The sequence below is a fragment of the Castanea sativa genome, chromosome 1 (genome assembly GCF_040712315.1).
Source record: "Castanea sativa cultivar Marrone di Chiusa Pesio chromosome 1, ASM4071231v1".
Taxonomy (NCBI): Eukaryota; Viridiplantae; Streptophyta; class Magnoliopsida; order Fagales; family Fagaceae; genus Castanea; species Castanea sativa.
Window position 1 is genome coordinate 52,162,856 of NC_134013.1, and position 72,089 is coordinate 52,234,944.

At 36.2% G+C, this 72,089-nt stretch overlaps 4 protein-coding genes and 1 pseudogene across 9 annotated transcripts; 3 read left to right on the forward strand and 2 right to left on the reverse strand.

Moving 5' to 3' along the window:
- The first annotated feature begins 29,600 nt into the window (after positions 1 to 29,600).
- On the forward strand, positions 29,601 to 29,798 carry LOC142643405 (small ribosomal subunit protein eS28z/eS28y-like). The gene has a single exon (XM_075818021.1). It carries the CDS (start codon positions 29,601 to 29,603, stop codon positions 29,796 to 29,798), a length of 198 nt encoding a protein of 65 aa, XP_075674136.1.
- Positions 29,799 to 32,717: 2,919 nt separating this feature from the next.
- LOC142617189 (uncharacterized) lies at positions 32,718 to 41,225 on the reverse strand. 2 transcript variants are annotated; one of them, XM_075789938.1, is made up of 3 exons: positions 40,958 to 41,225; positions 34,907 to 35,055; positions 32,718 to 34,828 (listed from the first exon to the last, which is right to left on the reverse strand). In XM_075789938.1, exon 3 carries the CDS (start codon positions 34,779 to 34,781, stop codon positions 33,129 to 33,131), a length of 1,653 nt encoding a protein of 550 aa, XP_075646053.1. In that variant the 5' UTR covers positions 34,782 to 34,828; positions 34,907 to 35,055; positions 40,958 to 41,225; the 3' UTR covers positions 32,718 to 33,128. The 2 variants fall into 2 exon arrangements, with proteins under 2 accessions (XP_075646053.1, XP_075646044.1); XM_075789929.1 differs by having other exon boundaries at positions 32,718 to 35,055.
- On the forward strand, positions 35,379 to 39,887 carry LOC142629394 (pentatricopeptide repeat-containing protein At5g15280, mitochondrial-like; annotated as a pseudogene).
- Positions 41,226 to 53,039: 11,814 nt separating the features above from the next.
- On the forward strand, positions 53,040 to 54,193 carry LOC142607036 (uncharacterized). The gene has a single exon (XM_075778451.1). It carries the CDS (start codon positions 53,044 to 53,046, stop codon positions 54,052 to 54,054), a length of 1,011 nt encoding a protein of 336 aa, XP_075634566.1. The 5' UTR covers positions 53,040 to 53,043; the 3' UTR covers positions 54,055 to 54,193.
- Positions 54,194 to 58,922: 4,729 nt separating this feature from the next.
- LOC142617198 (uncharacterized) lies at positions 58,923 to 65,431 on the reverse strand. 5 transcript variants are annotated; one of them, XR_012840937.1, is made up of 7 exons: positions 65,228 to 65,427; positions 64,892 to 64,992; positions 62,474 to 62,555; positions 62,298 to 62,371; positions 61,008 to 61,259; positions 59,572 to 59,829; positions 59,366 to 59,489 (listed from the first exon to the last, which is right to left on the reverse strand). XR_012840937.1 is itself a non-coding variant. In XM_075789971.1 (5 exons), the coding sequence occupies exons 1-5, from the start codon at positions 65,267 to 65,269 to the stop codon at positions 59,351 to 59,353; spliced, it is 363 nt and encodes a 120-aa protein (XP_075646086.1). In that variant the 5' UTR covers positions 65,270 to 65,430; the 3' UTR covers positions 58,923 to 59,350. The 5 variants fall into 5 exon arrangements, 3 of the variants coding, with proteins under 3 accessions (XP_075646086.1, XP_075646080.1, XP_075646068.1); XR_012840932.1 differs by having other exon boundaries at positions 59,572 to 59,837; XM_075789971.1 differs by lacking the exons at positions 59,572 to 59,829; positions 61,008 to 61,259 and having other exon boundaries at positions 58,923 to 59,414; positions 65,228 to 65,430.
- Positions 65,432 to 72,089: the final 6,658 nt, after the last annotated feature.

A 72,089-nucleotide genomic window follows, 5' to 3' on the forward strand; every position in this document is an offset into this window, starting at 1 on the left:
ACTTAAGGAGTAAGGAGGACTAGGTATTTAGTCTACTAAAGCAAAAAATATTGCACTCCTTGTAAAACTTAACTAGTGGATGTATCACAAAAAGGATGCCCTTTGGGCCAAGGTGATTCTAAAAAAGTACTGTTCACAATCCAGAAGGAAACCTAAGGACCCAGAGAAGCTGTCATGCTCTGTAAATTGGAAAGCTATTAAGATGGGGTTTACTATCTTCTCCAAAGACATATGCTGGAATGTAGGCAATGGTATGACGATTAACTTTTGGACTAATAGATGGTTGAGAGGTTGTGCCCCTAAAGAGCTAATTGAAGGCCCAATTAACAAGATGAATTGCAAACTAACAGTGGCAGATGTGCTTCAAGGGAGTGAATGGAATTGGGTTTCATTGTCATTTAATCTTCCTACTAACATCATGGATAGGATTAAAGCCATTCTCATCCAATTGTTTGGGAGGAAGGACAACACGTTAAGTTGGAGGCAATCTAAGGATGGGGAGTTCAGCACAGCATCAGCATACATGTTAGCCATTACTGTTGAAAATCAAGACAATCCTTTCTCTAGGGAATGGATTTGGAAATTGTACACCTTGCCTAGAATCCAATCATTCCTCTGGCTATATCATCACAGCAGTGTCCCAGTGAAAGAGGTGTTAGCTAATAGAGGAATTGAATGTGATATCACATGCCCCCTTTGCAGAAATGCCAACAAAACAGTCCTACACCTCTTAGAGAGTGCCCTTTTGCAATGCAACTTTTGAGAAAGGTTGGAATCCCAGCCCCAGTTGAAACCTCATACAACCTAGAGTTGTTACAATGGCTAAAAGTAAATTGTTTAAGCAATCCTGACATCCTATCCAATGGTGTTCCTTAGAAAACTCTCTTCACATTCACTATGTGGAACCTTTGGAAGCACAAAAATAGGGTAGCTTTTGAAAATTCTATCCTAAATCCTAGCCTACATAGTATTTGCACCAAGCAAGCTATAGAATATTTTTATTGCATTGGAAAATCAATCTGAATCAAAAGATGGAGAACAATTCAGGTCCAATGGATAAAACCATGCGCAGGCTAGTGTATGTTAAATACAGATGGTGCGCCATTAGGGAATCTAGGGAAAGCAGGTGGAGGAGGATTAATCTTTGATCATAAGGGAGAATGGTTGAAAGGGTTCAGTCGTGGCATAGGCAGCACCACCAATGTGATTGCTGAATTTTGGGCTCTAAGAGATGGTCTCCTCTTAGCATCCCAAATGGGAATCCCATACCTAGAAGTTGAGCATGATGCCAAGATAATGATAGACATTTTGCTCTCTAACTCACTGCCTAACAAAACTTACACATCCCTATTACTTGATTGTAGGTCCCTACTCAACAGGTTTCAACAAGTCAAGGTTACCCATACCTTTTGGCAAGCGAATAGTTGCGCAAATGCTACAGCTAGATTGGGATGCTTGCAGCATGAAAATTTTGTAGTGTTTAAGAGTCTCCCATCACCTAAAATTTCTTCTTTTGTTAACTCTGATGCTAATGGTGTGTACTATGTAAGGCGCTATGCCAATACAATGCCTAATCTGGCTATGTACCTTTTGTTGTTGATAAATTTCCTTTCAACCGAAAAAAAAAGATTATATATATATTACTAGTAGGTAAAGATTGCTAATAAATAGACTAATAATCATTGAATTAAAAAAATCTTATTTATTAATTTAATAAAAAATAAAGAAAAGAAGAAAAGTCATACTAGGAGAGTAGAATTTTACTTTTGCTTTTGAAGACAATACACGAGCAAAATTTGCCAAACAGTACGATTGAGGAAAATTTTTAGGTGAATGGCACACGTTCAAAGTTATTTAGTTAGTTGGACTCTTTTTGGAAGTCGATTTTAACAAACTCGACTTCTGGGCAACTTCAGTCCACTTCCACCAAATATATAAGTCTGACGTGGATTAAAAAAAAGGAAAAAAAAAAAAAGCCACGTGGAAGTCGAGTTCACTAAACTCGACTTCCATTGAAAGTCGAGTATATTGAACTCGACTTCAAGCTTGGTAAGAAACTACGTAGACCATATAAAATCGAGCATGGTATACTCGACTTCCAGGCTACTCATTACACCACCTTCCCCACCTAAGTCAATTATGCGAGCACCGTAAAAAATTTTTTAAATGGAACTCGAGTTTGATAGACTCGAGTTCCAATTAATTTTACACCAACCGCAACCGTCTCAGATATAATACACTGTCATCTCTAATCCTTACACTAATTTCATCTCACAACTCTCACTTCTCCCAGCTCTCTCCCACGCCCAAATTCTTCCTTTCACACACATTGATCATTCTACAAATTAAAAAGTTTTTCTTCTTCTTCAATTTGTAGGTAAATATTCAAACCTTTTTAATTTTTTGGTTAGACCTAGTTAATATTCAAACCTTCAATTTTTTTTTAATATATTACTCACTTTTTCATTTGATAGATATATATATACACATACCTCTGTTATATTGTTGATGATGTGCTGTTTGTAATGGTAATTTTTATTATTATTATTATTATTATTTGCATTTGTTATTTGTGCTTTGTAATGGGTTGTTATTTGAAATATGCAATGGGTTTTTCGTTGTAATGTGTTGTTATGTATAATGCAAATGAATGGGTAACATGTTATTTATTTGCAAAGTATTGTAATGTGTAATGGTTTGTTAGTTGTAAGGTGTAACGAATATTAATTATTTTAAGGTTAGCGACCATGTACAAATTTGTTTGAGTTTAAAATTTTATTTATAGTTGTTTGGTGGACTATACAATGTTATCTTTATATTTGCCTTGAGGCAATATTTTGTAGTTCATATCGAATAAATGTGTTATATTTGTTACTAACTTTTAGTAAAATTATTTGACTTATAGGCTTGTAATGAGTTCGATTAATTTATATCTATATTATGATGGGGAGCCCTGCAGTGATGTGACTTATGGAGTGACATATAAAGGGCCTGGTAAAAAGTTAGAGATTATTCAGTTAAGAAAAAGGGAGATCAATTTGAAGAAGTTGAAAAAGAAAATTATGAAAGAGTTGGATTTGGACCGTCAGTTGTATGACATAAAAATTACATATCGTGCTCCTCATGGAGTATTCAGTGACCGTATTGTCTTCACGCCTATTAAAATAAAAGGAGACAAGCATGTTAAGATTATGTTTGACAGGATAAAATCTACGCCCCAGTTAAAAGTTGCCGAGTTGTATATAAGTGTGGAGCCTCGTATAGAAGTTGTTGGTGAAGATGTGCAACAAACAACTTTGGAGTGTGGTGGCAGGGAAGAATTCCAATCAGTACATGCAGATAGGCATCCAACTCTTACCCCGTGCACTATAGTTGGGGGTTATACACTACCATGTCAAGAGACACCAACTCCAATGGAGGCTTGCAGATCTAGTTATCAACAAGAATGTATTCAATCTCTAGGTAGGGAAAACAAAGACAAAGATGATGTTGATCATGGTAGAGATGAGTATGAATAGATGATTGGGAGAGATGACTTTCACGAGAATACTATAAACTATGAAAATGTTGACAATGTCCATCATGATGTCGTGGATGATCATGATGATGATGCTATAGAGTTTCAAGATGATATAGGCAATGGTGATTATGCTACAGTCCCTACATATGAAGCTCATGTTCCATCATTCTATGCAAACACTTGAGATAATATAGTTGATCCTTCAAATTTTGAGATACCATTTTCATCAAGTTGGGTGTGGGGAATGAATTTTAGCAAAGGGTTGATTTTCCTTAATAAAGAGGCGATGAAACAGGCATTAATAGTTTACTCTCTAGACAACAACAAGAATTATATAACTGAGTGGTCCAACCAAAAAAGATTGTGTGTGAAGTGCGCAAATGAGTCATGTGCATGGAAAGTCCGAGCATTCTCGCAACTGAAGCTTAACGGATTATGTACTGTCAAAGTATTCGGCGATCCTCACACTTGTCCACTAGTTGGGGTGAACAAAGATGTCAGAATGATGGATTCGAATTTTCTTGCCAAAGAACTTCATAAATATGTACTTGAAGATCACACTAGCAAAATAAAGGATCTCTAAAATCTGATGAAGGAAAGGTTTAACCACGATATATAATACTATAAGATATGGGATGCGAAACAAAAGGCTATTGCAAACATACACGGGAATTGGGAAGAGTCGTACCAAAAGTTGCAAAAGTTGTTGTTGGCATATAAGGATAGCGATCTAGGTACACAAATGTCTTTTCGGTTGATCAACGGGGACATACCGGGTACTATTATATTCAAGTATGTGTTCAGGGCTTTTGCTCCTTCCATTGCTGGATTCGCACATTGTAGGCCAGTAATTAGTATTGATGGAACTTATCTTTATGAAAAATATAGAGGAAAGTTGTTGATTGCAATGGCTACCGATGCTAATAATGAGATTTTTCCGCTTGCCTTTGCAATTGTGGATGATGAGACGAGGGCCAGTTGGGGATGGTTTTTAGAATGCCTGCGGACTGCGATACGGGATGTGGTACCCGATTCCAGCATTTGCATAATATCAAACCAACATAAAGGTATAATATCATCCATTGCACAGTGGCCCAATGATTATGTTCTGGTATATCATAGATATTGCATTAGACATGTGGCCAGTAACTTCAACACTCAATTTAATGACAAATTCTTAAAGTCTTTGGCCTTGAAAGCAGGATATGAGCATCAAGATCGCAAACTTGAAAAAATATTGGATTGCCTTAAGGAAGCTGAACTTAAATTCAATAAGGACCCCAATCCCAATATAGCAAAAAAGAAGCCGTACTCCTATCTAACGAAGGAGGGTCTGGAGAAGTGAACACTGTCACATGATGGTGGACGCCGTTATGGGGCAATGACTACCAATATGTCTAAATGTTTCAATAGAGTTCTAAAAGGTGCACGTGGACTATCCATATCTGCATTGGTTGACTACATTTGGTGCAAACTTGTTGCCTATTTCATTGATCGATGCACTAAAATATTGGGTGATATTGAATATGGTCAGGAGTTCAGCAAGCATGCCATGGAGAAATATAAAGCAAATTACGAAAAAAGGAACTAGACACTATGTGAGGCCATTTAACCAGCAAGACCATTTAACCAACAGAACGGTGTATATCAGGTTTACACAACACATAATACACACAGCTCTGATGGGGGAGACCATAGTCATGAAGTAAGATTGCTGGAGAACACATGTACTTGTGGCAAATGGGAAATCTATAAGATCCCTTGTTCACATGTGATTGTAGTTTATATCAAGGAACATGTCAATGCAATGAGGTATATTGACCCATGTTATACTTTACAACAGCGACTTGCCACTTATTCATATGAGTTTTGTGTGCCCAAGGATAAGTCATTATGACGAGAGGTTGCCGGCCCAAAGTTGTACCCTGACCCTGAAATGTTGCGAGACAAAGGTCGACCTATGTCAACAAGAATAAGAAATGAGATGGATTGGAGGGAGAGTCAACCCAAGCCGAAATGTGGAGTGTGTCATGAAGAGGGCCATAACTGCAGGAGATGTCCAAATGTGATTCGTGCATCAACAAGCAGCCATGTTCCGAACTAAGTAAGCAACGCATGCAATTTTGTGATTCTCTTTCAGGAGATTTTTTTTTTTTTTTTGGGATATACTTATTAGAAGTTAGCAGTGGTTTGAATTGTTAGTTAACAGTCGTTATAAAGAGTATAGCATCTATCATCATCATCATTTGAATATGCAATAATTGCTAGTTAATATATACATATATGCAACTAGTGTGTGTTTGTGTTTAGTAGAATGGGAATCCAAAAATATCCCAATTCTCACTCATAGCATGTAGGCATGTTTTTGTTTTCCAGCCATTTGAGCACATTCATAACCATTCTTTCTTTTGTTTCAAGAACGATGATTTTATTAGAAATTTTATTCCTTTTGGGTATGACTTGGGCTAGTAGACATGAGCTCAACGTGGGGTGTTTGAAGGTTAGGAGTGGATATAACTGTCTAGGGGGAGCTATAGGACGGGGCCATAGGTGAGTTGTGGTCAACGGTAGTGGTGTGTGGGGAGGACTCGAATTCAACGTGGGTAAATCGCAAGGGAGATCCGGTGTCAATGGGAGGGATGGGTGGCATGGGAGGGCCAGTTGTGTCCTCAGAGGTGGACACAGGTGGAACAGGGGTCACAGTGGCCAAAGGAGGGGTGGGGGCAGGTCGATGACGTGTCATTGGAGCAGCTGAGCTCGTACTAGGCCCTACATCTGGTATTTCAGTCTGGTTTGCTGCTTCATCATTGGTTGGCACATCGATACGATCAACCTCGTCCACATCCTCAAGGGCCTTCTTAATGAACTTATATTCGTAAGATTCTTCACTGAACTAGTTAAGGATAGCCAATTGGGTTGCAAGCTGTCATTAAATCACGGGCATTATTAAGTACAACACATACATAATGTCAAACACAACATGAAAAACAAAATAAATTTATGCACATTACCAAAATGTCCATCTTAGCGCTAGCGCGGTCGATATACAATCGAGTGATCCTACGATACCGCACCATATATGGATGATGATGTGACATCACCTCCTCCATCCTGAGTGCATTACAAACGTACTCGTCACGATCATTCCACTTCTGAATATGGATTGCATGTTCCATCGACCAATTTTTCTCTACCTTGCCCCTCGCATCTATTTTGTGCAAATCACGATTGGTATTAGCATCCATGGGTTGTTCCTGCTTTAGCCCAAATTGTTGTAGGATACGATCGGGTAGGTGGAACTCTACAAGCCAAAAACATATAAATGGAATGGTCGACCTCCACACGTTACTTCCCTCGATGCGAAAACTAGGAGGAAGGTGGCTCAAGTTATTTCCATATGGCTCCCACTTAACCTACAAAAGCCACCAAGTAAAGCAACCACATTCAGATAATTTTCCATAATTTGCATAACAAGTAGCACAATAGTGGGCAATGAAAAACTTTTTAAAGGACATAAGATGTTATGGACGTATAAATACAAGTATTATACCTGATCGGGCCATGTCGTGGCAATTTGATTGCGATATGCAGAAAGCACATGCGTGGGAGCATTCTTTGTACACATCGCCCCTGCCCACCTACAAGTAGGTAACATTGCATGGTCATTAGCCGTTTAAGTATAAAAATGTGGCATAATACATGATAGCACACTAATTATGCAATATATACTTACTTCATAGCAAGAGGAATTGGTGGTAGTGGTGGACCATAAACACCCTCGGGTTGGGGCACCATCTGTGGGGACATATGTGGGAGCCTGACATATATCCACAATTGGACCAAAATCAATGGTCTGCCAATCTGCTTTGCCTTCTTGTCGGTTGCATTGCACAGTTGTCTATGCAACCATGATAAGGTTGCATTACCCTAACTATACTTGCGTGGATTACGAAGGTTCTGCATGAACTCTAACCACATGAGATGGACCTTATCTCCGGACTTGTCAAGAAATACCATATCCCCTAGTAGGGCTAGTATATAGCAGCGAGCGTACTTATGAACTTGAATCTCATTGGCATCCGGAGGCAATGGTTGTCTGACTCTTTCAACAAGTGCGGGTATCAGAATCCTTTGACCTTTTAGCACAGTTTAAGGGCCATTTGGAATTTGAATTCCAAGCATTTCAGCACACATATCTGTCCAAGTTCTTTTAATGGGCCCAACCATTGCCTCACCCTCGATGGGCAACCCCATGATAATTTCCATATCTTGCAATGTGATCGTCATCTCACTATGTGGTAGGTGGAATGTATGGGTCTCTGGGCACCATCGCTCTACAAATACAGTGATCAGTGTATGGTCAAGCTGTATGGATGGGACTAAGTGCAAACCCTCTAGACCAAGCAACCTCACAATGTCAAGGACATGATCATCTACCATAGGATATCAAAGTGTCAATTCTTCATGGCAACTTCGACAATCCAGTGTGCCAGGAGGATCTTGCAAATATTATAACAATAGATAAAAATCTTATGCAAATATTTAGTATTTATGGCTAATTAGAGTTGTGACATGAATGCATAGTACAAGAAAACTCATGCAATTACCTGTCTCCCAGGGTTCCACAGTAATTCAGATCGATGTTTAACTTGTTCCGTTAATAAACTACGATTAATGGGTCCAGGATCTATCGTCATGCTGCAAAAAATTTTCGTATCATATCAACTATAAATAATAGGTTTGTGTAATGTGCAATATTGGTTAATGACATTGAATAGAGAGAAACTTACACCATATCTAGTTTGTTATGGAGATAGGTATTGTTTCCAACAATCTTTAGTTTGTTATTAGCTTAGTAGGATTTATGGAAAATTTTTAGATTCCCCCCCTCCTCACAAAAAAATTAGCTAGGGAAAGCCTTAAATACCAGCAATTTGTGTCAACTACATGATACCCATTTAACATTATCACAAAAATCAAATATCAAATACCCATTTAACATTATCACAAAAGCCATTCAACTACATGATACCCATTTAACATTATCACAAAAGCCATAAATACCCATTTAACATTATCACAAAATCAAATATCTAACACAGAACTACAACCATTGTCACAAGCAAAACACAAACCAAACATAGCACCCAGTAAACACAATCACAAAAATCAAACAGCTATGGTTATGAGTTTATGACTCCAACACATGAAAAACAACAAGAGGCATCGATTTCTAGAATGCACCAATTTATGACTCCAACACATGAGTTTATGACTCCAACATAAGAATGCACCAGTTTTCAATTGAAATAAAAGGAAAGGCCTTGTGGTTTTTCAAAATGTGATCAAAAGGACACAACTCGAAATCAAATGAAATAGCACAGTAAAATTGAAACAGCACAGTAAACAAAAACAAATAAAAACTAAACCCAAATCTCCAAATCACTAAACCTAAAAAGCAAATCAAAACCCATTTTAGCCAATAAATAAAGAGAAAGAAATCACATTAGAGAGAGAGAGAGAGAGAGAGAGAGAGAGAGAGAGAGAGAGAGAACAAACTTGCTGGTTGATGATGGACGGAGAAAACGGCATAGGAAGAGAGAGACACCGGAGAGAGAGAGAGAGAGAGAGAGAGAGAGAGAGAGACCGAAGAGAGAGAGAAGACTGAAGGCTCCCTCAAAATTGATTATACCATACTCGGATTGCCATTTTTACCCCATGAATTTTTTTTTTAACCACAATGGAAGTCGAGTATATTATACTCGATTTTTAGTAGTTCTACGTGGCTTTTTCCTCGCTTTTTTTAATCCACGTCAGAACAATTTTTCAGTAGGAAGTCGAGTTTACTAAAATCGACTTCCAAAAAGAATCCAACTAACGAATTAAGCTTGAATGCATGCCATCCTTCTAAAAATTTTCTGGAATGATACTGTTTGGCAAATTTTGCCCAATACACGTGGTAGAGCTTAGAGCAAACCATAACATGCAAAGAAACAACTATTTGACACACTATGTCTTGAACTAAGAAGTAAAGAAGAAAATTCATGAGCGACTTGAGTGGGATGAAGAAGTAAAAAAGAAGGGAAAAAAAATAGAAGATACAAACTAGTGAGTCCAACGCCGGAATAAGAAATCAAAGATAGAGTTTGAGAAAAGAGTGGAAGATTCACTTGTGTGGGTGTTCTGCTCAGATTCAGATCAGCTACAGCTTGGAGATGGGGGCCAGTCTCTTATCTAATTGGTTGGGTTTACTCATATTCAGAGTCTATCTACTAAATTTTTTAAAAGAAATTTGGGGGGGCCATGGCCCCTTCGGTCTTAATGTAGCTCAACCACCGTTTAGAAGCAAGCTGTCCTTGGTGGGTTAAAAATGATGTCAGTAGTGGACTTAAATTATAAATAATAAAAACTTGTTGTCTATAATTTATTGTAATAAAAATATTATGAATATAAAATTAATCATAAAATAATGTTAAATATAGAACCATATGATAATCAATAATTACTTGCCAAATGCCAAATCAGTGGTGAAATTTATTATAAAAACAGATATGTTGGTAGCGATACTCATGTTTTGAAGTTTTAGCCACCAGATCCCTATAGAGGACAATTGTTTATGAGAATATATAAACTTATAAAGTCGAGGGGCAAAACAATGAAAATCGGCTAGAAAGACATTTTAGTATAAACTAAACTAAGCTGGCAATAATAATATATTAATTTTCTATATATTTGGTTCCATTCAGAGAGAGAGAGAGAGAGAGTCATCATATTGAAGAACAAGGCAGCGTTGTTAAAGCTCATGTCATGGGAACAAGCATTATTGGAGCGTCTATGTGGAGCCAAAGAGTTCGAACTGGTGCAGCCATGCGTGGTTGATGAGCTCTTAAAAAAAATGAGTGTGAACTGTGGAGTGTGGACTACTGATGTGAAGGGTTTTGAATTTTAGTGCTTTTTAAAAAAATATTCAATTAAAAAAAAAAAGGGTAAACTACATAAATGGTCCCTATCCTTTACATTATATTTCAATTTAGTCCCTAACCTTTTAATTGTGTCAATTTGGTCCCTAACCTTTCAATGGCGTGTTAATTTAGTCCCTGCCGTTATCTTTTGGATGGAAAAATCTGACGTGTCAAACAGCCTAAATATATAAAAAAAAATTTTCCACGTAACATTCTGCCTTGACTAACATATCATTTTTTTTTTTTTTGAAAACACCCCGTCATTTTAAAAAAAAAAAAAAACCAAATCAAATCTTTTTAATTTGATTCAGAATTTTGTTATTTCATTAAACAGTGGATACCACATTCCATGTAAAACACTCTCCCTAAAATCCAAAATCTCTTCTCCTCCCTTCTCCGGCGGCGCCTTCTCCTTCTTTCCAGCGGCGCCTTCTCTATTCCAGTGGCTTCAGGTTCGTGCTTCTATCTCACTATGTAATCCAAACAACAATAAAACATTCCCAAACCCCTGACTCTTCCTCCACAATTCCCTATACCCATTTCTCTACTCCATAATTTCATCACAAAATTGTCTTTCATGATATAAAATATCTGTTCAATCTGTTGGGTATTGAGAAAAAAAAAAAAGAAGGTTTGATTACGTTCTTTGAAAGTGGTAGTTTTGTATTGTGCTGTTTTCATTGTTATTGCTTGAGTGTTTGATTTGTTCATTGAATAAATTTTCTGGCTTTTCAATGTTTACACTCTAGCTACATAATATCATGTGTACTTCTTAATTTATTTTGGTATGTTTCAAAAATACCACACATTAATAAAATTATGAAATATAATTAATGTGGATGTATCTCTTTTCTTTTCTTTTTTTTTGCAAGAATGGATGAATTTTCTGTGGAAGTTCATCATGGTGGGAAACTTCTGAACAATCCAATTAGGTATGAGGGGGTTGCTATAAATTATTTTGATGGCTATGATCGTGATTGTTGGTCAGCCCAAGAATTGAGAAATATGGTTGGGAAGTTGGGGTATATGAGTTATGGTAAGTTGTGGTATAGGATGCCTACGGTGAGCTTGGAGGATGGTGGGCTTAGGCCTGTAACTACTGACAATGATGATTTGGCTATGGGTATGGCAGATGCTGTTCAGGGCCATAAGGTGATAGAGTTGTATGTAGAGCATTGTGTGGATGTGCCTAACATAATTGATGATGTGGGAAATTTCACTCAATCTATTGCTCGTTGGTGGGGTTGGTTTGTGATGCATCTTTTGATGATGTGTTTAAGGGATATGATTGTGATATGGATGAGGGTGATGATATAAACATTTCTGACAATTCTAAAGACTCAAGTGGTAGTGATGATGATGCTTTTGACAAGTTGGTGATGGGGCCAGTTGATTTAGGCCAGGCAAGCAAAGAACAAGATAGTAGCATGGCGACCGGGTCAAATGCCAAGATTGTAACTGGTCTTAGTGACAATGACCAGCCTTATGAATCTGAGGTGCTTCTAAGTATGGACGATGATGAAGACAACAATGCTATTCCTCCTTATCCTGTGTTCATACCTCCTACAAACCCAAAACATACGTACTTTGTAAAGGGAATGTTGTTTATTTCACTTGAACAATTTAAGAATGCTGTAAACGATTATGCAGTTCATGGGGGCTGGGGTATTCGGTTTAAAAAAAATGATAAAGTTCGAGTGAGGGCAGTTTGTCAAGATGGGTGTAAGTGGATAGCATATGTTGCAAAGATGAGGGACCAAATGACATTTCAGATGAGAACATACTATGGTCGACATACTTGTACTAGGACTTTTAAGAATATGAGATGCACTAGTAAATGGTTGGGGAAGACACTGGTGGGCGAGTTGAGTGACCACCCAAACATGACAAGTTCTACAATTGTAAAAGGAGCTCAAGAGAAATATGTTGTGCACATTTCAAGGAGCAAAGCACATAGGGCAAAGGTTTGTGCACAAGACATGATTACTGGCAACCAAGCAGCACATTTTACCAACATTCGCGAATATTGTGCTGAGTTGTTGAGGACAAATAGAGGTAGTTCAGTCCTATTGAATGTGGTTACAGTGAACTTACCTATTGAGGAGATTGAGAGGCCTGGGAGGACATTGTGTCCACAATTTCAGAGGTTCTATGTCTGTTTAGATGCATGTAAGAAGGGCTTTGTTGCATGTAGGCCTTTTATTGGTGTGGATGCATGCCATTTGAAGGGACACTATGGTGGCCAACTCATGACTGCTGTGGCTACAGACCCTAATGATCAATTGTTCCCTTTAGCATTTGCTGTTGTGGAAGCTGAGACGAAGGACTCGTGGACTTGGTTTATATTAAATCTTATAAATGATGTTAACGCTGGTTCACAACGTAGATTGACATTCATCTCTGATCAACAAAAGGTTTGTCCAAACTTTAACTTACTTTTAATGCTGTTTGTTTATTCATAGTTTGTCCATTATTTATTTGTTGTTGATATGTGTTTATCTTGGTTATGTAGGGTTTAATACCCACATTTGAGGAGTTGATGCCTGGGGTGGACCATAGACTATGTGTTAGGCATTTGTACAACAACTTTAAGAAGAAGTATCCTGGCTTGATCTTAAGGGATATTTTTTGGAGGATAGCTACTGCAACTTATTATAAGCAGTGGGATAGGGCAATGAAAGAGTTGAAATCAGTTAGCACGCAAGCATTTGAATGGGTTAGTGGTCATTCACCTTCACAATGGTGTAAACATGCTTTTAGTGTGTATCCTAAGTGTGATTCATTGACTAATAACATGTGTGAATCATTCAACTCAGTTATTTTAAATTATAGAGAGAAGCCAGTCATTCATTTGGTTGAAGATTTAAGGTTGTATCTAATGAGAAAATTCCAATCATGCAAGGATAAGATGATGAAATCTGAAGATGAGTTGTGTAAAGTAACTAGAAAGAAGTTAGAGAAGAACATAAATGCTAGTGGTAATTGGATGTCAACATGGGCGGGAGATGACAAGTTTGAGGTGCATTGTGGTGCAATGCAATTTATTGTTGACTTGGCAAATAAATCTTGCACTTGTAGGAGGTGGGACTTGACTGGAGTGCCTTGTTGTCATGCACCGCTGTATTTTTTACAAAAAAGAGCCTGTGGAGCCCTATGTCAACCAGTGCCTTAAGATGCAAACTTATGCAGCATGTTATGAGCCAATGGTCATGCCTATGAATGGGCCAGATATGTGGGAAGATACTGGGTTTGAACCTGTGGGACCTCCACGTAAACAGACCTCCGTAGGCCTAAGAAGCGTAGAAAGAGAGATGTCATGAGCAAAGGCCACAATCTTCAAAACTGAGAAGACGTCTAGTTATGAAGTGTCAATATTGTAAAGAAGTTGGTCATAACAAGAGGACATGCAAAGGAAAAGTTGGTGGCAATCAAAGGCAGCCTACTAGTCAACAACAAAGTAATTTCACACAGTCTACTATGGTATAATTTTAGTTACTGCATAGAAGTGATATTTGCCATTCTTACCATCTTTTAAAAAAAAAATTCAAACTATGATATACTGTGATATTTGTCTTTTATTGCTTTGATAGGGTGAAGGTGCAAGTGCAAATGCAAGTGCTGGTGTTGGTGTTGGTGCTGGTGCTAGTGCTGGTGCAAGCACAAATGCACATGCAAGTGCATATGAAAATCAGCCTTTATGACTAATAATACCACCACATTCAAGAAGAAGTGCGCAAACACATTCGGAAGGTGGTGCAAATGCACAATCAACTGCAAATGCTACAGCCACAACATCTACCAATGCTGAAAATGGTCAGTCAGATTCCCTACCACGAGGTAAAAAGCCGAAGAAGCCTAGGAGAAAAGCAATTGATACACCTTGGGGCAAAATAAAGCCTTGGGTCAGCAACGTACCACTTCCAGAAATATGGGGTCCACCACCTTCATGGAAAGGAAACTCTTCTATAACCAAAGAAATATTGATGGCTGCTAGTCAAACTGCAAGGTATAGGGAGACATTCAACATACTTGCCGGGGAATCAATTGATGCACCACCATCATTATGAGGAGAAAGTGAGAATGGAAAGAAAGGAAGTCGTGGCTAATCATGGAATAAGTTCATTTTGTAGACATGTTGGAATTTTATTTATTTTATGTTCTACTATGGATCACCCAAGGTTTTTTTTTTTTGTTTTTGTCATTTATATTTTCTTTATTGTATTTGCAATTTGGTACTTCTTAATGCCAAAAGATATGGATGATTGCCAACAAGTTTGAATGGATGTTATTGTTTAGTGTCATTTTATGATTCCCGTGTTTTTATATATCATGTCCATTATTTTCCTTATTGGACCTCATTTTCCTAATCATGGAGAGGGTACTCTAGTTGAAATCATGTCTACTATGTTTCGTCCACTATCCAGATAATTTGTTACAAACCTATTCAATTCTTCAAAGAATGAGAAGATAAGCTCAAAGATATATTACTTTCTATGCAGACATAAATGTGTTTAAAAAGTTATATATAAGGGAGAGTTCCAATCAGACAAAGCCTTCATCCCACTACACAATTGTCCCACTTTATGAGATTGAATATGAAGCCTGAAATTCGAAATGGTTTAGTCCTTTCTTTATCCAACAAAATGATTCATTCTGATTATGACATAGGTTTTATACAACAAAATCATTCTGCACTTAAGGGGAAAAAATCCAATGAATTCATATGAAGAGCAATAATTTATTCAAACAATTGGGTATCAAGAAAATTTTATTTAAACGAAGAAAAGTTCAAACACATCGGTACACAAAACAAGATAAAAAAGAGAATACAACAAATCAAATCTATCTACAAAAGACCAAGAGGCCTCCTCTGATGCCAACTTTCTTTGCTCTGCCACAATAGGATCTGCAAATCTTCAAAAAAGAGCAGTAGCTTTACATAACTTCTTATTTTTGTTGATAGGTAGTATTCCTTCCCTAGTTACTTTTTCTCATATAGCTTCAGAACAAAAATACTTCACTCCAACTAGTCAAAAGGATGACTGCTTAAATCCAAAGATCCTTAAGGCTAAATAAAGCTTCTCTCACAGCAAGCAAAATGATCATTGTTTTATGAGATAAGTCTAGCTAAAGTCACAGCCGAGTAATGAGGTCTGCCATTTCTTGCTTTACACAAAATACCACCCCTGTCTTCCTTTGTTGCTCCTATATCCACGAGTATAGAATTGCTTGAAAACCTGGAAAAAAAAAGTGTCATAAAAAGACCTTTAAAGAATAGCTAAGGTTCTTAGGTAGAAAATTTCAAACAGCATTCCAAAGTATTAAAGAAAATCAAGAAATAAACACAATTATAACAATCACAAAGTGTTACCAATATATTGCTCTTAATATACTATCACAAGGAATATTAAGAATAAATATATCCTAAATAAGTGAGGGCTGTTCGAATCGAGGTTACCTTAAGAGTTTTCACAAAGAGAGAGATATTAATACGGCGGATCGGCAACTCCATCGGCCCTCGACGGCGAATCCGTCAACCCTCGCTTCCGCCGTTGCCGTCAATCATCACCTTCGGTATAATTTCTGGCCACCGCCATAGTGCTTCACCTTTCTCTCTAGAGGACCAAACGTCAAGCACTCGGTGATTGTGAATTAGAGAGATTTTTGTTGTTTATTGAGGAAAGGGATTTTTTGTTGGTGATAGACGTGACTTAGGTATTCACTTGCTGTTTTTTTTTTTTTTTTTATAATTTAAAATTATTTTTAAATTTAATAAAATAAAATTACAAATGCTGACATGTTAGTTCAGGTGAAAGTTGACGTGGCAATTTTTTATTTATATATTTAGGCTGTTTGACACGTCAGATTTTTCCATCCAAGAGATAACGGCAGGGACTAAATTAACACGCCATTGAAAAGTTAGGGACCAAATTGACACAATTGAAAGGTTAGGGACTAAATTGAAATATAATGTAAAGGATAGGGACCATTTATGTAGTTTACCCAAAAAAAAAGCATTCTTCTTGCTTTTTGGAGATACAAAATTTCAACTTTCGTATAGATTTTATTAATAGAAAAAGTTATTAATTTTTATATCTCCATTAATACATACATGAGACAAAATTTAATGGAGATACAAATTTTTGCATGTAATAAAATAAAAGGTAAAACTTAAGTACAAAATTTTAAGTGTAGTACATTATATTCTCCAATTTAATTCAAATACTTAAATTGAGTAAATTTAATTATATCCTTGGAAAAAATAAATTTTTTTGTATTTTATTGGCCAATGCAACTAGGTGTTTGAATTTAATGTATTTTCTTTATCTAAGTTATACTCTAAAATAATTATATAAAAAAAAGATTTACCCTAAAATTAAATTTTAAATTTTTAAAAAATAATAGAAAAAAGTAAACCTAAAAAAAAACATAAATGCAAAAACACCCCATTTGTAATTTTTATATCCACCAAATTGTCCGCTGGGACTTACTTTCATTAATTAGCTCTTATGGATCCAAGCACATAAAGTTATACTAGCCTTTGAGCACACGCATGAGGCTCTTCTAGTTTTTGAGATAAAGGTTAATAATTTGCATCTATTACAATTTGAGATTACTAAATTTTTCAATCACAAAAAATCCTAAGGGTGTGATGAAAAACTTATTTCACTTACAAATACATAATACTCATCACACCCCTAAGTTTTTCTGTAATTAAGAAATTTAGTAATCCCAATTTATAATGGATTCAAATTTATTAACTTTTATCCCAAAAAATAGAATAGCCTCTGAGCACGCATGTGAGCGGTGCTCAAATGCTAGTTTTCATAAAGGTTAATAATTTGAATATATTATAATTTAAGATTACTACATTTTTCAATTACAAAATACTTAGGAGTGTGATGAAAAAATTATTTTTTGATTAGGCACTTATTATTTTCTATTAAAAAAACAAATATTTTCATTTATTTTAATTCGGGGTTGTTATATTTTCAAATAACAAAAATTTCTAAGAGTGTGATGAGATGTAACACAAAGTATAAACACATTTGGAAACACATAAAACTCATCACATCCCTAGATATTTTTGTAATTGGAGAAAAAAGCATCAATCCTAAATTATGATAAATAGAAAGTTTTGTCCTTTAGGGGTAAAAATAAAAAAAGTCTCTACGCACATGCGAGGCCAATTTCTTCTAATGTGAAAATTCTCAATTGTTTTGAATTTTCTATATCATTAGAAAATTAGTTTTAAAAATATTACTCAATTTGAATGCTTCTTGAACTAATGCTTTTATCAACTAACATAAATGCACTGCAATGTACATATTAGTCCTTTCATGCATGCTCAAAGGTTTTTCCATTTTTTTTAAATGTCAAAACTTTCTTTTTCCTAATTTTTTTTCTTTTGCCATTCAAATATAAATTGTAATGATAATGATAAGATACAAATAGAACAAATTTTGTGAGATTCATAAAGCAAAAATTAATTCACCACAAATTAGTGCATCATTAATCCCAACATCTTACATGAATATGTAATATAAATATCTTGAATCCACTACTAAATATTTGTAATTTTTTTTATTACTTTAAAGCCTACAAAGAATTTACTATTCAAGCAGCAAAACTTTGTATAAGTCTCATGATTAATATGATATAAAATTAAGACTCAACTTCAACTAAAATATTCTTAAAAAATCATTATAAAAAAAGGTTTTACAAAGCAATAATTCAACTCTTGTTCTTGAGTTCGGTCCAGTGGAGATTCGTACATTCTATTTGAAAAAAAAAATAGTAGTTATTACATTATTACATAATTTGGACAGAATAGGGAAATAAAGCAATAATATTTTTACATTGTGTAACTCATCCAAAAAATAAAAAATCCTGAATACAATTCATGTTCCTTATAATTAGAATATAGAATCTATAGATAACAAATCCAGAGAAAGAGGTTCCACGTATAGCCTAACCCATTATGTATGTCGCAGGTTCTTTAGACAGTGGTTTCAAATTTGGGAATAAATAGACCATTTAATTCCTTACTTGAATAGAATTGATAACTTGACTCAGCGTCCACCCCAAGTGTGTTGTATTTGGCAACTTTAATCCCTTGTTTACGGGCCTAATTAAGGAACTCAGAATTAAGTTTCTTTCTTGTTAAAAATAGTATAAAAAAGTAGCATAAAGGAAAATATGGGTGTGTAAGAGATCTGTTAAATTTCTTTTGAAAATTTGAAATTGACAAAAAAAATTTCCATTCATGGACATCTTAGTTTTTTGGAGCCATAATTTGCTAATAAAATTGTATAAGAAATTCTAAAATCTAAAACAAAAAAAGGAAAAAGGGAAAGAAAAAAAAACTCAAAGAATAAGGTATATATATAGACATGAATATCATTCCACCTGAATTGTTGATCCTCACTTAACTGAGTGCAAAGACATTGCTCCAATACCAGAAGACCTTATCCATGCAAATCTTCTACAAAATACACAAAACCAACAGAAAAATCAACATGCCATAATTTGCTGATAGAATTATATAAGAAATTATAAAATCTATCAAAAAATTAAAAAATAAAAAAGATTTGGCCGTTATAAAGTTTTAGGCATGCCGAAGAAATGCTATCTTGGAATATTTTGGCAAATAGAACCCAATAAGGCAGTAAACTAAAAATTTAAAAAGAACACGAGAGAGAGAGAGAGAGAGAGAGAGAGAGATGCCTATAAATTCCCACCTACACACCACCAAATTGAAACAAATAAATAAATCACAATCTATGAAAATCATAACATGTTGGTGCAAATACAATAATAATGGAAATAACAGAACGAGAAACTGAATAATACTTCTGAATATTATTAATTAAAGAAGAAAAATTACACAACACTATTTGGACTGAGGTGCGGCACTCGCTCTCTTTAAGGAGATTCAAGCCCTTAGTTGGCTAAACTTTGTAACTGGTGCAAACTTTCGCTGACTTGTCTCCCCCAAAATACAACAGCCCAACAAGTGTCGTATGACTAGAACAACCTCTGCATAAAGTGCTCGAGCCCAAAGCTCTACCAGAAAGAATACCTTTCCTTGCCAAGAATCTCTCTATTTTTTAAGTGTATATTGCAGTAATTTAGATTGGGTCTGAATGAGTCTATTTATAAGCTCAATGAGCCTCACAAAATTATTACCCAAATTAATCTGATTAATTAGGTCCATTGTTTTGATGTAGTGGGTGTTACAAGATTAACTGTTGAATATTAATCTGATGGGCTAGAGTTATACAATTAATGGTGAGATAAGGAGTTTCTGAATAATGAAAATGCCCAATCGGATAGTCCATTACGTGGGTTAATGGCTCTTTATTTTCCATAATAAAAATGGAATATTAATTCGGGTCATTTACTCACCAACAGATATGATAATTATTCTAAATGAGCTATCAAGTAGAGGATCCAAGAGGCTAATTCATTTCCATTTTTGATACCTCCACCCTTCACCTTCCCCTTGCGCACATATCTAGCCCAATATCTGATTCAATTCATATTAGCCCATTAATCACCACAATTAAAAAGAATAAAATAGTCTATCTCCTTTTCAATGTGGAATTAAATATTTTCACTAACTCCTCATCTTCCATATTCACTCCCACATCATTACATTTAAGTTGTAAAATTTATTCATTTTAATTAATTAATATTAAAATGCTCCAATAATCCCCCACTCATTTTAATATTAAATTTTTTAGTTAAAGAGAGATTACCAAGCAAAGACGGGTCACTATGCATCATGAAGTTGTGCTCTGCATTGAACCTTCACTTTGTAAAACAGCAATCTCAACTCCAGCGTCGTAGTGGTCTCCGACTTGAATTAAGACTACTTTAGGGAAGTTAAGCGTCACTACTTACACATAACAACCCAGGTGTTGATATGAGCTTTTATAGCTAGCACTTTACGGCTTTGTGATGATCCTAGTTTCATGAGTGTATTTGAGATTAAGTCCAAATCTCATAGGGAGCGGCCCCACCCCCACACTCACATAGGTGAAATTTTGTCAAGGGTGCTCCTGTAATTCTGACACCCCATTCATACAAGCTACAGATTTCATTAAAAGTTTTTTACTCAACCTCTCCACATTACAAGATAAATGCACTTACATCATAAGCATAAACAATTTAAAAAATTATTTACAAAATAAATAATTAAAAATAAATAAATAGTGCATTTCTTATGATCATCATATGATTTGTTTTTCCCATTAAACTCAATTCTCAGGATCTCTGGTGCATGGGTTGGGAATCTTCATACATGGCTCATGATTCAATGGACTTTAGTCTCATCCCCCTCGATGTAATCCATGTTAAATTACTGATTGTCCCAAAAGTTTAAGCTATTAGGAAATAGTGAATTTAATCACTTAACTATAAGTCTAACACTCCCTCTTACTTGTGGGCCTAAACTTCCCCTTAATAAGTGGGGGCTTAACAAGTGGGAATTTAACATTTTAAATGGGAGGTAAAGCCAGGGATCGAACTCAATATCTCCTACTCTGATACCATGTTAAATTACTGAATGTCCCAAAAGTTTAAGCTATTAGGAAATAGTGAATTTAATCACTTAATCATAAGTCTAACAATCCAGACCTTATTTTTTGCCAAGGCCTTGGTAAATGGATCTACAAGATTATCATTAGGTTTAATATAATCCACAGTTATAATGTCATTACTCAAATAATATCACACGGTACTATGCTTTCTTCTTATAAGTCTGGATTTACCATCGTAATAACGGTTTTTAACTCTACCAATTGCGGCAGTGCTATCACAATGAATTATTATAGGTGGAATTGGTTTTTCCCAAAATGGAATTTCATATAACAAATCTTTAAGCCAATTTGCCTCTTTACTAGCTAAAGCTAATGCTATTAATTTAGCTTCCATTGTTGAATTAGCAATTATTGTTTACTTTTTAGATTTCCAACAAATAGCACCACTACCTAAGGAAAAAATATAACCAGTGGTAGAGAGAGAATCACCTGACAAAGTATTCCAATCGGCATTACTAAAAGCTTCAATCACAGCAGGGTACTTTTTATAAAATAAGCCATAGCTTTTGGTATCAATTAAATATCTCATGACTCACTCAATAGCTAGCCAATGATATTTATTAGGCTTGCTAGTAAATCTGCTAAGCACTCCTACTGCATATGCACTGTCAGGTTTAGTACAATCAGTAACATAACACAAACTACCAATGATACTAGCACAATCATTTTAATTAAAAATCTCATCATCATTATTCACAGGAAATAAATGAACACTAGAATCAAAAGAAGTAGCTATACTTTCGTGATCATAAAAATTATATTTTCTCAATATAATGTGATTGATCAAGAAATATTTCATCACATGTTTTTATAATTTTTATGCCCAAAATAAAACTAGCCTCACCAAGATCTTTCATATCAAAATAACTTTTAAGCATATTTTTTTGTCTCATTTATGACATGCATATTTGAGCCAAAAATCAACATATCATCCACATAGAGGCTAATAATATGTAAATTATTCCATGATTTTGAATATATATATTTATCATATTCATTTGATTTATAGTCATTCTCAATCATGTGGGAATCAAACTTTTCATGTCATTACTTAGGTGCTTGTTTTAAGCCATATAGGGATTTAGCTAACTTACATACCTTATTTTCTTGTTCAAGCTCTACAAAGTTTTCAGGTTGATCTATATAAATCTCTTCCTTTAGGTCCCCATTTAGAAAAACAGTTTTTACATCCATTTAATGAATTTTCAAATCAAAATTGCAGCAATAGCAATTAACAATCTAATAGATGTAATTCTTGTTACAAGAGAAAAATTATCAAAGAAATGAAGATCAGCTTTTTTTTTAAATCCTTTTGCAACAAGTCTAGCTTTAAACTTATCTATTGATCCATCTGGTTTCAACTTCTTTCTAAGGACCCATTTACAACTTACAGTCTTACAACCCGATGGAAGATCTACTAATTTTCAAGTTTTATTAGAAATTAGAGATTTCATCTTAACATTTACAACCTCTTTCCAAAATATAGCATCAGGTGATGTTAAAGCCTCTTTTTAATTTTGTGGATTGTCCTCAATGTTAAAAACATAATAATCAAGACCAAAATCCTTTTCAACTCTAGCTCTTTTACTGCTTCTAGGTTCCATTTAAAAATTTTCTTAATTTTGTAGATGTGAAGTAGAAGAACTATGTAGTGACAAAATATTTTCTTCACCCCCACTATTTTTAATTTAAAAGGAAATTTTTCTTCATGAAAAATTGCACCACCAGATTAAAAAATTATTTTGTTTTCAAGATCAAAAAATTTATAGGCTGCACTATTAATTGCATAACCAAGAAAAGCACAGGTAGTAACTCTTATACCTATTTAGGTATTTTAGGGTCAGTAAGCCTTACATAAGCAAGACAATCTCATACTCTCAAATATCCCAAATTTGGCTTATGTCATTTCCACATCTCAAAAGGTGTGGTATTTGACTTTATATGTGGCACTCTATTTGAAAAATGACATACAGTTAAAATAGTTTCAGCCCAAAAATGTAAAGGTGCACCAAATTCAATTAACATAGCATTTGTTACCTCAATTAGAGTTCTATTTTTCATTTCAGCCACATCATTAGAAGCAGGTGAATATAGTCCAGTAGTTTCATGGATAATTCTCAAAAATTGAACAAATGAGTTGAATGCACTTGATTCATACTCACGGCCTCTATCACTTCTAATTCTTTTTATTTTCCTACCGAATTGATTTTCAATTTCTTTTAAAAAATCTTAAAATTTTTCAAAAGCATCACTTTTATTTTTCAACAAATAAATGGTGGTATATTTTGAGAAATTGTCAATAAAATTGATAATATATCTATTACCAGCCCCCACAAGTTAAAATTCCCTCAAATTCACATAAATCAAAGTGAATTAACTATAGCAATTTGGTATTTCTTACAACACTTTTATAAGGCCTTTTTGTAATCTTAGTTTGACTACAAGTTTCACATTTTTCAAAATCTTTTGACCGTCTTGGAATTAATCCTAAACTATTTATGATTCCCACATATCTACTATTTATATGACACAAACGAGTATGCCAAAAATTAATAGAAGAAAACATATAAACTAAACTGATAGATACTTTATTATTCTCAACATTCAATTTAAACATTCTATCACAAGCGTAACCCTTACCTACAAATAATCCATTTTTAGTGATTATATAGTTATCGGATTCCATAGTTTGCTTAAAGCCAATCTTGTTAAGCAAAAAACTTGACATCAAATTCTTCCTCATGGACGGAGTGTAAAGTACATCTTTCAATGTTAGCACACGTCCAGAAGTGAATTTTGAATCAACCTCACCACTCCCAAGAACCTTGGTTTTGCTAGAGTCACCAGACATAACAATTTTTTCTTCTTCAAAAGGAGTGTACAACTTAAACCAATTTTTGTCATAACAGACGTGCCTATTAGCACCAGAATCTGTCCACCACCCTTCAACATATCACACCATATTGATGTCTGTAATCGTAGCAACTAAAGGCTCTTCGGTTACGTTAGCCTATGGGACAAATTCACGTTTTCGAAATTTGCAAAATCAAGCAATATGCTCACTCTTGCCATAAACAAAACAGGATCTACTAAATTGATCTTGTGAAGGGGTTCCTTGGTTCTTACTGTAATTTTTATTCGAGTTTCTCCTTCCTTGAGGTTTATTATTATTTTTAAAGGCTCTCTTTTTAGGGTTCAATTGACTATTTCTAGGAAAATGATTTTTGGGCATATTATTATTGACTGAAATAAAATTTACCTTTGTGGTGGAATTACCATTGTTCTCTTGTGTCATGAGTGCATTAGTGACGACTCTAGGATTTGTTTCTAGGAGGTTCAACAATGATAGAATAAGAAATTTGTCATAAAAAATAAAATGATTTTTTTTTTCGATACATACAACTTCATATTATATACAATAATCTAAAATAGTATTCTAAATACAATTCAGTATATAATACAACTATATTGTACAATAATATAAAAAAAAGTTATTAATAGTTTAAAGATCAGTAAGACAACAAATATTATTAAATAATTAATCATACATTTTTGTCAAATTAATAATAACTTATTATATTTATATGTATTATCAATTAAATAAAAATATATGATAAAGAAAAATACTAACACACCTAAGAGTAGAACTAGGAGTAATGTGAAACAAAGAAAAAAATAGTAACTAATATAAGTTTTTGCTTTTGAAGTGTATGGCTTTTTTTTTAGAATCATGTATTGCTTTTTAATCATACATGTGATCGCTCTCTTGGAATTTGAGCAAGCACTAAAAAACTTCTTGGACTTGAAAATCTATAGAATATTTATCAAACAATTTGATCAAATAAAGAGAAAAACTAAAAAAATACATAAGAAAGAAAGAGAGATAAAGAGAATGGGAAAGACTTACAAATGTAGATAGAGATATATTGGTTGTAACAGTAGTGTAATTCTTTTCTTATGGAGAAAAAAAGTGCATGAAAAAACAGCTTCATGTTGCTGTCAACAGTAAAGTAAACTAGAGTCCTACAAAAATGAAACTTTTTTTTAATAATATTCAATACACAATACTTTCACAAAAATTTTATAACAAAATCTAGGTGGCAAGTTTTTTTTTTTTTGTTGAGAAAGAGGTGGTAAGTTATTAATGGTAAGTAAAAAATGATGTTAATTATGGGTCCAAATAAAAACAAGTTACAACTTGCCATATAACATTTATTGTGAAAATATTGTGAAAGTAGCATTAAGATGATCGTATTCAAATTTATTTTAGTTGGGTTTAAATAAAATTTAGGGTAAGGGTGTTCAAAATTTTATTTTAGGAGGTTAAAACAAAAGTTAAAAAAAAAATTATATATATACTCCTAACTAATGGCGAATTAGACTGCTAGACTCCTAACTGCTAGAAGATAATGGTGAGTTAATTAATTTTTTTTTTTTTAATATAAGGGAGGGGAGTTTAAACTTGTAAGTGGATGAATTTTTTTTTTTTTTTAATATGAGGGAGGGGAGTTTAAACTTGTATGTAGGTGAATTTTTTTTTTTTTTAGAAGAGTGGATAAATTTTCAGTAGAGTGGTTTTTTATTGTTCAAAAGATAATTGTTTTGATAATTATGTGGATTGAGATAAGAATTGTGGTAGCATTTACTTTTATTTTATTTTTTGTTATAAAGATAATTGAAGCATTTGAATTTTAGTAGATAACAAATACATATAAGAATCAGACATTTGAACAAATGGGTGTTGAGAATAACAATTTTTTTTTTCCTTTTGTGCGTGAAGGTTTTTTTCTTCTTTTCTTTTCTTTTCTTTCTTTTATTTGTACTGATTTGATTTTGGAGCAACTGAGTAGTTGAAACTAGCCTCTGAGCATGCGCGTAAGGCTCTTCTATTTTTTAAGTAAAGATTAATAATTTGCATTTATTATAATTTGAAATTTCTACTTTTTCCAATCACAAAAAAAAAAAAAAAAAAAAAATCTAAGGGTGTGCTGAATACGTGGGGTGAGTTTTGTAGGGAGTTAGTGAATAGAAGTAAAAATTTAAATCAACGTAAAAGTAGGAGTTTAGTAGAAGCAGGAAGGTATTTCAACGTAGAAGTAAGAATTTATTATTTTTGTCAATTTACTATTTTAACCCCATTTTTAAGTTTTAGGTAGTGGTATTTTTGACAATAAAAAAAGCAATAACTAACTTTCTTTTGTCAATTTACTATTTTAGCCTCATTTTAAAGTTGTTAATTAATTAATTTAGGGGTATTTTTAACAGGAAAAAAAGCAATAACTAACTTTCTAAATCCTCTTAATATATACAAATAAGGGTTCTTGAATTTGTTTGGATATGAAAAGGTACTTTCGTCACTTAGAACTACACTTTTGTTTTGTAAGTAAAGGATTTTATTTTTTTGATTTTTAATTTAGAGAAAATGATGATGATGCGTAGGGAAAAAGAACATTGAAGAGAGGAATCGAGGAAGAAATATATTAAAGAAGTTGAGATTTAAAACCAACGTGACTATTGTCCTATTTTGTAGGCCATGTTTTACCTGGGAGTTAGAGATTATTTTTAGCATGTTATCCTCAAGTTTTATCTCTACTTTTTTGTAGAAAAAAAAAATTCAAATTCAAAACAATGATATTTGAGGAAAATAAAAAAAAACCAATGTAAAATGAGATTAAGGAGCAAGGGAAACCGAATATTCAAAAGAAAATTAAGTCATTTTTTTACTAATATAAATTTAAAATCTTTAAAGGCTTAGTTTGAAAACCAACCGGATAACATTCCTATTTTGTAGGCATTTTATACCTGAGAGTTAAAGAAGTATTTTTACTATGTTATCCTAAAATTTTGTTTTTACTTAATTTCTAGGAAATAAAGGTATTTTGGAAAAACAAAAATCTGGTCCAAACAGGAGAAGTCTTTTAAAAAACTATGGTATTTTTGCAACTGATCCAAGCCCAAAGATGTTTTTTTGCATTTTAGCTAAAAAAAGGGGGAAAAAAAAAGTGGTTTTTTTTCCAACCCTAGCAGAGTAAGCCCGTCTCCTCTCCTCTCTCCTAAGGAACGGAAGCTCTTCGGCATAATCTTTGTCGTCTGTGTTAACAAGGTACGACCTTGTTTCTTTTATTTTCATTCTAGTTTATCTATCATCACCATATTATTATTCTCCTTTCAATTCTATACCAGTTTTTTTTTTTCTGATTATCATTGCCCTTCAAAACTAATGAAAAGTCTTTATACGTGTGACATTGTTATTGGTGTCTTTTGTTTTTTTGTTTCCATTGCATTTTGTTTCATCCCTTAATACCAAAACTGTATATATATTTTCTTCTTTCTTTTACGAGAAATTAACTGTCGGATCAAGATAATATTTTCCTTTTCTTTCTTTTTTTTCTGCTGTAAATATGTTTTTTATCTAGCTATATGTGTTTGCTTCATGTTGTGTTTGATTTTATGAATATAGTTGCTTTGTATGGCAATCAAAAAGCCATGATTGAAGTTATTTTGAAAACCGCAATACCTATATACAAAAAATAGGTAGAACAGCCTAGCACTGCGTGCGAATTACATGAAAAAAAGAATGGCAATGTAGACTGATTAATAGCCAAAGGATAAACGTTTGAGGAATGTAGGAATGCAACAGTAAGAATTATTTTTATCCTTCTTTTTGTGTTTCCTCCAAAATTTTATCAGATGTTGTCACTTTTTCTTTTTTAGTTGATAAGTTATACACCCACTAAGTGGAGTGCATGACCCTCACCTTCCTTTTATTATTATTGTTATTATTATTATTATTTTATTAAAGATTTTATGCTTAATTAGTTGACACATTTTGATGTTTCTAGTAAGATATAATTTAGACATTTAGAACCTCACCTCCCAAATATTGTTGTATTAATAAGATTTTATTTGATCGAGAGAATTTCTCGTATATATTTGTCTGCATTGAATGTAACAATATACGCTTCAAAAATGAATGACATGTTGTTGTTGGAAGGTATAGAAAATAACAAACTGTTGGGGTTTGATGTTGCTACCGTTTTTTCAAGATAGCGTTATTTCACACCATCCGTACACACCTGATGTCCACAAATTGTTTACATTCATTGAAATAACAATTTTCCTTTTTCTTTTTTTATAAGTGAAAATCCCATGAAATGGGCTTTTGCTTGAATCGATCTTATCTTCCTGGCTGCCTGCAGCCTTGTATTAGTCACAACCCAGATGTTGCTACTGTGCAATCAACTAAAGAGTGGAACAACAAAATGAGTTCTAAATGGCATGCTACATTCGTGCAACATGTACTTTTGGGAGTGTCATTTTAGTTAGTGGGTTGTGATTTAATGCAACATTGGGGGTTAGATGTCAGTGCAAGGACTGTCAAATGTTAACAGCACTTATTTACCTTCATGACAAAAAATGTTTACAATTAGGTGCCTTAATAACAATTTGGGGGTTGATTCTTTCAATCTTTGATTTTTACACTTAAAATCATTGCTTTGACTCGCAATATGTTGTTAGTGCTATCTTTTATGTGAGTTGGTTTTGCAGATGGCGATGATGTTAGTATTACTCTTCATAGTTGTTTTAATTGAACAAGTTACTTGGTTTAGCAGTGGTCTCATAGTCTTTTTGGTGTTAAGATTTATGTTGATGTAACTCAAAAAAAAAAAAAATTATTGTTGATTTAAGCATTCATATAGAAATGAATTGACAGCCAAAGTAACCACATTTTCAGTTAAAGAACTAGTGACAGACTACATTATGGTTTATTCAAACACTATTCTTGTGACTTCTTTTGGTGACATTTGGACATTAGTTTGCTTTTCTTTATAGTATTGATAATTTAGGAATTTAAAACAAAAGATGTGAGCCTGACAATAGCCTTGATCATTCTGGTGATTTCTTTTGGTCGAATTTAGACAATGGTTTGTTTTCTTCATGGTATTGATGATAGTGTGGTAAAAACAAGTCAAATGTTATTAGCTTACCAAAATCTAGGGATTCTTTATTTGTGAAATTCATTTAGATGACAAGATCCTTGGTCATTCTAGATAGCTAAGTTTAATCTGGCATTTGAAGATGATCCTTTGATCATTCCATTAACATTTATATGATCATATTGTGAATCATATCTCAATGATTGAATGTGATACTTTTTCTACTGCCTCACTGTTCTGAAGTTGTCCTCTTCTGTTTTCATTGGGACCCAACATTTTACAAGTGGTAGCTGCTGCAATATTTTTCCCTTGCTTGTTTCTAATGTGTATGTAAAATTTGTTGATCTAGTTTTCTGTCTTCGTTTGATAAGTTACACATACACTAATGGATTTTTAACCTACAACCTCACTCTCCTTACCATTAAGGGAGAGGAAGTGTGAATTGAACCATAGCTCATTGGCAGTTTTCTGTGTATCTTATCTACCTTTTTTTTTAAAAAAAAAAAAAAAATTATGTCTTTCTAATGCAATAGATATTGACAGTCACATGTTCTCATTTTTGGCAGTTAGCGGCAAAATGAATTCTGACGTGAAGTATGCAACTGTGATAAAGATTATAGGGAGGACAGGATCAAGAGGGCAAGTGACTCAGGTGAGAGTGCAATTTATGGATGAAAGCAAGCGGCAAATTACAAGGAACGTCAAGGGACCGGTCAGGGAAGGGGACATCCTCGCCCTACTAGAGTCTGAGAGGGAAGCAAGAAGGTTGCGTTGAGGGGGGCCCATATTTGGCCACCCAGTTATTTCAGATTTTAGGCGAATGCATGCCACCATTAGGTTGTCTGTCTTGAATAAGATTTTGCATTGAACTCAATAGTTTTGGTATTTTACTTTCACATTTCATTCTGTTGACGTTTCAATATTTCAATGGCACATTCCTAAATATCAATTACATTACCAGGTAAGCTTGCAGCCTTAACTAATTATGAGCTTGGTATGATAGTTTTTTCACCAAAGATTAATCGAAAGATGTGGCAATAACAAGTTCGACACATTATATGAATGCACGCTTAGTTTATATGTATGATGATTAGAACACTTGCAGCAGTAGTTGTAAAAAACTAAAAAGCTATTTTTATACCTACAAACTGAAAAATTAGAGTTGCAGCAGTGGAGACATATCTAAAATTTTTAGCTTTTGAGCTACAATACACATCTAAAGATAAATGTGCACTGTAGCTCAAAACTATACCAAAATAATAATATTTTATTTATCTTTTCAATTAAATAATATTTACACTCACCAATCCCGTACATACTTCAGCTCTTCTCCCCCCTTTTTTTTTTCCTCCATGGAGAGATCAGAGATGGACAGTGTTGATGATTTCAGTGAGGATCTCAGTGCCGAAACGGTGAGACTAAGCTCGGCAACGATTGGGTTCGTGGTGGCTGTGGATTTGTATTATTTTATTGTAGAAGATGTATTATTTTATTGTGATGTTTATATTATTTTATTGTGTTAAAAGTTAATATAGATCTACTGCTGCAGCATATTTTATAAAATAAGTAAGTAAAATAGATAAAGTAACTTTTTGTAGAGCTAAAAGCTAAATTTTTAGCTCCACTCTTAAGATAGCCAATACAGGTGAGTTGCCGTATAGATATGATATGATGTATTTGATACAATGGAAACTGCATTGTGATAGTAACTTTTTTATAATAAAAAAATGTTGTAGTCTAGCTTAATGTTCTTTGCAGAGATGAATCTGAGTGCAATCTGAAGGGGCTGTGAGTCAATCTTTGTTATGATATCCTATAATGGGAGGGAGATTTTGTGTGGAGGGAGATTTTGTGTCAATACAAGGCCTTTAAACCTGGGCATTGATTGCTACACACTTGTTAGTGTGCATCATCCGTACACTATGCATTTCATGTGTTGAGTGTAAACATAATTAAAAAATGGGGATGTGTGCAGTATTATATATATTGTGTCTCCGGACTCCGGAGTGTATATTAATAAATATGTAAGAATATTTTTCCTCGTTGGGTGCAGCCACGTCCTTGGTAGGTTAGGTTTTTTAAGATGGCCGGTCATCAGTAATGGAATTGAAAAGATGGAAGTATTTTATGCATTCACATTGGTGGTTTGGCAATTGATTTGATAGTCAATACAGAATATTACAGATGTTAATTTTTGTTCTTATATTGTGTGTAACTTATCAGCTTGTTTTTTATTTAGGAGCATTGCTGTGGGCCGCAATTGGTACTCACCATTTCTTCGTTGAGAATTATGCCACTGCTGTCTAAATTAGTGTACAAATTTTTCTCTAGAGGACCAAAAATAAGTTAGCAATCTTAGCTAACCACAAAAGTTTTGATCTTTGAAGTTACTTTTTTTGGTGCCAAATGGTTGGAATGTATGCATTATCGAAGTGTCTAAACTCAAGGGCTCTACCCTCGGTAAAAGTTCCCTTTTTTTATAAACAGGTGCAAGAAACCTGGCATGGTCCTGCGTCCTAGAAGAAAATATACAATGAGTTTGTTAGTTTTTTTTTTTAATAATTGAAAAATGGCTAGGGGTGATCAATGTGACTTCCTTACTTTGACGTAATTATAGTAGTGCCCTGTTAGAATATTTCATAATAATATCTTCTCCTTTGGTTTTAATTCTTTACAATCACTATTTCACATCTCCTATTTCACATCTACTTTTACGTGTTAAAATGTGGACATTCGCATGGCAATTATAAATATGTGTCTGAAATAATAAAAGTAAATAAGTGTGAAATAATATTTTCTCTTTTTATATGGTGGTTGATAATTGAGATTAGGGAAATGCATGAATTTTATCCATAGAATTTTATTTATATAAATAAAAAATTAAAGATATGAAAAAATAAGTACAAATAAATTACTGAAAATGTTGTATTTCTGAACTTTGTTTGATATAACATTTTCTTTCGTAATTTGGAATACATGACAAACCCGAACGGCTCTACAAAATTTATTCGAACTGAACATATCATAAAGAATTCATTAGGTTCAGTTGGATTCGACCGAATTATGCACAATCATGATTTCAATTGTTAATCATTCTCAAAAACAAAAACAAAAACGATTTCAATTGTTAATGTATTATAATCATTTGTCTCCACACTCCAAAGCAAGGACAAAAAATTGCACTAACCTTTAGTGTTTGACTTTGATGCGAATCATAAAAAGCCCCTCCATTTTTCTTATTCTAATTATTGGGAAATTATACACTCATCCATTATAATTACTGATTTCATGACTTCAGCCTCCACCTACTCTTATAAGAAGAAGAAACTGTAATTTACTAATGTGAAATTGTGAATTAGGACTCATTTGCAAGTTGTAACTGACCATATGCATTTTGGAAATCCCACACAAAACTGTAAGCTGAGCTTTGACTTGAATAGAAGATAAATAAATTGTAATTGTACAACATACCAAAAATAAAATTGCAGGCATATTTATTTTCTATGTAACAAAGGTGTAATCCGTTTATACTTAGGGAAAGAGTAAACGCTTGCCCCCAACAACTACATTAAAACTTCTGCATTAACAAAAACATATAACCAAAGCGTGTTTTATTTCTCTTCTTTCTTCTTCTTTTTCAGGCCACTAAATCAATTAGTAAAGGATCACCATTTCTTAATATCAAATTACATGATTAGCACCAATAGATTATAAGATCCATTGCCTTGCAAAACTGAATTCACTAAATTATGATCAAAGAATTACATGGACATAAAGATCATAGAAAAGAGCAAAAAGTTATAAGATGATCAGCACCTATCTGGACTCAGAATCATCTATTTGTGTGTGCGCATGTGTGTGGTCAGCATAAGCCCAATCAGGTACTGCTACAACCATCCTTCCTGCCTTTATTAGCGTTCTCTTTGTGTATGGGATCCTTTCCACCTGTAGTACTTACATGAACAACTTGAGCTGGTTCAATTCGGATCCAGGTCAGCAGTATAGTTTAAGAATCGCTAGAGCAAGCTTTTTGAAGTCAATAGGAGTTACTCTTTATCCTGAGTGGACACTAGTCTTCAATGTTCTATGCACTTTAACCAGAAAGCTACGAACAACTAGGCTTCAGTCCTTGTGAAAACATTTCATCCTGAAGGCGAAGAGCCCTTGTTCTATCACCTTTTTTTGAGTGGCTTGCAATCAATGTCTCGTAAATGCACACAGTTGGGGCCAGTGAACGTTCTTTCATAATCCTCAAATATTTTTCTGCTTCCTCCACTTTCCCAGACAGGCAAAGGCTCCTAATCATTGACATATAGACCAATAATCCAGGAGACAGTGATCTGTTTTCAATTTCATGGTAGAGTTTGACAACTTCATGAAACTCACCTTTTTTGCCATAACCCTCAATCAGATGAGAGTATGTGATCTCATCAGGCAGGAATCCTTTATCTAACAAAATAGTTAACATTGCATTGGCCTGCTCCACATTCCCATTTTCACTGAGCTTTCCTACCATCTCATTGAAAGCCCAACAACTAGGAACAAGTCTCCTCTCCAACATTTTCTGACAATTCATTAAACTCTCTTCCAATTTTCCTGCTTTAGCACACCCCTCAATGAGAAGATCAAAACATTCACTATACGGCTTCAAACCCAGATCTTCCATCTCCTTCATTAGGCAATGTGCTTCTGCTATTCTTCCCTTTTTACAGTGGACTCCTATAAACAAAGTATAGATATAAGGATTTGCTTGGAAACCTCTATTTAGCATTTCTTCATACACTTTCCACGCTGACTCCAAATTCCCAAGCTTTACTTTAGCATGAATCATTAGTGAATAAGCAATTGTATCAAGAATCATGCTCTTTTGCAACATTCTCTTCAATAATACCATACCATCTTCAATTCTTCCCTCCTCTAAAATCTTTAAAATCAAACTGGTATTAACAATCACTGAAGGAGAGCATCTCTTACCATGGATCTGGTCCAATATGTCGACATATTTCTGCAAATGCCCTTCCTTGCACAATGCACTTATCATGGTTCGGATTGTTACTTCATTTGGATACGTTCTATTTTGAATCATATGCTCATAAATCTTCCAAACTAGAGGGACTTGATCAGATTTTTGAACAACGTGAATTAAAGTATTGAAACTTATAAGGCTTGAAGAGAAGCCATGTTCTTCCAAGTAGCGGCAGACATCAAAAGCAATCTCAAACATTCTGAGTTTAGCATAAGCCTGTACTAACAAATCAAACACAAATGGAGTAGAAACTGTAATCTTGTAACTGCTAAGTAGAGAATCCACAACTGAAAATCTCAAAGGGATCCCTACATTTTTTTTCAAAACTGATTCAAGCAATGCTCGAGCATCCGTAAGCAGTCGTGCTTGAACCAAAATATGAATTGTGATACAGTAAGACCAATTCCCATGTTCAAACTTTTTCCTTTGTGCTGACCAATGGAAGAAAGCCAAAGCCCGTTTTGCATCAGTTGGTTCCTTTAATTCCAGCAGTACCTTCTCAACAATCAAATCATTTAAGCGAACAGAATCAAAATTTTGAGTCAGAATGTCCCAATTACAGCCCTTCCTGAATGAACCACATATGGAATTGACTACAGTATCAATGTTTGCTTCTGTACAACCATGAATGAATTTAGCTACCACTGAATGAGGACTATGACCACCTAGGCTACTGGAATTCTTGACTGATATGGAAACCAAGGATGGTATAATTCGACGCACTGAAAGCATGATTTTGCTATCATGGATTCAATTAAGAGGCAATTTTTTTAATGTCTCTGCACATTACCAATGAAATCAATAAAGCAAATAGATAGTACATTCTAACATTGTCAATCTCAGGATAGTCATCTTACCTTGGGCAAACACCACTTAGATGCACAGCATCCGGCAAAGACTGACAGATAACCAAAACATCAAACTTTGATTTCAGTTATGATGAAAAAGTAATGGTAAGACGGAGTATGCACTACAGTATTGCTCTTTCCTCTAATAGTACACAAACCTGCCAAAAACATTAAGTCAGAATCAAGACTCAAGCATCAAGTCAAAGATTTACCACAATGATTTTGGAAACATTGTATAAATCATTCACCTATTATTTGACATAGCCTCTACTAAACTACATCTTGCAAAGCAGAATTGCTTAATTTATTCAATAAAAATATTTCACTATTAAGTAATTAATATGACTATGGAGTCTTTTTTTTTTTACAAGTAACATGTTAGGGACTTTTGAGGTCATCACTCTCTCTCTCTCTCTCTCTCTCTCTCTCTCACAAAAATACCATATATGGTGCGTCGTTGAGAGGGTTTGGTGAGGATAAGATGCGCTGGAAATATGATAGAGAGAAGGGTTTTACGGTTAGGGATTTCTACAATCTTTTAGTGGGCTCTAATGACTATTGCTTTCCTTGGAAAAGCATTTGGAAGCAGAAGATTACTTCTCGAGTAGCTTTCTTTGTTTGGACTGCTGCTTTAGGGAAATGTTTAACGATTGACAATTTACGAAGAAGGAAGGTTTGGATATTGGACTAGTGCTATATGTGCAAGTGTAATGGTGAATCGGTTGATCATCTTTTTCTTCATTGTCCGGTTGCAATGGATATGTGGGCTATGGTGTTCAGGTTGTTTGGAGTGAGCTGGGTTATGCCGCAATCTGTAGTGGGGCTTCTAGCATGTTGGCAAGGAAGTTTTGGCCGCCATCAAAATGGGTGTATATGGCTTATAGTTCCCTATTGCTTATTGTGGTGCCTTTGGAGAGAGAGAAATAATCAGTGTTTTGAAGATAAGGAGAGATCCATATCAGACCTCAAGCATTTTTTCTTTAGAACTTTAATGGATTGGTTGGCTGCCTTGCAAAACCAATCTTTTTCATCCTTTCTTGATTTCTTAAATTCTTGTAATTTTTGTTCTTGATTGTTTGACTCCTTGTACAGTTCTTGTGTACTAGGGTGTTTCACCTTGTTTGAGATCAATAAACTTTTACTTATCAAAAAAAAATCCATCTAAAACAGGAATAGAAAAATGGTGAAATTGTCCACCAACAATATATAAACTCAATGAATGCGAACAGATATGAGTAAGGGACTGAAAGTTTCTTCTGAGTATATCTCCAAGTTATTATAACAAAGGGCCCCTTGGCCTTCTCCATCATAAATCCAAAACTCTTAGGGTACACTAAAATTTGGGCACGAAAGAAATTCATCAAATCTCACACTGCGAGAGGAATTTGGTTTTTTTCCATATATTTTTTTTTATTAATAAGAAAACTTTTATTTAAAAGACCAACATAACAAGAAGCAGCAACTAGCTGCAAACATCCAAAAGCAACAAAGCAAGAGCTACAACCTAGCAACAAATAACAAAGATCAAAAACTGATACAGGAATCCTCCACAAACAGCAAAGAGCCTATTAAAATTTTAATTAGAGTTCACATTTTTGCACCAGAAAAACTCAGTATATAATATCAGCAATCACAGCTTGCACCAGCATCACAAATTGTCGGAAATTTTTAAGTGGGCTAATGAACAGTATAAGGGTTTTAAGCATCTCCCTTGGTTGTGTGAAGTTATGGCCTTGTTGCTTATCCATGTGGGGATGCTTAGGGAAGCTGAATTCTTGTTTTGTAAAATTGAAAGTCAAGGAATTTCATTGGATTGTCATGAAAATTTCAGTAATTTGATTGAAGCTTATGTTGGTGAGGGTGAATTAGAGAGAGCTATTATTGTGTATGATCGAATGAGGGGGCAAGGTTTGGTGCCATCCATGATGCGTTGTTGTGTTCTTGATATTTTGGTTCAAAAGAAGAAAATTCAATTGGCATGTCAAGTTTGTTGGGACATGTTGGAGAAGAATGTTAATTTGAGTGGTGCAGAGAAAGCTAGTTTTGAGAATGTCATTAGACTACTTCGTAGGGATGGAAAGATTCAAGAAGGAAGAAATCTTGCCAAGAGGGCCGTGGGTTCTAGTTTGGAGCCTATCAGCCTGGTTATTAATGAAATGGCTCATGGGTACTGTGAGAAGGACTTTGAGGATCTGCTGAGTTTCTTTGCTGAGATGAAGTGTGCCCCAACTGTTATTGCTGGTAATAAGATTTTACATTGTGTATGTAGCAATTCAGGCACAGAAAGTGCAGACTTGTTTTTGCGAAAATTGGAAGATTTGGTTTCAATCCTGATGAAATAACACCTTTGGGATTTTTTTGGTTGGAGTTGTCGTGCAGGGGAACTGAAAAATGCCTTCGTCTATATGTCAGAAATGTTGACTAAATCCCTGAAACCTAATATATGTTCCTATAATGCAGCATGCTCTTCTCAGTGGGGTTTTTAAGGAAGGCATGTGGAAGCATGCCCAAGACATCCTTGACGAAATGGTGGATTGGGGGACACCACCTAATGCATCAACTTTCAGAATACTATTAGCAGGATTTTGTGAAGGTAGACAATTTGATGAAGTGAAAACGATAGTTTGCAAGAAGGCTAGCCATGGTTTTCTTCAGCTCTCTTCATTGGAGGATCCACTTTCCAAAGCATTTATGGTCTTGGGGTTCAATCCATCGGCTGTGAAATTGAAAAGGGACAATGATGCAGGGTTTTCTAAAACAGAGTTTCTCTATAATCTTGGGAATGGTCTCTACTAAGATACAGACCTGGATGAGTATGATAAAACAGTCGCCAGGGTTCTTGAAGATTCCATGATACCTGATTTTAACTCACTAGTAATGGAGAAAAGTGGTCATGGAAATTTTAGAGCTGCATTGGAACTGGTAAATAAAATGATTCAATGGGGACAAGAAATATCTTTGCCTGTTTTCTCAGTGTTAGTTAAAGGGCTTTGTTCATCCCGTTTCCATATCAAGACAGTCACTAAGCTGTTGAAGAAAATGCCAGAGTTGGCTAATCAGCTTGACCAAGAAACTCTCAATTTGCTTGTCCAAGCATACAGCAAGAAAGGATTGACAAATGGTGGGAGGCTAATATTGGACGGTATGCACCAATGGCATTTAATTGTCTAGAATGAGTCCTACACTGCTCCAATAATGAGTTTATGTAAGAAAGGGAACTTGAAGGACCTTCACGGTTGCTGGGAAATTGCTCAAAGAAACAAATGGTTACCAGGGTTGGAGGATTGTAAAGCTCTTGTGGGGTGTCTCTGCCAGTGAGAAATGCTTGTGGAAGCATTACAGCTTCTTGAATGTATGCTACTTTATAACCCTCACTTAGGGTTAGACATTTTCTCTGCATTCCTTGAAACGCTTTGTGTTAGAGGTTTTGCAGGAGTTGTACACTTATTGTTGGATGAAATTCTAAAGTATGGTTGCATCTTGGATCACACGGCTTTTAGCCATATTGTAAGAGGGTTGTGTAAGGAGAAAAAGTTTTCAATGGTTTTTACAATATTGGACAATAAGCTGGGTGAAAATTTGGCTCCATCTTGGGATATTTATGTTTTATTAATTCCCGAGCTGTGCAGGGCTGGCAGATATGAGAAAGCCAATGCCTTAAAAGAGATTGGTTTACGAGAGCAATCGTCATATTCATTTCCTTTACATTGTGCACTAATGAAAGGGTTTTGTATGACAGGCAACATTCAAGAAGTATCCACTCTATTCCAGGATATGTTTTTGAAGGGCTGCTTCCAGAAGCAGAAATTTATAACATGCTGAAACAAGGGCATTGTCAAGTGAAAAACAAGAGGAAAGTTGAGGAGCTACTTGGTATTATTATAAGAAAAAATTTAGGCCTCTCAATCTCAAGTTACCGGAATTTGGTGCGCTTGATGTTTTTGGAGGGTAGGGTCCTTCATGCATTGAGTCTGAAGGAGCTTATGCTTGGACAAAGCAAGTCAAAGACCTCATCATCTACAACATTTTGATATTCTCTCTTTTTGCAACAGGGAACGGTTCACTTGTAAATAAAATATTAGATGAATTGCAAGAGAAGGAACCGCAAGCCAATGAAGTCACTTATAATTTTCTTGTGTACGGATTTTCTGAGTGTAAAGATGTATCCAGTACCGTGCACTGGCTGTCTATGATGATTTCTAATGAAATTAGGCCTAGTAATCGGAGTTTGAGAGCAGTAATTAGCAGCTTGTGTAATGTTGGTGATCTTGGAAAAGCCTTGCAGTTGAGTCAAGAAATGGAATCAAGAGGTTGGGTTCATGGTTCAAACATCCAAAACGCAATTGTTGGGGGGCCTTCTTTCCCATGGCAAGCTTCAAGAAGCAGAAGATCTGTTGGACAGGATGGTAGAGAAATGCCTAATTCCTGACAATATCAACTATGATAATCTAATTAAGTGCTTTGTTGGTATGGGAAACTGAACAAGGCTGTTGATCTTATGAACACGATGCTGAAGAAATCAAATGTTCCAAATTCTACTAGTTGTGACTCAGTAATTCAAAGTTTTTGTACCCAGAATAGATTGGATGAAGCTATGGATTTTTATACTGAAATGTTGTGTAGGAATCTTAAGCAGAGAATTAACACTTCAGGCATGCTCATCCATGCCTTCTGCCAAAATGGTCAAACTTGCAGAAGCTGAAGATTTTCTAATTTCTATGCTTCAGGTTGGTGAAAGTCCAACGAGGGAGATGTACTCCACTGTAATTAATAGGTATCACTTAGAAGACAATCTCAAGAAGGCATCAGAGCTCATGCAAGTGATGCAACAAGGGGTTATGAGCCAGACTTTGAGACACACTGGTCTCTTATAAGCAATTTAAGCAATTTCAGTGACAAGGACAATTGCAACGGCAACCAGGGCTTTCTGTCAAGGCTTCTTTCTGCAAGTGGATTTGCTGGGAAAAGGGGTTCCAACGCCAAGGGGTAATTCGGCAAACATGAAACTGGGATTTTGAGTGCTATTCTTTTTTCTTTTCTTTTTTATGTTGTAAGTTGGTTGTGTTTACAAACCTCATACTAGTCTAAATTTTAAGATTGCATTCAGTGGTGCTGGTACTAAGATGTTATCTGAGGCTATTGCAAGTAGGTGATCAGTTATCATGTCAATAGGCTGAGTTTTTCCTGAGGTGGTAAGCTTTGGTGAGACCCCAAAATTTGAACTCATAAAATAGTGCAGTATAGCTTTGAAACCTTCCTACAGGCAGCTGGCATGGAACAGTGTATTATACTAATTTTTTAACAAAGACGAAATTCTTCACGTGTTCAGTGTTTAGCTTTTGTTGCAATATGTTTTACATTTTCATTGGTGATGATGCTATTGCCAATAAAAAAATTTAAAAAAAAAAAATCACTTGCTATAGCTGCAATTTGTTTAGTCATTTCTTCGACCACCTAGCATACGTGCCTATATAAACATAGAAACTTCAATTATATGTGTTACTGAAGATCTCCTAGAGTTCTAGAGAGCCAGCTTCGAAGCCTGTCAAGTTTTTAGGTTATAATCTATTCTAAAACAAGGTTCACAAGAGGCTATGTAAAGATTTACACTTTTACAACCAAAAAAAGAAAAGAAAAAAACCCTGAAAGATAGTTGTTACAGAGAAATCAAATCCTAAAGAATATATGCAGAATTAAAATTGAACCCAATCAGCAAAAATTTCAAAACAATCAAATACACAAATGGGTGCGCAAAAACTCAATTTTGGATTAAACTAATTCACCAGACAGTTCTTTCAAACAATCACTTCAGATGGTATGCATAGAAATCCAAAAGAAACAAGGCAAAAGCGGGCATGTATAAAAAGACAACTGAATTAACTGAACCCACCAAACAATAATGCCAGAAAATAATCGAATCCACAAGTGGGTATGCACAAATTTCAATTCCTGGATAAAATTTACTCACAAGCCAGTTGTTTGAGGCGATCGAGTTCATATTTGGAATAAATGAATTAAAAGAAAACTAGATTTTCATAGAGAGATGAAGTAGTCACTAACCAATCACCAACCAGAAAGAGTAAGGCAAGTTCTGAACAGTCTGGCATCTGGCTAACCGAGAGCCAGAGCACACCGAATACCCAAGAATTAGAAACACAAGAAGCAGAGTAATGTACCAAATAAAAGCAGAAACCAAGGGAGCTTGTTACAGGCAATACTGTCTCTCTCCATTTGCTATCATTGGCCACTTCAAGCAGTGTCAGCAGCTGCTGTTTGTAACCCAGAGGAGTAGACTAGGGAATTTACTCTAGCACCACAAACAACCACACCTTTGCCACAACTGACAGAAACACCTTTAATTTTTTTTTTTTTTTTAATAACTATTTTGTCAATTTAGTACATTAACTCAATACCATGGTCTCTAAAAGACTAATTTGTTAATGGTAAATTACTAAAAGAATAATGGGTACTGTTATGGCATAAAAGTTTTACCCTTTGTTATTTTCAATTTTGTTTCTAATATTTATGATTCTCATTTTTTTTTAATTAAGGAAAATTACAACTTATCTCATGTGGATTGACTAAAATTTAAGTTGTCTACCTGTAATTTGAGATTTGATACTTTATCCACCCAAGATTAGCTTAATTAAATTTCTGTAACCTACTTCTATTAAAAATAGGTCTAAATATGTAGTTTTGTTCCACCTTTATGTCTCTCCTCCTAAAACATAAACACATGCAAAAACAAGACAAAACAAGACTACAAGAGTAGTTATTTCTCAAAAGCTCCTTCCACCATAGCGTCGCTCTCAATGAAACCACGCACGCTCTCTAGGGAGGAAGAGGTAAAGTTGGCTCGGAGTAATAAGAAGGTTAAGAATATCCATCATGCCGAGTTTAATGATGGCTCAAGGGAGAGCTCTCCATCTCCAAGGTACCAGAATTCTGATTCCTTTGCCAAAACCTCTTTGAAGGAAAAGCTCGTGGGTGAAATGCCAGGGGCTTATGTGAAAGCTTTTGATTTTGATTGTCTTATGGATGAGGATGAGGAATCTGATGATGATGGTGGTGAGGATAATGGTCAGATTCGGGAAGGATGGGTCACTGTCAAGCTGACGAAGGAGACCAAATGTCGCATTAGAGGACCTGGTCGAAATCTATTATAGTCAAGCTTGTTGGTAGATCAATTAGCTTCACCTACATGTGGACCAAGCAGAACCTAATGTGGAGGTCGTAGGATGGACTGTGTGGATCTTGGGTATGGGTTTTTTTAGGTCAAGTTCTACTCCAAGGAGGACCTTGACAATGTCTTAATGAGAGGCCCATGGTTTATAGATGACCATTTTCTATCTATAAGGCCATAGGAACCTTTCTTTAAATCATCAACGGCAAATATCTCTCTTATTGCGGTTTGGATCCGACTCTGTGAGCTTCCCATTGAGCTCTATGAAGCAGAGGTTCTGAAGCAGATTGGCGAATCCATTAGTAAGGTTCTGAGGATTGACTCCCATACAGCCATGAAGGCTTGTCGCAAATACGCTAGACTATGCATCCAAATTCATATCAACAAACCTTTAGTGAACACTATCCTTATTGGACGTTTTGAGCAAGCTATGAGCTATGAGGGCATCAAAGCCTGTGTTTTTCCTGTGGAAGACTAGGGCACAAGGTGGAGGCATGCCCTTACACCATACGCAAGGGGAAGGAACAGGTGGTATCGAAGGAGGAAGCGTTAGCTGGCCGAGGTGAACCATCATGCAAGGTGCATGATGCCCACTGCGCAACGTCCAGCAATGCCATGACTAAGGTGGGAGAGGCAACAGAGGTGGATGGTCAGTACGAACCGTGGATGCTAGTGAGCAGGAGGACAAACGAGTGAAAGGGTACAAAATCAAGCTTTAGTACGGAGGGTACTACCAAATCTGCCCGGAATGCTACTCCACACCTACCTCTAAAAAACCTGGAATGGAGGGGCACGCCACCTAATGGTCCAACACCTTCCTAGAGCATGCCACACAAGGACACAATGCATGGAGTTGGGGAACACTCCAGGAAGACAGATTTAGTTTGGACCTCTAAAGTCATAGGCCTAGGCACCACGAACCAGAGGGGCAACTCCAACTTGGGCCCAACGGGTAGCAATTTGTTGATAAGGGAAGCCAAAGTTTTAGAAACAGGTCTTGGGCTTCTCACAAACCCGAGCCCTCAAGCCCAATCCCACAAAAAACACCCTTCCTCTATTAAAGGTAAAAAAGCCCTTGCCAGGGGCTTAAGCCCTTCATCACATCTTAGCACCAAAGATACCCTTTTGAGGAAGATTTCTTCTACAACTCCCACTTCTTTGTCACCCTCTCATGCCTCCCCACCTACCCGTAAGCCTTATCCTTCTTATGATCCCACCTTCAAGTTCACAGCATCATCAATTGGTGAAGTGGATCACCAAAGTGGAAGGAGAGAGTCTCGATTTTCAGGTGATCAGCAAGCTGATTTTCTTCTACTCTAAGCTAAATCTGTCAACAGTGATGGGAAAAAGGGTGAGTCCCTCAGCCTACAAGCCAAACCTAATGCCCATCGTTAGTCCACAAGTGTGGGTAATGGGGAAGTCAATGCTAGGGAGCAATCTAGTCCTCATTCTAAAGAAGGGTCAGTTTATGAAGATATGGGGTATGATTGTATGGTATCGGAGGAAGGGAATGGAGTCCCTCCCACTGTTTGATTCGGTTTCTCTAATTCTGTTAAGATTTGCCATGGATATCCTAATTTGGAATAGTAGAGGAGTTTCTCGGCGACATGAGCTATTCTTGTAGTTATGGAGACAAAATTGGGTGGTAGCAAAGCCAAGGAAGTCACAGATAGGCTGCCATTTGATAGGGCCGTCCATATGGAGACGATTGGTTTCACTAATGGGCTGTGGTTGCTTTGGAATGCAGACAAAGTGGAGATTAAGGAGCTAGCTAGAACAGAGCAGGAAATTCATGTAGAAGTAAAAGTATGTGTCTCAAATCTCTCCTGGATTTTCTCTGCGATTTATGCTAGTCCTAGGAGTGAAGAAATGTGCATTTTATGGAATAATCTAAATAAGGTTGTAGAATTGCATAATAAGCCATGGATTATGGCGGACGATTTTAATGAACCTCTTGTGTAAGAGGATAAATTTGGAGGCAAGGGTGTTAGTGTGAATCAATCATTGGCCTTCAAAGATTGCTTAGATATATGCAGTATGGTTGATATAGGCTTTTCTGGTCCAAGGTACACCTAGACAAATAAGTAGGATGTTAACAACCTCATTTTGGAAAGGATTGACAGATATTTCATGAATCTGGAATGGTGTGTTCTCTATCCTAATGCAAAAGTAACCCATCTACCCCAATGCCATTCTGACCATTGCCCGGTTCTTATGGAGACCTTCCCTATCAGAGCAGTACATCTCAACAGACCCTTCAAATTTCAAGAGTTCTCACTTTCGAACATGTCTTTTCCTAATACTATTTCAAGTGCTTGGAGTAGTAATAGGAACTTAGCTGAGTCTATTGAGGTTTTCTCTAAGGAAGCAACCCTTTGGAACAAGAATCATTTTTGGGAATATCCACCAGAAGAAGAGGAGAATTATGGCTAGAATCTATGGTGCCCAAAAAGCTCTTTCCAACTGTTCGAGCTCCACCCTCATCAATCTCGAGAATCAGCTACAACAAGAACCGGAGGCTATTCTAGATCAAGAGAGAGATCTCTGGATGTTGAAGTCTAGAATTAACTGGTTGATCCAAGAGGACCGCAATACCTCTTTTTATCACGTGTCTGCCCTAGCCGAAAGGAAAAGGAACCATATTGCCTTAGTCAAAGACGAGAGGGGGTTATGGTTAACAGATGAGAGAGAAGTCATGAAGCATTTTAGAAGTGGTTTTGTGTCCCTATACACCACATCTCTTGAGGAGACCTCTCGTGTCCCAAGACATGATATGCCTTGGCAAGTGCAACTATCCGAGGAAGCCAAGGACTCTATTGGTGCCATGGTTACCCTGGAGGAAATCAAAGATGCTCTATGGTCCATGAAACCGTACAAGGCTCCGGATCCGGATGGTCTACACGCTAGATTCTTCCAACATTTTTGGCTTATAGTTAAGGAATCTGTAAGGGAGGAAGTAAGGAGAGTCTTCATTGAAAGGAAGGTCCCTGAATATCTTAATAGAACCCTCATTGTGCTTATTCCTAAAATCCAAGGCCTAGAAACCATTCGTAATTACAGACCTATAAGTCTTTGCAATACTATTTATAAGATCATCTCCAAGGTTATTGTTGCTCGACTTAGACTGCATTTGGAGTATCTTGTCTCACCTTACCAAATGGCTTTCGTTCCTGGAAAAAGAGGAGCTGGCAATGTTATTATAGTTCAAGAGTTGATCTACACTATTGGTAGAGCCAAGGGCTGAAAAGGGTATATGGCCATTAAGATTGACCTTGAAAAGGCTTACGATAAAATTGAGTGGAGCTTTATTAGGGAAATGCTTTTCAAGTTCAATTTCTCTGTCAACCTTATTGAACTTATTATGAGCTATGTATCCTCGATATCGACATCCCTATTCTTTAATGGTGGCTACCTCGACTCCTTTTGCCCCACTAGAGGTATTAGACAAGGAGACCCCCTATCTCCCTACCTCTTTATCCTATGCATGGAATTTTTGGGTCACTTGATTGAAGATAGGTGTGCCGCCAAGTTTTGGACTCTAGTGAAAGCTTCTAGGAGTGGGCCCTCCTTTTCGCATTTATTTTTTACAGATGACCTGGTTCTTTTTGCAAGTGCAGGCCCGGATAACTGTCATACCATCAAGGCTATGCTTCAGGAATTTTGCTTAAGATCCGAGCAGAGTGTGAGCGAAGCCAAGTCTCGTGTTTTCTTCTCCCCTAATGTGGAGCTGAATCAAAGAGATCTCCTCTCCGATATACTCAGGTTTAATTCAACTCCTAATCTTGGCAAGTATCTGGGGTTTCCTTTAAAGCATGCAAGAGACCGCAAGCATGATTTTGATTTTGTGCTTGACAGAGTCAAGAAGTTGGCATGGTGGAAAGCTAACTTACTCTCTATGGCTGGCCGAGTGGTACTCATCCATGCTTCCTCCTCAACCATCTCGAATTATGTGATGCAATATGCTCCTCTTCTAAATAAAATCCTTAAGGGTATTGACAGGGTCAATAGAAACTTTCTTTGGGGAACGACGGATCATGCTAAAAAGATGCATTGGGTTAATTAGGGAGAAGTGACTAAATCAAAGGAGGCAAGAGGTTTGGGGTTACAATTTGCTAAAGGGAGGAACACAGCGCTCCTAGCCAAGCTCAATTGGAGGTTTCATACAGAGAAGAATGCCCCTTGGGCTAAGGTTCTTAATTTCAAGTACTGCACTAGACAACGAATCAGTTCAAGGAACGAAGCAAAACTTCCAAGTTCTCCGGTCTGGAAAGGGATGAAGAGAGGCGAGGAAATCTTCAAAAAAAGGGTTAAATGGATCCCAGGCCATAAAGCACGGGTGCGTTTTGGGATTCGGGTGCGGGAGCGGGTGCGGGACTCGGCAATTTCTGAAAAAGTAGGGTGCGGGTGCGGCAGAGTGCGGCGATTAGAAAATTATTAAAAATATTTTTATTTATATTCTTAATATATTGCTAAACATACTTTTTTCACATTATATAAATGAGATGTACTGACGAGTGAAGGCAGAGAATGGGAGAGAGCTAGCTGAAGAGTGAAGGCAGAGAGTGGGAGAGACTTGAGAGCACTAGCTTGAAGAGGCTGGGGCTGGGGCGGCTGAGACAAAACCAGACTTGAAAAAAAATGAAGAGTGTTTTGGCTGGGACAAGTGATCTGTGAGGGCTAAGCATATAAGGGTTTCAAAGTGTTTTTTCCAAAACGCATCGTTTGGCTTCTTTTTTTTCTTTTTTTTTCGGCTAAGTAAAACGGTGCGTTACGCACCTGTTTCTTTTTTCTTTTTTTTTTGAATTTCGGCCGATTTCGGCCAGTATCAGCAGGTATCGGCGTTTCTCCCAATACGGACCGATTCAGGCCGAATCGGCGCACGTTGGCCCGATTTCGCACGTTGGCCCAAATCGGCGCCGTATCGGCGCGAATCGCGCCGAAAATATTAATTTTTTATTGCCCGACGCGGCACGGACGTGCAGGCAGCGGCGTCGCCTACACGTCGCCGCGTCCGACGCAGGTGCGGCGGCCCAAATGCCGCACCCGTGCTTCAGAGATCCCAGGCCATGAGAGCAGCCTTAATTTCTAGTCTGATTGTTGGTCAAACCTTGAACTTCGAAGGCCCGCTCCCACAAGCCTCTGCCAACCTTCAAGTCAAAATGTGTCTTCTCCCATTGGCTAGAATTGGTCTATTATTCCTTTTGAGCTTCCCTCGGAAGTTAAACCTGATATTCAAGCTGTCCCCATTCCTCTTGTGGCAAGGTGTAGTGATAAACTGGCTTGGAAGTTCTCTCTAAAAGGGGATTTTGATATGAGAAGTGCCTATCTACTTGCCATAAACTCATTGGGTAATGAATCCTTCTCTAGTTCTTGGATTTGGAAGTTACCATCCCTGCCTAGAATTCAAATGTTTATTTGGAAGTGCATGCAGCAGGAATGTTATCCATTCTTGGGTAATGAATCCTTCTCTAGTTAAGGAATGTTTAGCCAACAGAGCGATCCCTCTAGACACCACCTACCCGTTGTGCCACTTAGATGCTGAATCTATCACGCATGCCCTCCGAGATTGTAGCTTGGTTAAATCCATATGGCATCAATTGGGAACACACTATTTGTACTCCACCTTCTTCTCTTAGGACATTGAAGAATGGATAACTACTAATGGTGGTCTCAAGTCCTCTCAAAATGCCGTGGGTATTTCCTGGAATGTTATCTTTTCTTTTGCTCTTTGGTTGATTTAGAAGCAACGGAACCAAGTTGTCTTCACTAATAGGGGTGTAAATCCGAACCTAGGTAAGATTGTTGCTATGCAAGCCCCGGAATTTTTCCTATGTGCTTCCCAACTGAGACGTAATAACCGAATGGTGCTTAGACAAATCAGGTGGGAGAAATCGGAGCAAGACTGGTTGACACTTTACACTGATGGGTCTTGGAATGCAGTGCTGGGCACGACAATAGGAGGAGGTTTGATTAGAGATGTTTTGGGTAACTGGGTGGTTGGATTCACAAGAAATTTGGGCAGCATGAACAGTTTCACTACTGAAGTTTGGGCTCTCCGAGATGGCTTGATGTTATGCCATCAAATGAAGCTCCCTGCTGTTATTGTTGAGCTTGACGCAAAGGCCCTTGTTGATGCTCAAAGCAATCCCTCCTACAACAACTCAGTGATCTCTCCTATATTTGCCGATTCCAAGCATCTCGTTTTGCAAATTCCCCAAGTTCGTATCAAACATATCTATCAAGAGGCTAATAAATGTGCGGATCGTTTAGCTAATTCAGGTCATTCACAAGATTTTGTTATCCATTTTGTTCCACCCGTGGACTTGATATCCTCTGTTGAGGCTGATTGTCAAGGTGTTTTTTGTAACAGGCTTTGCCCTAAGTTGTCTCTTTCTTGTTAGTTGAATTATATTTCCATTCTACCAAAAAAAAAAAAAAAAAAAAAGATTAAAAAAAAAAAGGGAGGGTTTTTAACATTTGAGGCGGTAGTAGCTTGTTCCGTGAGGCTGTGAGGGGAACTTCTTTACTACCCTCATCCATGCAAACAACTTGAGCAAAACTCTTTGACATCTGCTTGATGAAATCACCGGATAAAGCAACAGCATTTCTATGCTCATTGTCTCCAACTACTCTGACAGCCATCAGGCCAGCTTGCTGTTTGGCCCTCCTTTCTTGCATGGCTTTCTGCCGCTCTTCATAGTAATCAAAATCATCTAGAATGGACGTATTAGTTTCAAAATTATATTCTTGAAAATATTGGATATCTCAATACCCTGCTCCAATTTCACCTTTAATATTTAAAATTAAAACAAAATTGCAGAAACAGAAGTTTTAAGTAACTAGCCTTGAAAAGAAAAAAATGCTTAAGATCAAATTTTAACAGATTAGAATTTTTTTAATCCACATTGAAGTCTATTAACATTATTGCATGTAGAACACTATAATGAACCAAAGTCCGAAAGATAAGATTATGGTCATATGACAAGTGGGAAAGAAGCAACAAAACAAAATTTAATTTGGGTAATCATCTGCAATCTAAGGCTTTGAAAGGGTTCCAATGGACATGACAATAACAATCATAATGCATATTTAGCTTAGAGAGAGAGAGAGAGGAGTTGAATTGGGTTTTATTTTTCTGGGTATATATTGTTCTTGTTCAACATCTATGTGAGTTAAGAGAGAGGCCAAAACCAATATGTGCTTTTTAGTTTAAATTAAATTAAAAAGCACAAATTTAGACTTATTCTTTTATCTTATCTATTCAATCTAAAACTTAGAATATTATCTCTATCTCAATTTTAAATAGTATTCCATGTTACCTTATCTCCTTCTTTAACCCTCTCCAAATAATAAAAAAATAAAAAATAAAAACTCCTTCTTAAAAAAAAAAAAAAAAACAGTTATTTATATGTCATTTTTAAATATTATAACACTAAACTAAAAAATAAAAAAATAAAAAAAGTATTATTACACGCGCAAAATGCATGTAATTAGTCTAATATAAAGATATTTTTATGCAATTATTACACAAAAATATCACCTTTTGCACAGATCACCTTTATCAGTAGATAGTAAGGTACATTTGCTTCTATTCCCTAAAAATAAAGAAGAAAGGAAAACTCTTCCAAACAATGGTATCTCATTTAAAAAGATTGGGATTTAAAATAAAAACTACTACTCTCTCGCTTGAGCCCAACAAACCATTTTAAATATTGGAATAAAGTTATAAAGAATTCCATATTCTACTCAACAAAGCTCTTTATTTCAATCAGTGTGCTTAGTAGTTAGCATTGTGTGCAAAGTTTGTAAATATAATAATAAATTCCCCGTATGTTTTTAACATTTATGTCACTTATTAACTAATGAGAAAACATTGGGTCAGGAGCTAGCGTAAAAGGTGTGTTTTACGCCAGCCAATCCTGACCTGCCACGTCACCAATTTTTTTTTTTTTTCTAGTAGAAAAGATTAAGCCTTAAGCCTCTCTTCTTTTCTCTCCTCCCCTGATCTCTCCATCTCTGAATCAAACCCACGACCTCCATGGCTGGAACTTCAAAGCTTAACACAAGCTACCAACACCACCTCCACCTCCATGGTTGTACCCTTCATATCACATCAGTACTAGACAATTTTCTACCGCTCGTTGCTACAGAATACAGTAAGAACTTTGTTCATTATAGCAACTAACAGTATTACAGTATCCCACAGACCAATTCAACAAGCTCTAACTTGTTATACAAAACCAGAATGTAACAAAAGTAGTTCACAAAAACACTCAACAACTTTCAATTCAACGATTCCATATAAAATAATAAAAAGTAAAAACCCAAAATCTCTCAATTTTGGATTGTGCTTGATGAACTAGTCTGTGGTGGTTGCCTGAGTCTCCTCAGGCGATCAATCCACTGATCCTCAGGCACAAGGCCTACCCAATCGGGAGTTAATCCATCGAACGAAACTCCACGCATTGCTTCCATAACTCCGGTGGCATTCTCGAGCGACAGCGGCGCATTTCTTCGACTCTCGTCCTCGCTAAAAGCCCTCACAATCGCCGAATCTAGAATCTCCCTAATTTCCTCCTCTTCATTTTCATTCTCTCCCTCGTCATCTTCATTCTCTATGCCGTCGGTTATTTCAAGAGACGAAATTTCGTTCAGGAGGCGGTGAAAGCAAGTGGCGTGGTCTTCGTCCTAGCTGAGTTGATCAAAATCTTTGTCGTTGACAGCCAAGATTGGCTGGTAGTATTTCGATGACTCATCGGGATTCGTTTCCAAATCGCTCCCTTTACCGCTTTCTGTGAATGCAAATGCAATACACATAGATGAAAAAAAAAAAAAAGCATAGCCACCAACATCCCAACGCAAAAGCATAGCCATACCCAAGCCAAAAACCCAACATTTTGAACACCTAAAACTTGAAACAAAAATCTTTTCTTTCTTACACCCCCAAACCTAAATCAAAATCCCTTTTTTTTCCAAATCAATGAACCCCAAAGAGAAACCAAATCCCCAAACCCATAAACAGGCATGCAATAAAAAGAGAAATTTTCGGCTATAAATCAAAGAATAACAGCAGAAAAATATAAAGATAAAGAGAAATAGAGATAGAGAGAGAAGCCGAGGGAAAATGGGGCCACCCCAGTGGTGGCTCACGGTGGCAGCTATTGGTTGAACCATGGAGTTTTAGCCATGGCAGTGTTGTTGGTGGCTTGTGTTGAGCTTTGAAGCTCCGGCCATGGAGGTTGTGGGTTTGATTCAGAGATGGAGAGATCAGGAGAGGAGAGAAGAGAAGAGAGGCTTAAGGCTTAATCTTTTCTATTGGGAAAAAAAAAATTTGTGACGTGGCAGATCAGGATTGGCTGGTATAAAACACACCTTTTACACCAGCTCCTGACCCAATGTTTTCTCTTATCTAATTGGTCAAACTCAAGCATTTACCTTGAGTTATTGTGTCTTTGAGATGTTGAAACGTCCCCCTTAATTGATTGGTTGGATAATTGGAAACAACAAGGTTGGATAATTAAAGTCTTCAACATTGAAAGGCATTCCCCAATTCCAACAAGGTATGGGTTCCAGTTAGCTCAACTGGTAAAATCTTTGATAGTTAAATAAGAGATCTAGGGTTCAATCCCCACCTACACCAAAAACTGATTGGTGTCTTGATCTGATGACAAAGAACGCTCATCAGGAGTGGACGCCATAGATTGAAACTCTCAAAAAAAAAATTCCAACAAGGTAAGTTGACAAAATTTGGAATCCTTAAGAGCATTTGCATCAGTTGATGCAAAAAATTTGTATATTTGCATATATAAAACCTAATTTTTCTATTTTACATACCCATTTTTACAAAAGACCCACATCAGTTTATCTATTCTACACATTTATTCAATAAAATATTCATTTTTTCCACTGTCATCTCTCTCACAAACCCAAGACAACCCACACAGCCACCATCATCACCATCATCAAGCCACCATCATCAACCTACCAAAATCCAAAGATTCAAAAACCCACTTATCAGAAAGAGTGAGGGACGGCGGTAAAGGTCAGAGAGAGTGAGGGCAGCGATGACCTGAGCAACAACGAGCGATAGCTTGAGCAACAACGAGAACGACGCCTCTGGCCTAAGCAACAAGATCGAACCCACTAATCAAACAACGAGATTGACGCCCTGATCAACAAGATCGAGCGATGTCGGCCCGAGCACTGATCGACGCCTCTGGCCTGAAGCTTAGCTAGAGCTAGAGATCGACGCCTCCAACGATTTATGAGATGAGAGAAAGAGAGTGAGGTGAGAGTCAAGTACAAAAAGGAAAGAGAAAAAGAGAGTTAGTCTGAGAGAGAAACAGAGAGGAGAGAGAAACAAATACTAAAATAAGAAATGGACGAGTTACAGTAATCGTGCATATATGCACAGTTGTTGTAGCAAATGTGCAAATTGCATACTTTTAGAAGCACTGATGTAAAGCATTTTTTTGAAAAAATGTGTGAAATTTGTTTTTTTTTTCTATTATGCAAGACTTTGCATCAACTTATGCAAATGCTCTAATGGTAACTCAGCAAGGCCAACCCCTCATCAAACTGACAATCACTTTGTACAAAGAGAGATACATCCTAATTGAATTATAAAACTCTTTATGTATACTAAAATAGTTAATTTAGAATGTATTTGTATAAGCTTTTATGAAAAGACGCTTTGGGTTTAAAATAAACATTTGTAAAAATTTATGAGGAGTTGTTGTTGCGAGACATTATTTTAGGTTTTAAAAATACAATTTTAAGCGCTCAACTCACCTAACCAAACATACTCTTATACAAAATTAAATGGTAAGTGAGACCAACATAATTTAAATATAATTATATAAAAATATTTGATGAAATTTGATTGAAATATAGCACTATTCTATCATCAAATCATGTTAAGAAATATAGACTTAAAAGGTTTTAGTAATGTGTTTTCACCAGAATGATGCATAAGATCTATCCAAAGAAAAATGCATATGATACATTTACATATCCTAAAAAAAAAAAAAAGGAAACAAAAAAAAGCACAGCAACAGAACAATACCAAACAAACAAAATCAGAGGCAGGGACTCAACCAGCGACGCACCCAGAGAGCAACTGGCCCTAGCCCCAGCTTCACCCAAAGCCAAAGCCAAAGCCAAAGCCATGGACTCAACACCAACGACCCCGCAACCTCTCCCTCCGCTCTCCATCAAATCCTCTCCTCGCAAACTCCCCATCAAACGCAAAACCCCCCACCACCATCACCCTGACTCCTCTTCCCCTAACCCTAACCCTAAACCTAATTTCCTCTCCCCCAAACTCGAATCCCCACGAGACCACGAAACCTCCGCCTCCGCCGCCGCCGCCGCCAAAACGCCGCCATTCAAATTCCACCGAATATGGACGGAGCCCGACGAAATCCGATTCCTCCAAGGCCTCCTCCGCTGCAATTCCCAGGGTCTCTCCTTCCCCAAAGACCTCCACCTCTTCTTCGACCAGTTCTCCAATTCCATGTCTCAGCCTTACACCAAATCCCAGCTCTCCGAGAAGCTCCGCCGCCTCCGAAAGAAGTTCCGCGTCATTTCCGCCAGACTCGCCCGCGGCCTCAACCCTTCCATGCTCTCACCTCACGATCGCGCTCTCTTCGACCTCTCCAGGTCCCTCTGGAGCCCCCAAATCCAATCGTACGATGATAATGATGATGATGATGAGGAGGAGAACGAGGAGTTTTGCGGTGGTTTGGGAATGGGCGTGGTGGGGGCAAAGGCCGTTTTGGATGTGTTTGATCAGTGTTTGAAGGAGGTTCGGGCGGTTCTTGTTCGCCGGGGTCTGCTTCTGTCGGCCAATAATAAGTCTTCTTCCAAAGCTATGGATTTCGAGAGGCGGTGGCAGGAGCAAAGGGTGGCGGAATTGGACGTTTTTGCTCGCCGATTGAGGTTGGTTCTCGACAACTCTCTTCGTAGGCAATGAGTATCGGTTTTGTGTTCTTTCGTTTCTCTGTTTTTTTTTTTTTTTTTTTGGGGGGGGTTTTGGTGATTTGTACATGTCATTGTAGATAGGTTGTTAATGGACATTGCTCTTTATTAATGTATTTGATTGATTTTATCAACGTGCTCATTTTACTTCTTGGTGAATTACCCTTCAATTTCTGATTCAAATGTGAAGTTTGAGGTTTGTGTTAGAGCAGGGCTTTAATTTGATCTAGATAGATAGAGAGGCAGAAATTTTTAATGAGGAAAATCCAGACAGTGGATTTTCAATCATATCCATTGTTATTTCATGTTCTGATAAATTGTAATACAGTGCGGAAATTCGGTTACATGTTTTGTGATTTTGTAACAGATTGTGCAATTGACTGATTGATTCTCAAATATACTGAGTCTGTGACTGAGTGAAATTCTCAAATGATGTGTATTTTAAGACAATTAAAACATAAGATAAAAAGGGGGGGTGGTGTTGTGAATCCCTTTGAATTACAAGAAATTTTGCACTTCAGAGTTAAGGCATGTAAAGCCAGGTATAAATGGGTTAAGGTTTATGCGGGAAGAATCAACATTGAGGCCATTTTGAACCTTAATCCTTAAAAATAGTTCTGTAGTAAAGTACTAACCTGATGGGCTTAGTTCCTATGTTCAACATCTTTGTTCTGTAGCTTCTGTTTACGAGGTGGGCTTGGTTGGTATGAAAATTTTAGTAATTTTTTAGTGAGATGCATGAAAACATCGATGCAAAGACATTTTCAATAGGAAAGAGGGATCAAGATGTTGGAATTCAACACTGCCAATTTTAATACGGAGAAAAAAAAAAAAAGAAAGAAAGAAGACCTAAAAAAGGGGTGAATGTCTTTGGATTGCCTTTGCAACTGGTTTTGACGGTGGAGTCAGTTGTTGCCCATAGGTTTTACACTTTTACGAGCTAGAGACGAATCCAAATGTCTCTTCTTTAAAAAGGTTTTATTATGTTGCCCTGAACAGTCATGGCTGGACGTAGGTGTAGGCCTTAAGCCGGATGGTAGATATACATTAAGTCATCCATTTATAGTAAAAAATTCTCAAAAATTGAAAAAGTTATCGATACTTTTTCAATTCTAGAAAAAAAAATTTCTAAAATGAATGTGTGACACACATTAGCAAAATCTTACCTTTAATAAGATCACACGGAATACAAGGTAACCTAAGCCTTCATCTGGACCAAGGCTGAAGCCGGTGAGGGCAAGTGGCCCAAATAGAAAAAGTCAAATTTGGGCCTACGCATAGGGCCTAGTTTGGGATTAAGCTAATTGAACAAATTATCGGTGATATATCCCATCGAAGTTAGGACAGTTTTCTTTGCCCTTTGTTTTATGGGTCATAACTCATAATAGAATTGAAAGGAATGAAAAATTAAAACAAACCCACATTAGATCCATACGGATTAAACCCAAGCAAGCACAAACATGAAAGATAAATCACACACACACGAACCATAATGGTCATATACCTAACTTTGGAGGCGGTATCTTTATCTTGTGAGCCCACTGCGAGCTCATAAGATAATTAGTCCTAACTCCTAACTTGAGGATGGGTTTTTTTTTTTTTTACTGCTGCGGATGCATTTTCTGTGTGGTGATGTGAATGAGGCACTGGCCAATGGCAATGGGTGAGTTGAGAGTTCAAGAACATTTTGAACAGGATAGGAATTAGGAATATAAGCATTAGCAGTGATGGAGCTAATTTTTTTAGCTTTTAGCTTTTAGCTTCTTAAAAACTCACTTTATCTATTTTAACACACCCAACATCAATGGTTCCATTTTTTTAGCACTTCATTTAAATATTATTTTTTATCATTTTTTATTCTTTCTTTATTCTTCATCTATTTCTCTCTCTTTCTCTTTGCCTCTCTCTCTCTCTTCCACCACAAGCCAACCCACCAAACCTTTCTTCCCCAATAGGAACCCACCACAAACCCACCAATCACGCCACCACAGCCAAAACCAACACTACCCAACCATTGATATTAAAAAACAGAGAGAGAGAGAGAGAGAGAGAGAGAAGACAAATCCACCCACACTGACACTGACACACCACCACGAACCTAAGCCATGTTATCTCTTCAATTTTAGCAGGGTAAGGACAACTAGTCTCTAGGTCAGAACTTGCAACATTTTTGTGATGGCGAATTAGCATTGTTGGGATCATCACCATTTTCATCGTCATGGAGCTTGATGAAACAAATCTAATGTGCTTGCCACGAAAATCCTTCTGTGCATAGGAGACTAATTCGACAAGCTAAGAAATAGAAGTAGCACGAACCCACACTGACCCACCACCACCCCAAACAATGATCTCAAGGAACTTAGAGGCAAGATTGAAGAGAAGAAAGTTTTGGTTCAGTCGAGAGGGAGAAGAGGGAGGCGCTGGAAGAGAGAGAGAGAGAGAGAGAGAGAGAGAGAGAGAGAGAATGGTTTTTGAATGAGAGAGAGATATAAAGAATAAACAAGTTTTTTTTTTTTTTTTACATTAGACTGCCAAAGATGGCAGTTTACTTCAGAAAGTTTGTTAAAAATTTTAACAATGGCACTATTGATGTAATTTAATTTTTGTTGTTTGTGGTGCTAAAAATAGCAATTTGACAATATAGCTCCATCAATGCTAATGCTAAGGGCATTCTTTTCTCTTCTGTGCAACTCGATTTTAGAAAAGCCAGCCCAAATTTAACGTTTGAAGAAAATAAAATGAGATGGAATTGATATTACCTCCTAAATCTTTCCTATTAACTAGGGGTGTGCAAAAAACTGACGAACCGAAAAAAACCACTTCAAATCGACCGAATCGATGCAAAATTTCGGTTCGGTTTTGGTTTCGGTTCGATGTCGGTTTTATTATATAAAAAACCGAAAATTTCGGTTCGATTTTCAGTGGCAAATTCTAATACACCAAACTGACCGAACCGAACCGAAATATATTAAATAATAATTTGTACAAATTATTTCAACAAAATTCCTGGTACCCTAGTGGCAAGGACACGCACTTGTCTCTACTCTCTAGTGAGCCCAAGTTCGACCCTTAGTAATAGCCTTTTTTTTTTTCCTCTCCTTATTACCAAAACTACGTCGTTTTGGGGTTTGCTTTGTGACCCTATTAATCCTATTTTTAGCATTTGTCTCTCATTTTCTTCAACAGCAACCGTTCTCATCTCCCATTTCCCTCTCAAGTCATTCTCTTCCCCCCCCCCCCCATCTCTCTCTTTTTGTCAGTGTTATACCTCCGTTTCTCTCTCTCCATCACACCACCGTTTCTCTCTCTATCACATTGCTTCAGTACACTTCTTCGCCGGTACGCTACTTCGCCGTTCTCTCTTTTTTTCTTTTTTTTCTTTTTTGGTTTTGGGTTTGTTAATATTTTCTGGGTTTGTTAAATTTTTTTCTTTGTTTGCTTTCTTAGAAAATAAATGATAAGGAAACCGAAAAAAACCCACCGGTACGCTACTTCACGGTTATTTTCTGGGTTTGTTTGCTTTCTTCGCCGGTACGCTGCTTCGCCTTTCTCTCTCTCTCTCTCTTTTTTTTTTGTTGGTTTTGTGTTTGCTACTTTGCTTGGTGCTTGGTGTTTGGGTGGTGAGAAAACGTGGGAAAGCAAAGGGATTTTCTGGGTTTTGTTAATTTTTTCTGGGTTTGTTAATATTTTTTGGGTTTCTGGGTTTGTTAATGTTTTTTGGATTTCTGGGTTTGTTAATTTTTTTTCTTTGTTTGCTTTCTTAGAAAATAAATGATAAGGAAACCGAAAAAACCCACCGAAACCGACTGAAACCGAATTCCAACCAAACCCGATTGATTTCCAATTACTTCGGTCGGTTTCGGTTAAGAATTTCACAAACCGAAAATTTCGGTTTCGGTTGGCCAATACTGAGAAAACCAACCGAAACCGAACCGACACACCCCTACTATTAACTATCAAACGAGGAAAAAAAAAAAAAAAAAGGGGTGCTATTTCGTTATTTTCATTTGCTCCATCCCTACTAACCTTACTTTCAATATGTTGTTTGTACTTGTGCTTTGTACCTGTTTGTCACACCCAGGATTTGTAAATGACTTATAACAAGAGAAATTGGTTTTAGTAACAATGATGTGCCTGTGAAGAGGCCCTTCCACTTTTTTTTTATTTTAGAAGAAGGCCCTTTCCACTTATTTAGTTATTTTATCAAACCTTAGAACTTTTGTAATTTTAAATTTTATCAAAAGGGTGAATTATTAGGTGGAATAATTGGAGTTGACTTTAAAAGTTTTCATCTAGATCTAGTTGCGGAACTAATTAATGGAGTAGACTTTAGAATGTGAACCAAGGACCATGACAACACCCTTACCTAACATTTTGAAAAAGACTACTACACTAGGGGTGGGTTTGGATAGAGATGATTGCATCAGGATTTGGTTTTTCACGTTTCAAACTTCTTCTTTTTTCCTGCACATGGGTTTCAACTAAGGGACAAAAAATACTGTTTATCACTGTACAGTTACTATTCACGTACTGTTTCAGTCACTTTTTTATTAATAATGAAACCCGCGGCACTATACATATATTCAAAAATTATTTTGCTACAGTGTTTTCAGTTGTATCCAAATGAACCCTTAGATATTTTAAAACGAAGCTACTAGTAGTAGTCTTTTTTTTCTTTTTTCTTTTTTGAGAAGACTAGGAGTAGTAGTCTAGTATATCACTTTTCAGTATAGTTAGTGCATTTGAATTATTTTCCAAAGTCGTTGGGCTCGCAGGTTGAATCCTAATTGTCTTTTTTTTTTTCTTTCAATAAAATCATATATTGAAGCCACTCCAAAAAAAAAATCATATATTGAAGAAAACAAAAGGGTCAATGACCATGCGGGCCCAGACCTTGCTCAACTAAGATATTGTTTGTCAGGGTAGTACTTGGTAGAAGAGATGGGAATGAATCTTGAGGGATTAAAATCTTCTAAAATTCTTAAGGCAATTCCATTGTTCTTAAAATTCTATTTATTAATTTTAAAATGAGTGAATTACATCGTCACATTATCGATTTTTAAATAAAGATTTTTTTTTTCCAAACCAATTACTTCTCTCTTATGCTATGATTTTTTTTTTTTTTTTTTTTGGGTCCATTGTAAGATGTCACACATAACACACTATTCTCCCAACGCTTGTCAAAAGAATAAATCCAAATTTATTCTTCCATGGGATTCTTGATGGAACATTCAATACATTGCACCCTTCTTCGTGACAAAGTTCCTGGCTGCACTCTTCCACTTGTTTCTTCATTGTTTGACATGGTTGACGCCAATATGCCTTGTGAGTGAAGGTTTGGAATGGGTTGAAAGACTGAGATTTACAAGCAGTGGCATGTTCAGAATATGAGGGCTGGGTTCAGACAACTTCCAATATAGACCAGGAACTCTTCAAAAAATTGAAGAATACGGTGAAGTCAAAAGTATCAATACATAAAAACATTTTATCATAGATGTAGTGTTAAATATACCTTTTAATTTGCAATGTTTAATCTGAACTATGAAATACATCCATCTCAAATGAAGAGGATGCTAAAACAAGCTATAGCATATTCAGTCTTTTTAAGAGCAGCTTGGTCATTTGACGGCCTTCTTTTCCTGTCTAATACCTAATGAAATTTGATAATCTGACTAGCAAGCTCCATCCAAATTGCATCCTTCTCCAGTCTAATACCTAATAAAATATGATGATCTGACCAGCAAGCTCCATCCAAGTTGCAGCAGGAACCCTATATCTCTTTCTTACCCAAAAGTAAATAAATAATAATTGGGTAGGAGGTGGGAAATGATGATAGATTAGGAAAACTATGTTAATCACCCACATTGTCAATAAAGGCTTTATCATTCAAATGCCATTCCGGAAAACCTTCCAGCTTCATCTATAGTCAATTATTTCTCAATGCAAGATATCTCATGTGCTAATACCAAAACGCAATATATATATATATATATATATATATATAAACACACACGCACAACATAGGAAACCTTACTAAAGAAGAGTCATTTGTACTCGCCTCTAGGCAACAAAACCTAGAGGCGAGTAACCCCATCCACCAAAACCAATTACCGCATAATCCAAGAGAGCATTCACCTTTGACAGGCTTAGCAATTTATGCTCATTCCCAGAAGCAAAAAAGCAAGATATAATGCAAAGGGTAACCTTTAAAATTTAGACTGAAAACAGTTTTTCGTGTCATTTAGTGATGCAACAGGAGTGGCAAATTCCATAAACCATGCACATTCACCGTCAGGATTTCTTTTAGGAAAAAAAAAAGAACAAAGTTGTGGAAGGTTTAAGATGACCTCATTCATAGCAACAAAATAGCAACCAATTTTGAGAACCACACCAAGCTGTTTAGGTGATCATCCTAACACACCACACTGCTGATATATATCAAGTCAAATTACCAGAAAAATAAATTTGGGTTTCAAAATCCAAAGCAAGAAAATTCAAAATTATCTCCAAGCCATCTTGAAGAGCCATACACAAGAGTATGATACTCTTTAAAAAAACAAGGAAAAAAGGAAGAAGTGAAGTTATATACTAGAAAACTAGGAACAGCGCAAAACTAGAGAGATTGACCTTCAAATTTATTGGAAGTGTAAGCAAAAATTTTGTTGGTGTTGAGCACTAGAGATATAATGGAACAAACTAGTACAGTTCATCTAGATCTGATTCATTTGACTGTAGCCATTGATGGAAAAGTGGAAATAATATATAACACCCAAAAAGTTAAACACTAAAATGACTGAAAAGAGCCAAAAGAACTGAATTCCACCTTCTAAAATTAACGACTGGTTAAGAAAAAATCAAAGAGGAGATTATGGATTCAAATGTTGGGATCTCAAAGCAAATTGAAAAGAAATTCACAGGATTGTGTATTTGATCATTGAATATGCTCACCCTCTATTGTTATGACACTTTGACGGTCTAAGAACACTCCAGTCCAGCTTTTAACCTTTTGGTTTCTTGAAGGAGTCTTTACTATTACTTGGTGATGATTGTTGATTACCTTGTACGTTTTTTGGTGATTTACTTGGGTATTGTGTTTCAGATACTACTTCAGACTGTTTTCTTTTAAGGTCTCCATTGGCCTTAAAACTCGATTTATTAGTGTTCAAACTCTCTGCTCCATCCATTGGTGATCCATTTTCTCTGTAAAACCCAAATCAAAGGATTTTTTTTTTTTTTTTTTTTGATAAGTAAAATTAAAGAAAAAATATCAGATGCGTTGTCAGTGTAAATAAGAACTCAAAAATGCATTTTTCTCCAGATAAACATGCAAGCATATGGTCATAAGTTTATCTTCAGACCACTCATTATCTATTTGTCCACATAAATCTATTCAGTTTTTACTTACTATTGACAAATTTATCTAATCAAAAAGTTGTAGGGAAGATAGCCAGCATCAAATTCTCCCCAGTCCCCTTGTGAACCCAAAACAAGAAATGTAGTCTTTTTAAGAAACTACTTTCTGTATAACAATTAAAATGGGTAAATATTAGACATATATCCTCAAATATCATCAGACCCATATATTACCTATGAAATTAAACCAAACCTGGAAAAAGTATGCAGACTAAATACAATCCCAAAATAAAACTGTACAGCCCTTCTCAGGGGGGAAACTATCATATACAGACAAACAAGTATTTAAAATTATGCAAACTCGGTACAGTAAATTGGCACATTTTTCAACTGCACTACGAACCAGAGCAATTATTCAATATCAACAATTTTTCAGAAGGGATGCATGCTAATTGGATTCATTGATTCTTTCATATATTTTATGGAATGACCAAGCAATCCTAATTTCACTCAACAAAGCTTTATGCCTTCCATCACAAATAAGAATTATTGTTTTCTGATTTAGTGGCACTCCAGTTTCCATTATATGCAACTGTAATATAATCTACAAAATTTCAATATTCAAGTTCTTGGATTGAATAGACAACCTCAAGTGTAGCAGAGATGCAGCATGCATTGACAGACGGTTGAAACAGTTTTCTCAACCCAGTTTAGAGCAAAATAGAATTTTTTTTGGGACAATAATCTCTAAATTTCAAAAATTAGTTGTTCAACAGCAGGTCTGTGTGTATATATATATACACAGACCTGCTGTTGAACAACTCATTTTTGCTACATATTTGTAGAAATAACAAAAACATAAGATAATTCGAGAAGTTAACCCACCTCAAAGATATTCCTCCACTTTGACTGCCAGTAGAAGTGGCAGACACTGGGCTTGATGCTGCTTCATTCAGTTTCTACCATGATAAGGCTTTGCATGAGGAGAACAGAAGCCAAAAGAGAAGCAGAGGAGGGGAATAGTCATTGGAAATTTTAGGTCACTTGACCTTTATACTCACATCAATAGAAGGATTAAAACTTTGAAATGACATGCGGCCTTTAATTGCTCCAGGATGTGGATCACCTTCCATTATGACCACACTGCAATTATACAGAAAGCCATCAAAATGAAACAAGTCAAAATACAAATAAAATTATGTTCGAAAATAGAAGCAAATGGAGCAGTTCCAGCAGGTAGTTGCAGTTGTTCTATGTTCCACAGAATCCATTGTTTATATAATTATATCCAAGTTTCCATTTAAGTGTCAAATATTACAGGATAAACAAGACATCAAAATGACTTTTACAGAATATGAAGCCCTGAAACATGGATAAACAGGATGCTCTTGCTTTACTAAGGGTACTGTACATCTTTCATGTCAGTCACCAAGCCTTATTTAATAAAAAGAAATTTTATATTAATAAAAAATCATTATACAATGATTGAAGGAGAGCAATCCAGGGGAAAAAAAATACAATGAATGCAGAAAGTTACAAATAATTGAAGGCCTACACTCATCTAATAACATCCATGAAAATAAAGAACTGACAAATGCAAACTTTATTCTCTCAACAGAAAGCGCATGGGGCTCAAATGACCTCCTATTTCTTTCCTTCCAAATGTTCCACATAACACACAATGGAACTACATTCCAAACCCTATTTTTTCTCTTAAAAAAAAAAGTAATCAAATTGCTCTTTTTCTATAACATTAAAAGCTCAAATGGATACCACAGGGCCATTCAAAGTCTGCATTTCTGTAACATATGTCCATAGCAATCTCAAGAACATTATTATGAAATTGAACTTAACCTATATCATTCAAAAGTCATCTCAGTGATTTTATTAGCCCAACACCAAGCAATTTCTTTCTTATGGTCATTCTACACCATCCACAAAGAGCTCAACCAATATGTTATATAGAAACTCTAGTTGAAAAGGCTACAAATGTCACAAAAATACTAAGAAATTTGTGGTACCATCCACAGATGTGGGTGTACACATCTTAAACAATAACTACTTTAAAAATATAAACCAGAGCATTTTGTCAGCGATTAAGTACTGGAGATTAATATATTTTTTTTAATAAGTATTAGTGGAGATTGAAAATTCTGAACATGTTCATGTATGAATTTTCCCATTTTGAACCCATGAAAAAAGAGCCCTAGCTATCAACTTCATCTTTTTACTTGTTGAGAAATGAAAGACATCTCTTCATGATTTTAGACATTATGGATGCTCCTAATATTAAAACAAAAGATGAAAGCAGGTGCTGCTTCCCTGAAATAAGACAGAACTGCCAAGAAGAGTTAATGGAAAATTAACATTCTCATCAATATCTCTATATCACTCTATGTTACACAATGAGAGTTTTTTTTCCTAGCAACTTATATGTATCAAGGTTAATTACATTTGTAACCCACATATCCACATAATCTAGCCCCATAGAAACACTTGTATCATACAAAACTTCTAATTGAGACTGCCCATAGGGTTCGAGAATTCAGAAAACAAAAGTTGATTCAGAAGTCAAGACGGTCTATAATTTTATATCCAATTTTTTTTCAGCTTTTTTCTCTAAGCTTCTAGCTGTAATTGAACTTATATGCCTGATACAACCTTCAAGAAAGTGGTGCAAGATAGGGTTGTCAACTAGCAAAGAATCTCACCTATACAGCCTATAGATTGTAAGGAGAATTGAACAAGCATATTGACAAAATTGAAGCAATTTTCTTGTGGATATTTATGCTGCTGTGTAATCACATTTTGGGTTCAATTTATCATGATCACTTCAACTATATAATCTAACATGCTATGTTTGTCTATATGCTCAATATCATGGCAAGCCTCTAAAACAGCAGACAGAGTCACTGCATCAGACATTATGAATCCTAAATGTACAGTGCATATGGCCTCTGCACCAACATATGTGTTTGGTTTATGCCATAAGGGTCCCTAGTGTACAACGTCAAGAGGCTTAGCTGGGCATACAAAACATCGTTATTGGTAACACAAAGACCTCTGGTTTAGCTCTTAAAAATGACCCAATTACAGCATCTGAAACAAGAATGCTAAAGGCATCTTTTGTGAAGCAAGCATGGCTCCCTCCATAGTATAGCAAATTAGAGAAACCACAGGGCACCAAAAAACCCTGCTAAAGTGTAATTATCAAAAAGATCAAGTCCATATTACACAACCAGCAACCACAAATCCTATAATCATTCAAGATTTCAGAAACCATATTATAGGTACAGTTCAAGAAAAGGAGACAATGCAAAACACAATCTGTACTTCAATGCTAAGTCAAGCAAAGTTTTATGCACATATGAACTGAAATAAATCCACAGATGCACATCCAACAAAAACTCAAGAAGAAGAAAAAACAGAGAAATTCTTTATATAAATCATAGCGAAGAAGAAAGAAGACAGAAAACTACCACTTTCTATTAAAGGTACTAGGGGAACAGAAATTCCCATCAGGCTTGACATCTTCATCTTTCTTGGTATTTTCTTCTCTCAGTGCTGCCCTTTGCATGAACTATAAAAATGAATAATAACAATAACCCATATAAGAAGAACACAGGTTTACAGCACAGTGCTTGAATTCTATCTCAAACATCAAAAACTAAAGAATACCCAGATAAATTTAAGCAAAACCCACTTTAAATCTCGAGTGAAATTTCCAAAAGTTTGCAATTTTATAGAAGCTAGTGCACTACGGACTGTCTACAAATTACAGCAAACGGTGCAAGTTTTAAAAAATCTTGTTTTACCTTCAAGTTTTTCAGGGTGCTGGAAAGCTCGCGCTTGGCCATTTGAGTTCCTTGCTTTTCACCAAAAAAAAAAAAAAACTTTGACCCCTCTCTCTCTCAATGCCGTTGAAGAAACAAGGCAGGGTTTCTCTCTGTTCTGTTTTGCCAAGAATTCAGATTTAGATTTCAGAAGTGATAGGCCCGATTTTAAGAATTTTTTTATTTATTTATCGTGACATGCAAACTCATAAATATTGTTATTTAAAACATTATGTAACAAAAACATGGTCATACTCTTGAAAAAAAAAAAAAAAAACACTTTTAATCCCTACATTTTGGTCTGATTCTCAATTTGGTTTTTAAATTGATTTCACTCTTAGGTCAGTCTTTGATTTTTAAAAATCGTTTTTATTTTAGTTCCTGTCGTCAACCCAGTAACGAAAAAAGCTGAGGTGATAAATGGAGGTCCTAAGTGTCAAACCCATTTATTAAAATATTAATTAAAAATCCAACGTGTCTCACTTACACCCACATGACCCTGCCACCTCATTTTCCCGCCCACTTAGCCCTCACATGTCCCTGCTCATCAACTACCTTTAGCCATCCCTTAGACAGACACTCGAAGAACCCTATATCGCTCACGTACAAAAACTCTGCCTCACTCACTCATCAAAATCACATTGAAGAGATGGAATCAAGCTCATCATCCTGGGCAAGCCTGAAGAGGAGAGCACCACGCATGTGCTATTGCCCCAGCCCCGGTAAACTAAATCTAATGGTGTCCTAGACGGAGAACAATCCAGGAAGAAGGTTCTATGGGTGTCCCAATTAGTGGGTCAAGTCTGAGTTATTTCAATTTTTTTGTTTTCTTTAGTTCGTTTTTTTAGTGGGCTAGTTGATTAATTTGGTTTGAAATTTTGGGTTGAATTTCAGGTTGGATAGAATTGCAAATTTTTTCAATGGGTTGATGATGAGATTTGTCTGCGTGGTAAGGTGCTTATCCTTGAACAGAGGCAGACCATTCTGAGACTCGAGGCTAAAGTTTCAACCTGCAAAAAGAGGGATAAGTGTTTGATAGTGTCTCTAATTTTGGCATTGTTGATGTGTGGGATATGCCTTTGTGTGATTTTAGTTTTGGTGGGTTAGATGGTTTATGCAGGGTTAAGGTAGATAAATGAAGTGCCTTGTATGAAGCATTTTGTGGAGCATTTTGTGGAAAACTATATCTCAATAACCTTTGTAATTTCAGTTTGATTGAAATGAAATTATCATGGATTGAACATAAAGTGTATATGTTGTTTTAGATAAATTGTTCAATGTTAATTGGTTTTATAATGAATGAATGAACTTAAGTTGGTCACTGTATGTAACTCATTGAACTGAAGTTACCAATTCTGCCAAACCATGTGATACCAAGCAAATAGACTGCACTATGTACATGATAGATATGAATCTGTCCAACACGCTAATCATATAGGCATTGACAAATCCTAAGCAATCCCTGTCATAATACACAAATCACAATACACAAACCATATAGGCATAATATACAAATCACAATACACAACCATATAGGCTGACAAATCCCCAACAATCCATGCCATATTACACAAATCACAATACACCAACCACATAGGCATACACAAATCACAATATACATACCATATAGGCAATCCTTGCCATAATACACAAATCACAATATTACTTGCCAAAAGAAAACCATCAGATACTGATATTTTGCATTCAATTCAAGTTACATAATTAAGTCATTGTTCAAGCAACAAAAACAAAAGGTGATTGCACCTCTAACTGCAGTACTTAGTTGCCATAGTTCAGCACTACCAAAATATATATAATCCAGCCATAATTCAACAATAATTACAACAAACAAAAAGGCCTTTTGCTGCCACTAACAAACTTTCACATTGACTACCACAAAAAATTCAAAAAAGAAAAAGAAAAAAAAAAAGAACTGGAATTTGCTCAATCTCTACCAGCTTATCCCATTGGCCCATGCACAGATGACTGGCCCTCAGCAAACCTCAATACTTCTTTGTACCTAGATGCATTTCTTGACACATTCAAGGTCTCACTTGTGACACTCCCCTTCTTTCTCTTCTTTAGATTTCCATGTGTGTTTCTGCTTGGATTGGATGTTGTATTGTTGGGGGGTGCACTGCTTCTAGCTTGACTGATGGTTGTTGTACTACTTCCAACTTGTTTGGTGGTTGCTGCATTACTTCTAACTTGATTGGTGATTGCTGGTTGTTGTTTGGGTCCTCTGCTGGTAGGTGGTACCCTTGGTGGATTTGGCTTATTGATGGCCACTCCTCCACTTGCTCCACCAACATGAGCCCTGTTAGTTGTTTATAAACAACACATACACTCAAGTTAATATTAAAAAATTGAAACAAGTACAAACAATTATGATTCATGCACAAACATGAATTATACTTGTTTTGGCCTAGAGCTCCTACTGTCTGGACCACCACCACTAGTTGTAGGCAGTGAAGAATTCCCTCCAACCTCACATTTGCAACTTCTTTTGTTGTGGCTTATCTTCCCACATGACTTGCACCTTTTGGCAATACCCAACCCCTTACTATGAACCCTTCTTATTTCATTGGGTTCCCTTTCTCTCTTCTTGTTAGGTCTGCCAAGTGATTTTCTCTTTATTGGAGGCTGCACAGGTGGGAGTCCAAATGGGGTCCACATGTTCTGGCCATTAATGGAATCAATGATGGGCTCATAGCATGCCTTGTATGTGCTGACTTTGTAGCAGTCATTAGTGTATTTCTCAGCTGCCACCATGTTGAAGAATATGCATGAAATTGCATGGAAGTATGAAACACTAGTGATGTCTCATTTCCTACAAGTACATGTCCTCTTATCTAGGTCCATAATGAAGTTTTGTAACCCATTCTTAACCTTAAATCTTATGTGAGAAGCCCAGCAAACCAACCATTTACTACTACTCATCTTTTCCCTATGCAATCTTTTACATACTTTAGGGCAAAACTCAAACTCTACCTTCAAAATACAAAGTTTATTTTGTTGGGACTTGTTCATCAAATACAACCTGATGTCTTCAAGCTGCATACATAAACAACCCACATATTAGTGCAAGCTAAAAAATATATAACTCAAACTTACATACATAAAATACAGGAACTTTGCATACCATGCTAATAATAGGCTTCCCTCTGAATTTTATTATCCTATTGTTCAAGCTTTCACACATATTGTTAAGGACAGTATCACTTAGTCCATTATCCCTGAACATGTGTCTAGCCCATATTGTTGTGGTATGTCCTTTCAGCCAAAAGTATGCACCCTCATCAATATCCTTCATCTCATTCTTTGCCCTCTCAAACTCCTATGCATAAGTTGCTTTTGCTACTCTCCAAAACAATTCTCTAATTAGGAGATCAGGATGTTGCTTCCTCAAGTTGTTGTACAAATGTCTACAACAGATCATATGTTCATAATGTGTCAGTTCTTTGCTGCAAATGACTACACTAATCCCTGCTAAATGTAGGCAACAAGAAGTAAGTATATATACATCATAAACAATTGTTGTTTTATATTTCTCATGTTATAAACATAAAATATGGAAATATCATCTGCTTCTCTGTTATGAATGTCCACCTCTTGCTATCACCAATGTCAGATAGCAACAAGTTTATAAACCAAGTCCATGAGTCCTTGGTTTTAGCTTCCACCACTGCCATAGCCAAAGGAAAATATTCTATATTGGAGTCCCTTGCAACTGCAACAATCAGCTGCCCCCCCACCTTGGTTTTAAGATGGCAAGCATCTAACCCAATTATTGGTGTGCAACTTGCCAAGAATCCCTTCTTACACCCAGCCCAACAAATGTACAATCTTTCAAAGTAGGGCACTCCTGTCTGTAAATCCGTCTCAACTACCAAGTCTCCTTCATTATAAGTGTGAGTCTTCATCAGAACTGTACTACCAAGACTCTCCTCAATTCTGCATAATAATCCCAGAGTTGATTGTACTGCTCTGTGGATGACCCATTAACAAACTCTTGAGCCCTTTCCCTAGCCCTACTGGCCTTCCTAGCACTGATATTCACCACATACTTCTCATGCACAACATCTTGAATATCCTTCAGCTTTATATCAGGTTGTCTCTTCACCTTTTTCATCAACTTCCTTGCAAGGAACTTGACAGTGCACCTTGGATTTTTGTAACTCCTGGTACATGTGTGCTCCAAGTTTAAGGTCTTAAGTTGGTAACTCATCTCCCTTGACATCTTTGCTAGGTAAGCTGTAAACATGCAAAGAGGTTGGCACTTGGCTCTAACCTTTACTTTATCATTCTTCACAAACTTCACCCCCCATCCATCATTCACTGCATACTCAGTGATAGCATCCTTGAACTATTTAAAGGAAATAAACAACATATTTTTCTCAAACCTAATGTGTTCAGGATTAGAAACTGGTTTAAACACTGGAAACTTCTTCCTCCTAGTGACATTATCCACATGTCCATGATCCATCACCCTCATTGTCACTATCATCAACCCCTTCATCATCACCACTAGATGATGACTCAATCAGACTTAACAGCTCCTCACTGGTGTAATCTAAGTTTATTACACCAGCCCGCATCTGATTTGGCAATGTTACCACAACATCATTGTTTGAACTATCACTACTATCTTCACCCACATACCTTTGGTTAGGGTTCACTTCTCTAGTCCTTTCCATTTCAATATCCTTAGAGCTGTCATTGTTGTCAGTGGTGATAGCCCCATCCCCTTGTGGTTCCTCAACAACTGGTTCCTTACTAGGTCTCCTGCATCCAAGTATTTCAACATTAGAATCACTTTGGTTACCATCCCCATTAGTGGGACCAAGACCTTCACTATCTCCATTAGTGGGATCAGGACGTTTACCTCTATCATTACTATCACCCTCATAGAACTACTGATGACCATCAAAATCATCATCACCCTCATACTCAACACCACCTACTCTTTAACCACCCCTATCATCCCTATCGTCCTCATCACCCTCATAGAATTACTAATGACCATCAAAATCATCATCATCACCATCATAGAACTCATCTTCATCCTCATCATTAGAACCACTACTACAAAAATAGACTCGACCATTATAATAAGCATCATAAGCAGGTTCCCCATCACTAGAACTATACCCCTCAAGATCACTAACATCCAAAGGTTCTACATACTCAGGCTCTACAACAAGCTCTAATGTCACACTATTACCATCATAAATCAGGATAAGGTCATGTACTGGATGCTCTACATATATATGAATTTGTCCATGACCCCTCACCAAACCAGTCATGAACATTGCATCATTGTCATCCTTGATCAAATGGAATATCTTACCCTTCTGATCATCCTCAAGTTCTGTGTACCACAACCTACTTACACATGTGTACCCAAAATCTTTATAGAAGGACTCAATTTCCATCTTAGACCACTTATTAGGATCACAATCATCTACTATCCCTACCTCAACCCCACATACTCCTAAGGGTTTTCACTAAAATGCCCACCATGATGCATATACAGAGTAAAGAATTCGTCCATTCTGCATGCATGAAAAATTATTTACCGAATATTTTATTTCAATAAAGACAAAAGTAAACCAAACAGTCAAACATGCACTGACTCTATATATTCTAAATAATAAGCTCCAACATGGAACATAAAACAATGCCAAAATACATATCATTTACTGATAATAGGGAGCACACATGGTCCACCTTGATCCTTAAGGCTGAACAGGAAAATACACCAACCAAACAGACAACATTATACAAATAAAAGCATAATAAAGCACTCAAAGTGTGGTCCATAATCAATGAGAGAGACAGAAATCAATAAAAGTAAGAGAGAGAGAGACATAGACGCCTTTTCGAAGAGAGTCAGATATACACACATACATAAATACACACATAGAGAGAAATAGATATGCACCTCTCAGATTATTAGCTGTCAGAATTCATGCAGTAAAATTCACTGTCGTTCTAACTCACTGTGATTTCTCAGATTATCAGTTTTCACGTTTCACATGGTTTTCAAGGAAATGGTTTTCTCAAGGGAATAGGCTTAAGTTGGATGTTGGGGAAGAACACGAGCTAATTTGGGAATGTTAGGGTTTGGGTGAAATTTGGGGATTTTAGGCTTGACATCAGTGAATGTAGTTTATGAGTTGAGTCATGAGAGGCTCACGTGTGGGCTAAGTGGGTGGGAACATGACGTGGCAAGGACACGTGAGGGCTAAGTGGGCGGGAAAATAAGGTGGCAGGGTCACGTGGGTGTAAGTGAGACACGTTGGATTTTTAATTAATATTTTAATAAATGGGTTTTGTTGGGAAATTTAGACCCCGGTTGATAGAATTAACAAGTTTTAAACTCAAGTTGTTAATTAGATTTATTATGCATAAAACTTGTTAAAACAAACAAACATCAATATCATGTCAAAACTAAGTGCAGCGGAAAAATAAATAAGACAAGATATGATGACCCATGAAAACCAATAAAACCAACCAGTTTCATAGTAAAAAACCTGGGGGGAAACCTTCCCGAAAAGCAATTCACTATAGTAAAGAGAAGTTTCAGATCTAGTACAAAACATTTGTCCCTAGACTCTACAATTCCCATAGATGAACTTATAGTAGAAGCCTTCTATCGCTTTAGAACCTCTAAACTCTTCAATATATGAACGTCACCCTTTGATGCACGGATCCCAGTACGTGACTAACTTCTTTGCACGAATCCCAGTACGTGACTCACTCACCAACTTGAGAAAGAAGAATGTTGACTGCAAAGTTCTTCACTTCATCAATAATGAAGATCAAGAAGCACTTGGTTACA

Bases quoted from the DNA above. Each gene is read 5' to 3' on its own strand.
- LOC142643405 (XM_075818021.1), top strand. From the start codon at position 29,601: ATGAATTCTGACGTGAAGTATGCAACTGTGATAAAGATTATAGGGAGG.
- LOC142617189 (XM_075789938.1), bottom strand. From the start codon at position 34,781: ATGCTTTCAGTGCGTCGAATTATACCATCCTTGGTTTCCATATCAGTC.
- LOC142607036 (XM_075778451.1), top strand. From the start codon at position 53,044: ATGATGCATAAGATCTATCCAAAGAAAAATGCATATGATACATTTACA.
- LOC142617198 (XM_075789953.1), bottom strand. From the start codon at position 65,269: ATGGCCAAGCGCGAGCTTTCCAGCACCCTGAAAAACTTGAAG. The intron at 62,372-62,473 runs GTGAGTATAAAG...TTATCATGGTAG, and splicing joins GTTTTAATCCTTCTATTGAT to AAACTGAATGAAGCAGCATC. The intron at 61,260-62,297 runs GTGGGTTAACTT...TGGGTTTTACAG, and splicing joins AGTGGAGGAATATCTTTGAG to AGAAAATGGATCACCAATGG.